Genomic DNA, 63809 nt, shown 5'->3' with positions numbered 1-63809 from the left:
TAATTTATTTAATTTAATTTTTTTAATAAAAATAGAATTTAATTATTTTATTGTATTCTCTATATTGTACTTATTTTTTTTGCATTTATAGTTTTAATTTATTTTTTAATAAAAATAAAAAAGTTACAAAAAAAATTGCAAAAAAATAATCACAATTTATTTTTTCTATTTAAATAATTTATGGATGACTACAATGTGGTTGTTTAGCATCACCCAAAAATATGCAAGCTCTACAAAATTATTTATCTTTTTTTTTTTTTCAGAAACCAAATAAATTACATTAATGAGGTAGCAATACAAATAATTGGTGCACTAAAATGATAAGGCCAAGTTCATTTCTTGGATTCCCAAAAAGAGGGGTTTGTTGAGACAAAAGGGTTTGACTATTAATATTTGTTAATTAATTAAGATAACTTGTATTTTGCGGGATTAGGACACTAATTGAGCTCAGCTACTGCGTCTATTCGTAGCGTCTTGTAGCATAATTAATTTACTAAAAGTGTGTTTATGATAGTAACATCGTGATTAATTAATCGAGTAATTTAATGCATTAGGGTCTTCTCCAATGAATTATATTTGTGACGTTTTCTTAAAGTTAAATGTTACATAATTGTGGTTTGTATGTTTTGTCAACTCTTCCTATTATGAGAGGGTATTCTCTTTTAGGACTTTTAGGGTTGTTAATATTATCACATGAAAAAGCCTAGACTATAAACCTTGATTTGGTTGAGTTTATGTCAATCATCAAACAAGAAAAAAGTATATATATAAATATTAATATTGGTTTGGGATGGATAAATATTCCTCCGCCAAGACTTTTTAGTCAAGATTATGAAAGAAAATAGAAAATTGATTTCGACTATCTTTTTCTTATTTGTATAAATAAAATAAAAATGTGTCAAACATTATATTTACATATATATGTAATGAATTGTATATAAATATAAATATAAAAATAATTGTCCATTATGCCAATTAAGGACTACCACTCACACTAGGTGTATTTGATGATGAAGAAAAGCAATATATATATTAGTACATGATAAGAGCAAAAATGTTGGCAAATTTTACAACAACGTCACTTTCCTTCCAAAAACACTCATAAATCTTAATTGACCAATGGTCTTTCCATTATAATTGTTCAATAAAATTTCAATTAATTGTTATACAATAATGTTCTTACTATTTATAATATTTAATACATATATATCAATCTTTAGATATTCCCTCTATTCACCAAATGAGTATCCATTAGGGAATTACATGCAATTTAAGAATTGATTAAAATGATGTTTGACTAAGCTTACAAGCTCTTTGAAACAGTTTATAAGTTATTTAGGAGCTTATAAGCTCTTTCAAAGTGTTTGGCAAAATAAGCTCTTGAAGAGCTTATAAGCTATAAAAATAAGCTCTAAGAGCTTATAAGTTCTCCAAAAAATAAATTTCTCTACCCCAACCTATTTTCTCATTATTTTTATAAGCAACACTCATTTTACAAAAATAATTCAATTATATACTCCCTCCGTCTCGGCCAAGGCGCTACATTTACTTTTCGGCACGGGATTTAAGGAGTTGTAGATTAATGTTTTAAGTGTGTAATAATAAAGTGATAAAGTAGGAGAGAGAAAGTAATAAAGGGATAAAGTAAGAAAAAGAAGATAATAAAGTGATAAAGTAGGAGATAGAAGGTAATAAAGAAATACTTAATTAGTGTTAATTAAGTGTTTAAAATTCCTTATTTTTGCCAAATATAGAAATGTAGCATCTTCGTTGGGACGGCCCAAAAATGAATATGTAGCATCTTGGGCGGGACGGAGGGAGTATGATTTTTTATTTTCATCATATATCACTATAATTTCATCTCTTTTCGATTTTCTCTCCCTAACTAAAATTTCTCTATCTAGCTTATAAACTCAATTATCCAAACATTTTGAAATCTTATAAGCTTTTAAAAACTGCATCTTATAAGCTCTAAAATAAGGTTAGCCAAACACCCTCTAAGTGTGTGTGAGTGGAATAAGGATCCAACTTTTATTGTGAGTGAGTTGTGTGGGGTACACTTACCAAAAAAGAAAATGAATACTCATTTAGTAGACGTACTCATTAGGTGGACGAAGAAAGTATCAAGTAAAGATGACCAAATAATTATAAATTCTAAGTTTTATTATATAAATGATTTCTATATAGTTATATGTCATAATAATTTAGTAATAGTGGAAACAAATTGCTTCTAGCTCGAACACCAATTTTTATGTATTAATTTCTCATTCATTATAATTTGAAAACGAACAATCAAAATACATTAAAATTATATGTTTTGAGACATAGATTTCAAATCTACAATTAAATCTCGATAATTTTCAATGAATCAATGATAATTAATTATGAATTCAACACCATTAATAAACATTTTTTCCAACATGTTTTGATAATGCATTTCAATGAACAAGCTAATTAAACCCTAGCTAAGCCTATCATGGATACCAATTAAGTGGCATATAATTAAAAAGGTTTTAATGGGTATAAAAAATGGGCTGTGCCACTTTATTATCAAGATATGATTACCATATTATTTAGTCTTCAAAGTACAACTTAATTAAAGTAACACAGTGAGAATCTGCAGTGATCTAGCCATGGTATAATTTACAATATGCATGGCCATTAATATATAGGTGCATGAATGATGATAAATTAAAGTTTATTCAATAAATCTTGTTAATTAAAATATACCAACTCCACCAAAAAGGACCACAAATGTTAGAAAATGAAGCAATAATACATGCATGCAGTCATGGAAGCTAGGATGTTATATAATTTACAAAAAAAAAAACTAATAAAATGTATATATAAAAATTTATCAAGAGGTGGTGAAATTATATTTTTACCAAATTCTTTGACTCTAGTCGACTTAATTTGAATTTTGAAATTGATATGTACGTCGGTTAGAATTTTAATATGGATGGACCAAATAGTTCTCTACAACGTGTCAAAAATATGGGTCAATTAATAAAATGAAGCATTTAAAATATAACAAGAAATAAAGATTAATCTCCTACATTACATAATTCCCTACAGTGGTTTAGTTCAAAACTAAAATATATCATATAATATGTTATCTCTATATTACAATATATCTAGTTATTATTATGCTGTACTCGACTGATCAAAAGTCAAAACCGTATTATATATATTATTATGAGACAATTATATATATATATATATATAGGGTGTGGTTCTAGAGAGAACTACATTATTTGTGAGAACGGGAGAACCATCAAATCTAATGCATCCACTGTAAAAATTAATGCATTCGCTGTTAAAATTAATGCACTAAAAAAATAAATAAAAAATGCTCCCTTCAGGATTCGAACCCAGGATCTACATTCATCCAACAAGATGATGCATCCACCGTAGATCTTGATGATCGAATGGCTGAAAATGGTTCTCCGGTCTTCTTTTATTTATGGTTCTTTCTTGAACCTCTCCCTATATATATATATATATATATATATATATATTTGATTTGTATGTAACTTGGAGTTAAGTTTCTCGTTATTGATCAATTTGTCTAAAGTTTTTCACGACATGCTTTTCCACTTTGGGAGCATGCGCGTTGCCCACGGGCTTTGACCCGTTTTTCCTCCTTTTCCCATTAATCGGCGACTGGTTCTTCTCCGGCGTCGCCACCTCCGTCTCCCAAACGAGTCACACGACTCTATGTTTTACCTTGGCAACTACGCAGCAGCAGTTGATCTCCGCAGCAGCAGTTTCTCGGACAGCAGGAGAAGCCGCTCCAGCCTCCGCCACGCTGAGCTCCAGCCATCGGCACCACAGCACGCCGTCGCCCGACCCCGGCAGTCCGAGTGAACAGCACGCCGGACCGATCCAGACCGTGCGATCTGATCCAGATCTTGAGATAGGCTCGATCCATATCTTGAGATCAGCCGCGGGATAGCTCGGCGTCCTCCAACTTCGACGTTGGCACCAACCGTCGACTCCGGCCATCTCCGTTCGCTGGAGCTGTGCTTTTTGTCGCTTCTGCAGTGCTCAGATCTCCCTTTTGACTTTTCTCTGCCTGGTTTTCTCCGGGGACTTTTTCATGGCTTCCTCTTCCTCTGTTCCGCCTAACCTTTCCCGTGAATTGGTTATTGTCCAGAACTCTACTGATGCTTCGGTCCCTCGATCGATCCTCCCTGGATCTGATATTGGGAAGGCTAGTTCGCCGGTGAACTCTACCCCTCATGAGCAGCCACTAATCATTAAGGGTAAGCCTGTTACTAATCCTCGACGAACTTACGCCTCCGCGGCTAGGGTTTTTTCGCAAAAACCCCCTGATGTCTTAGCACAAGATTTTTGTGCGCTCCATCCACATACTACTGGGGAAAAGATGGTGTTACATATTCCTGATTCTATTTATCAACAACAGTTGCATGAGCTTCGTTTTGCGCTTCATGCGAAGTTACTTTTACCTAAAGGTAGTCTTCCTCGGACTTCTTCGGATATTCAGAAGGAACTCTCGTCTTTGTGGCGTTTGGATAGCCGGTTTCGCGTTGTCACTCTGGGAAAAGGGTTTTTTACACTTCAATTTACTAGGGAATCGGATATGCTTACTGCTCGCTCCAAACTTTCATGGAAGCTTTCCGTTGGACTTATTCGCATCTGTGACTGGACGCCTCTTTTTGATCCGTATAAGGAGTCTTCTACTATTGCTCTTGTTTGGCTCCGAATTTATTACTTGCCGCATGATTGTTGGCATCCGGAAGTTATTACGGGCATTGCACGTTCGGTTGGCACGCCAATTAAGATTGATGGTCTTACTTATTCTGCTGCTGTAGGACACTTCGCGCGTGTCCTGGTAGAGATTGATGTTTCTAAGGTTACTCCCACTCACCTTTCGGTGGCACGTGGCAACGTGGCTTTGGAGGTGGAATTTAGTTACGAGTCTATGCCATATTTTTGTGGTATTTGTAAAACGGTCGGACATTCTTCGGATAGATGTAGTAGAAAGCCTAAGGACCCCAGCTCTGTGGAGACTGCGGTTCCCAACAAGGTCTCTACTTCGGTTCCTAATGATGCTCATGCGTCGGTTCCTCCTGCTGCGGTTTTAGAGGATGGTTTTCGTCCGGTGCAAGGTAAAAAACATTGGCGTCAAACCCAACGATGGAATAATATATCAAATCCTCCTGTCACCACTAGTCAGAATGGTTTTGAGGTTCTTGGAGAGGAATCGGATACGGAGATGATTTATGAGGAAACTGAGCATCCGCTTCAGGCCTACGTCGGGCAGAAGGCTCCTAAAACGGGTATTTCATCTCCTAAAAATACAAAGAAGCAGCCCGAGTTACACTATTCTGCTGGGAATACCCAAGTTGTTCAAAAGACTGGGGTGGATTTCTCTTCCTCGGCCAGGGAAAACAGCTTACCTCAGGATCAAACGGACGGCAGTTTAGCTATTACCATTCCACCACCGGCCAAAGATGGTTGCTCGGTTTTGGCTAAAGGGCAGGTTCAGTTGCCCTCTACAGTTGGGGAATTTCAACAAACAGATGTCGGGCGCAATTCTCCCTCTCAGGATTTTGTTCAATCACCTGGAGTGGGTTTTCCTTTGGCTACACAAGATCAATTGGGGCCTGATTTGGCTTCTGTTAGGGACGCTCAGAGTCGGCTCTCGTCAGCTTTGGCTAGGGTCAACTCTAATGCTTCTGGTTCTCGATCAGATCCTCCTACTGGCAATGTTTATGAGGGTAATACGGGCAGCGCAACAAGCTTTGATCGTGGGTTTTCCTCTGAAGATCAATGGGATTTGCGGCGCCATATTGATGCAAAACAGGTTGCGCGTGCTGAAAATGAACAGGGAGCTGAAACACCTAATGCCCGCCCCAAGGCTTTTTTAAATTTGGTCCGTGAAGCCAATGCTAATGGCATGCCGCTGCATGCTTATACTACTTCTTCCCAAAGACCATTTTTGCAAATTATGGATGCGGTGGTTGCCGAACGTTGGAGTGATATTATGGACGCGGAAGAGGCTGCGCATCGTGATGATAATCCTCGTAATGAGGACGATGGTATGTTGTTTTTACAATGAATATCTTTGCATGGAATATTAGGGGCTTTTCTACTGCCCGTAATCTTTTACACAATCATTGTGTTACTCATTCCCCTTCACTGGTTGGAATCTTTGAGCCCAAGACGTGTTTTAATCGTACACAGTCTTCTTTTTGGCATTCAATCAATGTCCGACCGGTGCATCAAAATGATAGAGGCGTGCATGCTCCCAATATTTGGATTTTTGCTTCTCCGACAGTAAACACTAAAGTTGTCTTTTCCTCGGATCAAGCAGTGGTGCTTGAGGTTGGGATTCCGGGGTTCTCTTTCTTTGCGGCGTTTGTACATGCGAGTTGTAATTATATCTCGCGTCGTTTGCTTTGGGAAGATTTATCGTGCTACTCTACCGGTAGCCTTGTTGTCATTGGTGACTTTAATGCTCTCCTGGGGGCACATGAGCGTAGGGGTCGGCGTAACCCTAGTACTATTTCTTGTCGGGAGTTTCGGGATTTTATTGATGATAATATGCTTTTTCAGCCTGTCTCTGCTGGGCCTATTTTCACTTGGACTGATAGGCGTCGCTTTCCTTACACCACGGAGTCGGTTTTAGATCGTGTTCTCGTTTCGGCTTCATTTTCTGATTATTGGGAGAATATCAGTTATCGTGTTCTTCCTAGGGTGGGTTCTGACCATTCACCTATTATTCTCAATTGTTCGTTTTCTCAGGTGCATGCTCAAAAACATTTTCGTTTCCTGAATATGTGGTGTTCTCACGCGGGCTTTTTGGATTTGGTGAAACATTCCTGGTCTATGGAGATTGATGTTCGTTGCCCTATGGTGCGGGTAATGCGCAAACTCAAGCGGCTACGCAATGACTTGAAGACTTGGAATAAAGAGACTTTTGGAAATTTCAACGTTGCTTTGTCTGGTTTATATGAGCAACTCACCTCCCTTCAGAATGTGATTGGGGTTTCTGGCTACACGGAGGAGTTGTTTGATCAAGAGATTCAGCTTGAAGCTTCGATTAACACTATGCTCTCGCGTCAAGCTTCTCTTGTCCAGCAGCAGAGTCGTATCAAATGGCTTTCAGATGGGGATCGTAACACTAAATTCTATCAAAATATGGTGAGGATGCGGAGATCTCGTCTGAACATTAAGCAGCTTCGCATTGGCGACATTTTGATTGATGATCACACGATTATGGCTGATCATGTGGTTCAGTTTTACGTCGATCTTTTTACTGATTCTACCCAGGATATGGATCGATCTTGGATTAGTGGGCACGTTCCTAATTTAGTTACTCAGAATCAAGGGGAGTCGCTCATTTGTTGCCCGTCGGAGGATGAGATACGGGCAACGGTTTTTTCCATGAATGGCAACGGTGCTCCTGGACCGGATGGTTTCAGTGGTAAATTTTTTCAGGTTGCTTGGGATATTATTTGTTCGGATGTGATCTCTGCGGTGCAACGTTTTTTCCAGAGACATTACTTGCCTAAGGGTTTGAATTCCAATTTCTTAACTCTGCTTCCTAAGAAGGATGACGCCGTGTCTATTTCTGATTATAGGCCTATTGTCTTGGGAAATTTTTTGTTTAAAATCATCACGAAAATCCTTGCTACGCGTGTTAATACCTTTGCTTCTGACATTATCTCGCCGAATCAGTTCGGGTTTGTGGCTGGACGCTCGATACATGAAGGTATTTTGCTCGCGTCAGAAGGTGTTAATTGCATGAATCGGTCTCGTAAAGGGAATAATATGGCCTTGAAGGTGGATATTAAGAAAGCGTTTGATACTCTGAATTGGGAGTTCATGGATGTGGTTCTCAAGGCGTTTGGTTTTCCTACGCTCTTCAGAAATTGGATTCAGACTATCTTCGCTTCTGCTCGTATTTCTGTCATGTTTAATGGAGTGGTGCATGGCTATTTTGCTTGTTGCAGAGGAGTGAGGCAAGGAGATCCTCTCTCTCCCATTCTTTTCGGTTTAGCTGAAGATCTTTTGAGTAGACTGCTTCTCCACGCGGTTGATAATGGTTTTATCTCACAGATGCAAATGTCTCGCCAGTTGTGTTTCCCGTCGCATTTGTTGTATGCTGATGATGTGTTGCTATTTTGTCGCGCTTCTAAACGTTCGTGTATCATGATTAATTCTATTTTGCAAATTTATGCTCAAGTCTCGGGACAACATTGCAACGCCGATAAGTCTACTATTTATTTTGGTAAGGGGGTTCCTACGCAGGTGCAGAGACGTCTTCGGCGTATTCTCCATTTTTCTATTGCCTCCCTTCCGTTCACCTATCTGGGGGTTCCTGTTTTCCCTGGCCGGGTCTCGGCTTCTCATCTGGTCAAGATTAAAGATTTTATTCTGTCGAAGTTCTCTAGGTGGAAGGGTTTGCAACTTTCTATGGCTGGACGGGTTTGTTTAGTTGCTTCGGTGATTCAGAGCTCGGCAGTTCATAGCATGCTTATTTATCAGTGGCCGGCTAAGCTGCTTCATGAGCTTGATAAAGCTTGTCGCTCTTTTATTTGGACTGGGTGTATCACGTCAAAGGCTCGTTCCTCGGTTGCGTGGAATAGGGTTTGCGCTCCTAAGCTGAGGGGTGGTTTGGGTGTGAAGAGCTTTTCCGATATCAACAACAGCTTTATGTTCAGATTGGGCTGGCAAGTCATTAAGGAACGAACCCTTGGTTTCGATCTCTTTCGCCGGCGTTATCTCTCCCCGCTGTTACGTCCTTCCTCCCGTTGGTTTTCCTCCTCTATCTGGCTTGGTGTTCGTAAGCCGATTCAGCAGATCGTGCAGGATACGTTCTGTATTATTGGACGAGGAGATTCCGTCTCTTTTTGGCATGACAATTGGCTCGGGTATAAGATCTCCTCGCGCTTACGTATTCCGAGCTACATGGCTCCTTTTCTCACGCACAAAGTGTCAGATTTTTATTATGATGATATTTGGCATCTCACTGATTCGTTTCTGGTGGCTTTTCCGGAGGTTGCTTTCGACATTATCTCGCTTCCGACTGGGGATATGGAGGATGAGCGAGCTTGGGTGCACTCTCGGTTTGGCAATATTTCGGCTTCTTTGGCCTTTGATCATTTCGCTCCACCGTTTCCTTCGGTGGATTGGGGGAAGTGGATTTGGGCACCTTTCATCCCGGTGCGTCGTTCTATCACTTGTTGGCGGATCATTTTGGGCCGTCTGCCTACTATGGATGCGATTCAACGTTGTGGTTTCATTGGGCCTAACATTTGCAGCCTCTGTCTCAATGCAGAGGAAAATATAGATCATCTTTTTTGGGGTTGTAACTTTGCTAAGCATTTATGGGGTTTTCTTTTCTCATGGTTTGAGATGGAGGTTCCGTTTTTTCATGATATTGGCAGTATCATTATCTTTGCTATGAATTATAATGCAAGTGCGCAGGTGACAAGCCTTTGGCGTGTGGGCGTCGTAACAATTCTTTGGGGTCTCTGGTACTCTCGTAACCAATTGATTTTTCAGAATGTTGTGGCCTCACCTCATGCTATGATGAAGCTTCTTAAGATTTCCTTTTTGGAGGCTGCGAGGAATTTTAAATTAGGAAGCATGGCCAACTCGGTGTTTGAGCTCGGGATCCTTCGTCGCCTTGCTGTTGTAGGCAATCCGCGCCCTGTTCCGGTCACAATTGATGTTGGCTGGACTCTTCCTTCTCCTTCTTGGCTCAAAGCCAATATCGACGGGTCCATTAGGGGTAATCCTCCGGTGATGCATGCGGGTGGTGTGGTCAGAAATGCCTTTAATTCGGTGGTGGCGTGCTTTCACTTTTCGGCAGGAGCCGGTTTTGCCTTTGAGGCAGAACTTTTTTCTTTTATTATCATTCTTGAGAGGACTGCTGCTCATCAATGGTATAACCTCTGGATTGAATCTGATTCAACATACGTTGTGAATGTCTTCAATAATCGTGAGGTTCCGGTCCCGTGGCGTTTTCGGAGCAGATGGCAGGCGGCGCTTAAAGGTGTGGAGCACTACAACCTCCGTTGCTCTCATAACTACCGGGAAGGTAACCACGTTGCCGATTACCTCGCTTCCTCTCACTCGCAGGAAGGATTTTGGCTTCATTCTATTCCTGAGATTGCTCAGCTGGTTTTCGATGATGTACATTCTTCCTTTGTTCGCATGGTGCGATAGCTTGTCCTGAGTTGTTTGTTCGGTGCTTGGTAGGAACCGGGGAGATTTGGGGGTGATGGTACGGCCGGAACTTCCGAAGTCTCCTCAACTCAGTTTCCAACGCACCTTGTTTCTTTCATGTTTTCTTTGTATCTAGACGGGTACTCTTTATCCTCGTTTTGAGGTTTTAATGAGGCCCGGCCTTGGTCTTCTCTTTGGGTTTTTTTAGGTTCCGGTTTCTTTAATAAAATTTCAATTCAGCAGCAGATCAATTTTGTCTAAAGCTAGTTGAAAATTGTAAAACTATATATCATATATTTAAACATTCTGTAGGGCTATTGGTTGCCAAAGTCTACTCATAAACAACTAAAGATTCAATCAATTTTTTTATCATTCAAAATTAGTTCTATCACTATTTTTTTTTTTTTAATTTCGACTTCAAACCCAAAAACAACACCTTTAGAATATATTGGCAACATATATAGTCAATATATTTTAATTAATTAAGATAATAATAATGACCCATAGTCATATATATATAATTAAATCAAGAAACAATTCCTTTACCAGCTCTCCTAAAAAAAGTCATGAGATAGGTCTTCATTTGTGATGTATGCAAAAATGCAGTGTCAATGGAGAGAGAGAGATTCTAACCTAGAGAGAAAGACAAACAGAAACATGTTTTCTTCTCCCTAAAGAATATCTGAGTCAATTTGATTACTAATTTATTTTTTTGAAAATCTTGATTGTTTCTTGCTTGTAATTTCTAACAAAGAGTGGTTCCTACCCATTTTCCTCTAAAATATTCTAGTAGGGAAACCAAGGTCAATCAATGGGGTTCCTCCCTTTAAAAAAGATTTGAATTTTTTATGGGTGTTGCTTAATTATTTTCACTAACTTTTTTGTAATATAGCTTGATTTAGGGCAAATTAAATTAAAAAAAAATTATATCCAAGTTGTTAACTTTTAGGGTGTCGTGGAGTAACAACATGAACTATATGCGCTATGCCGTAATCAACGACTTAGTGAGAAATATAATATCATTAATTAATTAATTAAACCATATTTCAACTCACACATACATGATAAGATTGACGAAACACTAGATTGCTCTATCTTTTCAGATCTCGTAAACAGGATATAAATTCATTTATACAGTAATACTTATTTTTTTCCTTATTAAAAAGGTATACACTTCAGGTTTTAAACTGTTAACCTTTAGGCTTTAACTATGAAAATAGTATGAATTAACTTTTTTATTTGTTTTTTATCAGAATAATTATGGATACAATCAATATTCCGTTGTTAATATTAATAATTTTTTGAATTTTTTATGATTTTTGAACACGGTCGATATTCAATTGTTAATATTTTTATATTATTATTATTAACGATAGAATTTTTGATCGATAAATTCGCATTTTCTTGTTGTATACGAAAATGCTTCGAAGCTGGCTTCGGCTATGATTTTAGAGGGCTGTGGGTAGAGAGAGATATTAATTTCATTTTTTGTACTAAAATAGCAAAATCTTAATGACTAATTATATTCACATACTAATTTTAATATATATATATATATATATATATATTAAAAAAAATTATAAGCTAACGTTTGTGAAGTACATAGAAATATGGAAATGTATTCTGTTGGTGAATGTGTGTGTATATATATTCTAGAAGATGAAAAGTCAAAGTTAAGATGTTGGATATTATGGCATTTTTTTTTTTTTTTGAATGAAAAGATTTTGTGCCTTTTCTGCCTTTGAGAAATGTCGAGCTTCTCCATCAAATTAATTATGCTTAATTAATTTTTTTTAAAGAAGACTACTCTATTATTTACTTATTTAATTCGTTATAGCAATGAACTTATTTACGCATGTTACCAAGGCAAACACGGTAAAGGATCAAGTGAAAATCACATCTTTCATTGAGAATAAAAAACTATGAACAAACATTATAAAATAATGAACAAGAGAAAGTAAGATTGTAAACAGTCAAATATAACATGCATATATACAAGATTCAACTATTTTTTTTATGTTATTTTATGTATTATTTCCCCCGTCCACGAAATGAGTATCCAATTTTTTTTTTGTCAAGTATACCCCACAATACACTAAAAAAGATGGGACCCTTATTCTATTCACACTACACTCAATACATTTCTTAAAACTCATGTCGTCCACAAATGAGTACTCATTTCGTGGACGAAGAGAGTATAATTGTTCACGATCTGACTATCTCTTGTGCATGCATTTTATGTGCATTTGTTCACGGTTCTCCGTTCTCACAAAAAGATGTGGTTCTCACTCGATCCTAACCCTATATCTTAGTATTATAAAGCTTAAATTTTTTATTATAGTTAATGAAACACTAATTAATTTGACAAAGACTTAAATACCCCAAATTAAAATCGAACATTTCAACGAAGTTGGATTTCACAAATCGATAGATGTACATGTACTTGTTCCTTGAATTTTGGTCTATCATTTCCTCCACACACTTAAACTATTGCAAACCCCAAAAAGCTAAAGATTTTTGTATTGCATTTCAGAGAAATTCTGTCAACTTCTTTGTCAGATTGCATATACACCAAAATATAATATTACACCATTGAACTAATCCAAATTAGAGAGAGAGGAAGCCCTAGAATGGGATGGGTAAGACTTTTTTGGTTTGTCCGAATGCAAGTGTATCACATCATCATCTCCCCACCTATAAATTGAGGTCTTCCACTCTGACATAAACAGATTAAAACACAAATCAAAGGTTTGAATTTGGTCGGAGAAATTGAGAAGAAATTAATAAAAATAAAATACTAAAAGATGGGGAGAGCTCCATGCTGTGACAAAGCCAATGTGAAGAAGGGGCCATGGTCTCCTGAGGAAGATTTCAAACTCAAATCATACATCGATCAATTCGGCACCGGAAACAATTGGATTGCTCTTCCTCAGAAAATCGGTATGTTAATTTTTTGAAATAAAATAATTAATGATGTTGAGATTAATTAATTAATTAATTAATGATGATGAAGTGTATGTATGTATATATGTAGGGTTGAAGAGATGTGGGAAGAGTTGCAGGCTGAGATGGCTGAATTACTTGAGGCCCAACATCAAGCATGGTGGATTCACTGAGGAAGAAGACAACATTATTTGCAGCCTCTACATCAGCATAGGCAGCAGGTTTCTCTCTCTCTCTCTCTCTCTCTCTCTCTCTCTCTCTCTTGTTTTTTAGCAATTGTATACTATCCTTGTGTTTGAACTAAATTAGGAATCTAATTCTCATCAAAAACAGCTAAAAGGGTTCTGTTTGTCTGAATCTTACCTTGAGCTGAGTGGAAACTGTATATTCTAAAATTAGGAATCTAATTCTCATCAAAAACAGCTAAAAGGGTTAAAAGGGGTTCTGTTTGTCTTAATCTTACCTTGAGCTGAGTGGAAACTATATTTTCTAGTACAAAATTTGAAGATTTTATAAAAGAATAAAGGGTTATCGGCGCATAAATAAACTAACTTTAGATCAATTTTGATTTTTAACATGAATTTTGAAAAGTGTCAAAAATACATTAATTTATTGGTTGTAGTAATTAATTTTAACACGAATTATATTTCCGGTCAGATTAAAGCTTACTTGGCATGCCGAATGCTGATGTGGATAAATCGGATTGTAGTAATTTTAACACGAATTCGAATTGTCGGATTATATTAAATTGTAAGAAATTGTATCTATGAAAGTAAATAAAAATCGTGTTAAAATTACTACAATCGATAAATTGGTGTATTTTTTGATACTTTTTAAAATTCATGTAAAAAATCAGAATTGGTCTAAAGATAATGTATTTATGCGCCAATAACCAAGAATTAAAAAAAATGGGTTAATTAATTTTATTGTAAGTGGAGAAAATGGTCACCAATGTGATAATAAGTTTCCAAAAATAGAAAATAATTCATTTTCGTGGACGTGTAAAAATGGATTACTTTTTTGTGGACGAATGGAGTATATTTTTCAGTCTTCTGATTGGATTCGCGATGAACTCGACACTAGGTGGTCTATAATCGCGGCACAGTTGCCCGGGAGGACGGACAACGACATCAAGAACTACTGGAACACGCGGCTAAAGAAGAAGCTCTTGGGGCGGCACAGAAAGCCGGCACCGATCCCCGGCCAAGAAGCGGCCGGGGAAGACGCCTTCGATCTGTACAACCTCAGCAGCTCAGCTCTCGAGAGGCTGCAGCTCCACATGCAGCTGCAGTCCCTCCAAAACCCTCTCTCTCTCTTCAACAATCACCTGCAGCAGAAGATGATCCAAACCCTAGATTCCCTCAATCCGCACCAATTAATCGCCCCTCCTGCATTCGGACAAGCTCCGATGGCGGAGCAGATTAATCCCCTTTTACTCGACGAAAAATCATGCGGTTTTGCGGCGGCGGCGGAGGAGAATCTGCAGACAGTTGGCGATGATGAGTTCGATTGTTTTAAGGAAATGGGCGGCGTGGAGAGGGAGAATCTTGCATGGTGGTGTAATGAATTCGAGGTGAAGTCGACGTCGTCGAGCTCGTGGGATTCGACGGCTGTGATTGATCATCAAATTTATGGGGATTATGATATGGGTTTTAGCATGTGAGGATCACTTCAATTTGCTTAGTTCATAAAAGGAGGGAGTTTGATGTGGTTATTCTATATATGTAAATTGTTGTGAATAAATGCTTTTTTAGGGAAAGTCGGTAGTAAAATGTTACGTTTGCATGATTTACTTTTTTCTTTTATCAATTTTGCCAATATATAAACTAATAGTAGTATATAATTTCCAAAAACATTACATATAAGAATACTATAGGATTAATTAAATGAAAACTTGATCTTTGCCGTCACAGTTCTACGGGACTGTGACGGCAAGATCGTAGCGGCGGCAGCTTATCGTGTTGGACGAACCGAAACCCTCTTGATGGGAGAACTTCATGCTCCCCTTTTGGGTATTGGTTTTTGTTTATCCAATGATCTTGGCCCTTTTGGTGGTTTATTCGGATTCTATTAATTCTAGCGGTGCACGTGGTGAGTGATGTTTCTAAAGGTTTGGATTCGCTTTGTGATGAGATGTTTGCAGCTTTTGCTCCTGCTAAAGAACATATTGTTTTTAATTTTCGGTATGTTTGCCGTAAGGCTAATAGAGGCGCCGCACATTGTTTAGCTAATTTTGTTGCTTGGTCTGTTGGTGTAACGATCTGAAAGTCAGATTTTCCATCTGGATTTCTAGATGTTGCACCGTGATTTAATATAATTATACGATTTTCTCTTCAAAAAAATAAAAAATCCATTATCTATAAGTAAATATATGGATTATTCACAATACTTGTTTTATAAGTTTATAATGCGCTCAAGTTGGTATACATTATAACAAATTTTACGAATATTAATGGTGTGTGTAAATAAATGAGTGACAGGCTTCGAGCCCATGCAAGAAAATGGGCCTACAGTTATCCATTTAAATTCTAAACAGCCCATTAACCCTCAAAACAAAACTGACCCACTAAGCATATATATATATTTGATCTCGTACGTATATCAATATGTACATTTATATTTTACTAAAAATATATATTTACCTCTCTATTTTGGCCTTGTTCCCTATATATACTTCAATTCAATCTGCTTATTTTTAAGAGGGACATCAACTTTTGAATAGGTATCATATTAATATTGCTGTATTATCAAAAATTTATCGAGAAGGAACACAAATATACCTTATTTAACACTAAAATTGTTGTATTATCAAAATCATTTATCGAGTAGGAATAAAATATAAAACGATAGTGTCACAATTCATTATCATACGCTCTTAGTCTTACACAAGTTAGTTTGGAAGGTTCCTCTGTCCCATAATTTACGGTGTCTCACTCTTAATTTCTCTATTTTATAATTATTTATTATAAAAGCTAAATATATTATTATATAATAAACTCAAATTAATATTTATTACTAAAAATTGAAAATTAACAAAATTATAAACTCTAATTTTGAATTAATTGACCAAATTAATCCATTATTAATTCAAATAAATATAAAAAAATAATTATGAATTCTAATTAAATGATCGGCGAACTCTTGTTAATCGTCTTAAAACCATATTAAAACATAGTAATAAATTAATATTGAAGAAAATGTAGTTAAACTTTACAACAAATTAAGGGTGAAACACGACAGGACACCATAAATTATAAATTATGGGACAGAGGATCTCGTTCGGATCAATAAGGCCTCTCCCCGACGTAATTCCCCGGCGGCGAGTAATTGCAAGTCATGAACACATCTCCGGCGTCGCAAACAACCCTCGCGCAGCCGACGCTCCGCGTGCTGCCCCACACGATCTGCGTGTAATGGCCGCACATCCGGCCGGCGGCGCAGCTGTTGCTGCCGTAGTCGTAGTACCTCTCCTCGTCGGCCCATGCGCCGACGGCGTCCATCGCCGTCCAGCCCTGCCCGCTGCCCCAGTATATGTTCTCGCCCAGCGTGAAGCCGCCCTCGGGGAAGGAGTGCACCGCCGCGCAGTCGCCCCGCCGCTGCCCGGCCCACCACGCCGCGTACCCGGCCAGCCCGGAATCCCACCGCAGGGGCAGCTGCATCTTCCTTGCCCGCACCAAGTTGTGCCCGTACAAGAACTCTATGGCGTCTCCCACGCAGCTCCAGCAGAGGCCTTGCGAGATTCTGTATACCGTCTCGTTGCTCGGCGGCTTCCCGCTGGCCGCCGGCGGCGGCGGCGGCAGGGTGGTTGTGGTGATGGTGATGGTGATCAAAAGGAAAAGAAGCATGTTGAGCTTCATTTTTTTGAATTATGGAAAAGTAATGGTTGGTAAACACGTATATATATATAGAAAAGTAATGTATATTTATTTATTTGGATTGTAATGTATCAAAAATTATGATTGATACCGTCAATTTTATAAATTACATAAACATTATTGTTTGAGTTTATTCTTTTTATTACTCCCTCCGTCCCACTTATAATGAAGTCCACATTAGTATCATTTTTTATTTTATACATTTATTTTGATTATAATATATCAGAAATTGTTATATTGGTACCATCAATTTTATAAATTGCATAAAAATCAAAATAAATTGAGCGTTTGATTTTTATTTAATTTGTAAAAATAATAATGTCAATAACAATATATTCTCTCTGTTCTTCAAACATCGATCTTCCTCTCTTTTCATTTTGATTTGTCCCCAAAACATCTTCGTAACCTATTTTTGAAAATAATTGCACTCACTATCACTATTATAATCTTCACTTTTTGTGGGACATATTCTTCACTCATCAAATACATAATTAACTTTTATTAAAATTCGTGCACAACTTAAGAAGATGGTTGGGGGACAGAGTGACTAATATGTTATAATCAAAATAATTATATAAACTAAAAAAAAAAGACTATTAATTAATGTGAATTAAATTAACATAAGCAAAGTGAAGATGAGCGCCGGCCACATTGCTTCTGTCGTTATATATAAATAAGTATGAAGACGAATATTGAGTCGATATGATTGGAATTCATGATGCATGTGAATGTTATCTATATCGAAATATATTTAATTTTAAATTAAGAAAAAATGGGATGATTGAGATGATTTGGGGAGAGAAGGGCCATGCATTTGCATGAGAGGTGGGGTAGAGCAGCCAATGATGATGGGTTAGCATTTAGGAATTTTGGGTGTAAGAAATGGATGGTGTTGGTGAAGAGAGGCATAGCCATTTGCAAGGGACAAAATGTATTATTAGGTCTCGTGATGAAGAGAATTGAGATCATCTATTCAATTCTTCCCGTGAATTGCTTACGTGTCCAATTTTTATTCGCGTCGTTATCTCGTCCGATGATTTATAAGTTGTTTAGTAGTTTACAGATTCTCGACAATAGTGTGTTTATTGAGCTTATATGTAAATTGTTTATGAATTTATATGCCCTTGATAAGTGTTTGACAACAACTTATTTTGTCATAATCTTATAAACAACGATTGTTTTACAAAAATAATTCTGTTGTGTTGTTATTTTATCATATATCATTATAATTTTATTTTTCTTGAATTTTTTCTCCAACTGAAATTTTACATCTTTAACTCATAATTATCTCTTTAACTTATAAGTTCAATTATCAAAATATTATGACAACTTATAAATTCGACATTATATTTTAAAAGTTAATGAAATATATTATAAATTATTGTAACTTATAAACTCATTAAAATAGCCGATTTTAAGGTTATAGCCTTGTAGGTCGCTATTTCGAAATTTTCACCAAAAGTATGTAGATCGGCCCATATGTTGTGGGTAGTCGCGTGTAATGATTGATTAGAATATTTAGTCAATGGTGAAAAAAATAGTTACTTTGATTTAGTAAAATAGGATAATAGCCACAAATTTAATACTAATATAAATACACCAATATATATACCTTCAATAATTAAAAAAAATCAAAGATAAAAAAAAACACACACGCGCGCCGCACGAATGTGCAAACAAACACATTCTCGTGCTTTTCCACGGTGTAACGAATTCTAGAAAATTCGTTGGTAGAATGGAAAGAATTGGAGGAAGAAGGGTCCACGGGGAATGAATGGGAAGATCGAAAGGTTGGAAGAAGAGAGCGAAAATATTCGCGCATTCATCGCCCTTCAAACTTCAATGCGCGTTTTTTCCTTTGAATTTTCGCAAGAAAGATTTTGATGAAGCTCGACCCCCTTTATTAGTGTCCTTATTCTTTCGAAGGTTTATTAAGATTTTTTTTTTTTGAATAAATTTTCATTTAGAAGCTTTCATGCATGTCACTGAAAGCTCCTATGTCATGCCTTTAATATATATAATTGAAGGACTCTTATGTCTAAATAACAATAATTTAATGAAAGATGCATGCAAAATTTATAATTGAAGAACTCAGTGTTATGATCTAGTGGTACATTGAATATTTTCGAGGTCAAAGATTTCAAATTCGAATTTCACTGATCGTTATAAATTTGACCGTCACACTTAATTTTTTAAGTGTGATTTATCGATTCTATATAATTTGCAAATTATTACACATAAACATAAATTTACCGAGTGTACATCAAAAATAACAATTGCATGTTTCCATATACTAAAAAAATTCATAAGATAAAATTATGAAGATGCTAAGAAACCCCAATATGGCCCAAATTTGAGGGGCCTAACTTACAATGGTTGAGATGTAGCCCATTTATTACTCAGACCAAGGTTAAGACAACTTTGTCAGAATTCAATGCGTGCCCATTATCTGAAATTAATGCTTAAAGATTTATTTTATTTTAATTTTTTTAAGGGGAATGCTTAAAGAGTAGTGCTATTTGGAGAAAATTTGTCCAGACAAAAAAAAAAGTTAAATATTTAAAAAATTTAATTCAAATTTAAAAAAGATTTAGTTAATTTTATTGTTTTTCCATATTGTAATTTTTTTAACCATTTTTTTTAAATTATCATATTTATTTTTTTTGTTTTTCCATATTGTATTTTTTTTAAACCATTTTTAAAATTATCATTATTATTTTTTTGCAATTTTTGTACTTTAAAAATACTAAAAATTTAAAAAATTTAAAAAATTTTAAAAAAAAAAACTACAATGTGGAGAACATAATAAAACTAATTAAAGTATTTTGAACCAAAAATTTTAAATATAATTATTATTTAAAATATTTAACATTTTTTTGTTCGAACAAATTTCGGACCAAATAGCATTGCTGTAAAGAAAATTAATTGACCACATTTTCTTAAAATTCGTGTCGTTCCGAAATGGGTACTCATTTCGTGGATGGAGGAGTGAATATCTAATATAGTGATCAGAAATGTCAACTGCATGTCCGTCACCCTATTAAAGTCTCCATTCATTTAAGATAGAATAATCAAGCATTTATAAGTATGGGTAGTCTTTTCATATTTATTAATACATTGTTATTGTTATACTATGATGTAAAAATATGTGGACTCTCAATTTCTAAAATAAACAGTGCTATTATTAGTACTGAATTTATCCTTTTTTTTTAAATGCATTAATACTAAATTTTATTGTTCAAACTAATTGTAGTACAATTAAGACGACTGATATCCTGCAGCCCATTATTTCTGAATTCACTTTCCCTGAGCATAACTGATCCATGTTGACATTTTTCATTTCTTTTTTATATTACCTTTTACTTTATTTATTTTTTTAAAAAAATCAAATTATATTTGTTCTTTTATTCATCTTCTGAATTTTATTGGAAAAGGGAAAAAAAATATCATAATCAAATATATAAAATTACAAAAAAAAATATTACATAAATTAATTGTTTTAATAATAGTTTATGATATAGTGGTCCTCGTACAAACAATGTATAAGATCGAAATTTGTTTATTCCCAATATATACATATATAGAAAGAGAGAGAGAAAGGTTCGTTGTGAATAGACGTTCTCGTCTGAGTTTGAATTCTAAAAGGAACGAGATTTTTACCATATTAGCTGATTATGACTATTTATGAATTATATTGATTTATTCATAAATTTTACTATTAATTTATTTATTTATTATTCTCACTTCTCACGAAAATAGAATGCTCGTGTATTATACATATATCTTGTCGTAAAATACATACAACATGCAAACTAATAAATCATAATATCAACATCGTTTCTCTTTTTGCATACAAATCACTATTTTCCTATACACACAAGTTACATACCACTCAAAAAAATCCAAAATACAAACTATATATATATGTATGTATAATTAAATTATATATCTATATCTATAATAAAATTTTGTAAGCATATATATATATAATGATATAAAGTTCATCAATAAGGCCTCTCCCCTACGTAATTCCCGGGCGGATCGTAGTTGCAAATGACGAAAACGCCCCTACCTCCGCCGCACACGACTCTGGCGCAGCCCATCCTCGCCGTCTCCCTCCACACAATCTGCGTGTAATGCCCGCACTGCCGCCCCTCCGCGCACGAGTTCGACCGGTAGCTGTACTCCCGCCGCTCCGCCACCCACTCCGCCGCCGCCTGCGCCGCCGTCCACGCGCCGCCGCTGCCCCAGAAGATGTTCTCGCCGTACGGCCCGCCGGAGTGCCGCAGCTCGCAGTCCGCGCGCCGCCGCCGCGCGTACGACGCCGCGAACCGCGCTATCCGCCGGTCCCAGGCCAGCGGCGGCAGCCGCAGCGCCGCCCTGGCGGCGTTCTGCACCGCCAGGAACTGGCTCTTCGACGACGGCGCGGCGGCGTAGGCCGGAATTAGGGCTAGGAAGAGGAGGATGGGAATGGGAATGTGAAGCTTTTCGGTGAGCTGCGGAGGCATTGAAAATGAATACTAATAAATTTAATTTAATTTAATATATGTGGTGAAATCTTATTAAGGAGTGGTATATTTATAGGGCTATATCATAGTATATGGTTTATATTTGATGAAGCCATTTATAAGAGTTTGTTGAATTTATGGGGTTTTATAAAAAGTGGAGTGTGTGTGTGTGTGGGGTGGCAGCCATGTTAGGTAATGATTGTCACATCTGGTGAGGCCATGATACTTAGCTGGGTAAATTTTTTAGTGTTATTATTATTTTTTTTTTCGAAAGGAAATTTATTAGTGTTGTTTCTCATTATTAATGATTGATAATTGGAATAATTTATATGCTTTTGAAACAATTTATATTATATGTTGTTTAGGAGCTTATATAAGCTCCTTCAAAATATTTAATAAAATAAGTTTTTAAAGAGTTTATAAACTGTAAAAATAAGTTTAAATGACTTATAAGTTATAAGCTCCAAAAAATATGTTTCTCTACTGTAACTTATTTTCTCATTATCTTATAAGCAACACTCATTTTATAAAAATAACTCAACTTTAATTTTTTTTTTCATCATATATCATTCTAATTTAATCTCTTTTCGATTTTCTCTCTTTAACAAATATTTTCTCTCTCTAATTAAAATTGTCTCTAGCTTATAAGCTGAATTGTTCAAATACTTTAACAATTTATAAGCTCTTAAAAAACTACATCTTATAATTAAGAACTTAATTATAAGCTCTTAAAAAAACTACATTTCCTCGCATTTTCAGTGTTTTGTGAATTAAGTGGATTAATGTTATGATTTTGCAAGAACACGTTAGATCAGCACAAGCCCCTACTCTAGTTTCAGTTGGAGCAATTCAAATAATTAATATACATTGTAAAAGTCAATTCAAATATCTTAGGAAGCAAATAACTAGTCCATGCATGTGACAGTAATTTATATATATGTGTGTGTATATAACGGCTTGACTAGATAATTTTTATATTTGCTAATACAATATATGTATATATATATTTGCATATCTTGTTACTAACAAGTTGCATATATTTATTGCAAAAACAATGAAATTCACATGAAATTGGTGTGTAGGAGTTTAAACGAAAGGTATAATGAAATGAGATGATAAGCGGTTGAGGTCCACTTTGCCACTGTCTCAGACCACATCACATGCCCACATGAGGAGCAAAAGCAAATTAGGTTTAGAAGTTGCATTTTCATTCGACTTTTATTTTAGGAATATTTGCCGTAAAATACACGAACTTGCAACAAATTTTAATTTTTCTTATGACTTTTAAAATTTGAAAAAAAAAATGCACAATCTTTCGATTTTTTCTGATTTTTCTCACGGGTATAACATACCCCCATATATAGTAGCTGATTTCAGGATTTTTAACTTAGATTTTTTGATACCTAAACGTGAGGGATAATAAATGTGGCATAATAAAGTTGTTGGAAATATGGTTTTGGACCATATCTGAATTTAATTATTTAATTAAATGTTAATTATTTAATTGAAATAATTATTGGATGTTAATCTACGTCTCGAGTAGATGAACGTGGTATACTTGAAGTCTCAAAACCGATTTCCGGTGAGTGAGATATTGTATATCAAAGTTTGGGTGTTGAGAAGGGAAATAACACTTGTAATGTGTTGTTGTCCCACATTGGAAAACAAAAGAAGAACACTCTTGTATAAGAATAGCAATGCACATGGAACCAATAACTTGTGGGCTTGCTATGGGCTTGGATGAAGGCCTTGGCCTCGCGCGCCGCCGCCGACGATCGATCGGACGGACGACGACGCCGCAGCCGGACGGGCGGGCCGCGGCCAAGGACTTGGATCTTGGCAATTGGTGCTTTGGGTGGTGTTTGGGTCCAAACTATATAATTTTTTGGACAAGCCCACCCGTTCAGCCCAAGCCTTGAAGAGTTGCAGCAGTTTCGAAAACTGCACAGGAGGTTGATTTCTGCCATTGATGCAGAATCAATATGTAACAACAAATTCAAATGCTTTTGAATTTGTAACACCCATAACAGTCCATGGTTTTTAATCCTCTTCATTGAGGATTTAATCTCCCTAATGAGCTTGAGCATCCTATAAATAGTGGACTAGAAGCATGGCTTTTGACACCTACGAAAATCTGCATTCCTCACTCTCTCTCACCGCATACTGCTCAGTTCTCGATCCAACTCAGTTCGCCGGAGCTCGCTGGATTGTGGTGCTACATCCGACGAGACGTTCGTCGTTTTACCTTTGGGGAAGATACGCCTACACCGTGAGCACTACCGGGGCGATAATCTTCTTGCGGGAAGAGTTCCACCTCGACTCGACGCATTCATCTAGTTTGTTTTATTTGTTTTGTAATTCTGTTTCTAGTCACGTTGTTATCTTTTAATTCATCTTTTTCCTTAGTCCAGTTTTGAATTGTAAAAGTTGCTTTCAGTTGTAATTCACTCGATCGTGTACCCGGTTCTAACAAAAGTCGATGTATCTGTGAATTGAAAATTCGTCACTCTTAAGTATCAAAATGTCTAAGCCAAAAGCCCTAAAATCAACTTCTATTTGGGAATATTTAATATTCGTGGAAAAAATCAGAAAAATCGAAAGGTAGTGTATTTTTTTTCAACTTTTAAAAATCATGAGAAAGATCAGAATTTGTTGAAAATCCGTGTATTTTACGGCAAATATCCCGTTTACTTTAATAGGTTGCGAATAGTTCAACTTTTATTTTAAAAGGTCGCGATACGCGATGTTATAAGGGGCTAATTGTTTACCGTGATTTTAAATGTCATGTTTAATTTAATATGTGACATTATCGTTTTGAGTTAATGGTAGTTTTTAACTACTTAAAAGTACGTGTCCTTAGTTAATTGATTTGAAGCTTTATCTCAATATTTTATATTATTCGAATCATGAATTTTATTTGACATGCTCGTCTAATGTGAGTAAAGAATTAATAATAAATGTATGAATGCTTTAATACTACTCAACATATTAGACGAAATGATAAAGTTGATTTATTGGATTTAACTAAAAGAATAACGTAGAACGTAAACTAGAAAAAAGATTTTTTTAAAATGAATTAGAAAATGTAGTAGCACATGCGGATGGTTCCAATATTGAGAATGAGGTGAGAAACAAGAATGAATCTGAAATGTTAGACATTTCAAATTCTATGATTGATATTTTTAAATTTGGAATGAAAATTTTATCAATTACCTAAAAATATTACTATAAAAAAAATATTATTACTATAATCTAACCATCTATATATATATATATATATATTCGGTATAGTCAACAAGTTTATAAAAAGCTCAATTTCGATTATGATATTAAACTGTATACTACAGTGTCAATTGCATAAAGCAAGTTGGGCACGTGACTATCAATCATTAAAATGAAAATAAAGTTTCAATTTTGCATAAACATATTGAGATTTTGCAGGGATTTCTTTTAATATTAATTTGACCCACGAAATTATTACTTAAAGCAATCGGTTTTTTTCTTGTAACCCAAGTGATATCTAGCTTGGTCGTACCTTGCATATCAATTTAGTGCTTCGTTTAATCATGATGTGTAGTTTCAAATAATGTCGATATATATACATATATATTATTCTAAAAAAATAAAATATTCAAAAAATTCGAACACGAAACTTAATAATTTCTAGTGCATATTCTATCATTAGCAATCATTTTGTGACAGAAGAAGGGAGGGTGCAACTCTTTGTAAGTGGCTTTGAAAATTATTGAGATATGAAATGCACATGAAAATTTTAAGTAGCAGTTTGAATAAAGGTAGCCGAAAATTTCGCTTATTACGTAAGTCTGAGTTGATGAAAATTTGAAAATATTGTGAGATTTCTCAAAAGTTTCGCCTAAATTTGCGGAACGTGATTATAAATTATTAGTCCCCTAATAATTCATCACCTGCTCGTCTTCACTACTTTATCTCCAATAATAATAATAATAATAATAATAATAATTTAATAATAACAATAATAATAATAATATAATAATAACAATAATAATAATTATTATTATTATTATGTTGTGTGTATATATAATTTTTAAATTTATTGAGTTAATTAATTATAAATCAGGTCTAAAATAAAAAAATGGATTAAAACTGGGATGAATTTGGCTATTGACTCTTTCTTTTATTTCCCTCAAAAAAAAAAAAAAGACTCTTTCTTTTACTCGATATTAATAATAGGATGTTGGCTTAAAATAAATAAAATATTAATAATAGGATGTTGGACAAAATATCAAAAGCTGGTTCAGTTAAAAACTTAAAATTGACGACAATTTCATATATAGCTGTATTGAGTTTGCTAGAATTGGGCCTATATTGGGCCACAAATTTTGGGCTTTCTCTTTGCTTTGAAATTTATGGCTTCGTGTGTTTTGGCATTATTGGGCTTTGTGCCTCATACTGTATCACAATGTGAAAAATTAAAGATCTATCAACAAAAATGTTCACATTATTATTATTATTATTATTATTATTATTATTATTATTATTATTATTATTATTATTATTATTATTATTATTATTATTAATCTCTTGTTTATTTCCGCAGAGGAACTGTGTATTCTTTTTTATTAATTAATATTTTAGCATGTTTGATCAGTAATTTTTAAGCTCTTTCATAATTAACAAACTATTTTCTGCAATTATTTCTAGTGGGTTTTTCCTTCTAAGCTAAAAAAAGGCCCATTTTGCTCTACAAAAAGTAGGCCCATTTATTGCTCGGGTTGGGTAAGCCCAACCCGAGGGAGGCCCATCGTTTTCTGCTAATTTCATTTTCTTCCTCCTCATGATCTACAGTCTCACTCTACAAATCCAGGAACTTTCCCAGATTCCTTATTCCTAACCAAATTTTCTATTATGAAAATCGAATTCAGTTGCTTCCACGCCAATCACGCTCGCGCAGCGCAAGATTGTATCTCGAAATAATTCAGCAATCTCAAATTGATCCCCAAAGCTGTCGTCTTCCTCCGTCGCGGGCCATCCTCTTTCCCGTACGTAATCGATTGCTGCAACCCCAGCTTGATCGATTTGTTTCCGCTTCGTATTCGTATTCGTATGCGGCTCAGATTCGTCGTGATTTTGGTTTTGCAGGAAGGATTTGAGGGTGCGGGGATTTTCTTCGATCTGATCTAGGTGTTTTCTGCATTCTCTCCCGATTTGAGTGGGGAATTCGCCGACCTTTTGCCCAGATTGGCGAGGAAATGGGAATAGTGTTTACGCGGCTGTTTTCGTCGCTGTTTGGAAACAAGGAAGCTCGGATCCTGGTTCTCGGCCTTGACAATGCCGGAAAAACCACTATTCTTTGTACGGATCCCCCTATTTCCCCTTTCCGGTGACCAGTTCGATCTCTGATTGTTTAATTTCTTTGTTTGTTTTGGCAGATCGACTTCAGATGGGTGAAGTAGTATCTACAATTCCGAGTAAGCAGCTCGCCATTTAAAATATTTTTTTTTATGTAATGAATCTACAATGGTGGGGGCATTGTGTAATAATTGGATAATTGATCTTATTGCTTTATTATGAACTGCTATTGGTATTAATAGATAAGTCATGCACCTTGTGGATAGTGTTCTTGCCGAAGTTATTTTCTGGTCTCATATCGACTTTGTAGCTGAGACAATGTCTGCTGTATGAATTGTGGGTTGATGGATTAGTGGAGATGATAAGCATAATTGTCTACTTTATGGGAGAGAAGAAACTAAACTTATTGTGATTTGACATTATTCATTTCTATTGATTGCAGCAATTGGGTTCAATGTGGAAACAGTGCAGTATAACAACATAAAGTTTCAAGTTTGGGATCTAGGTAAGTTTTTTGCACTAGTTGATTAGTTTAATATCCTCAGCACGATAATTTTTTTTTTGTTTATTTTACATGGATCTGTAGTGTTTCTGAACAGTTAGAGAAAGGCTGAAACTTCTCATGTTCTTGACATTTTCTGAACAGTTAGAAACATTGATACTGAAGTGTTAAGTTGACAAAATTTTGATGCATGCAAAGAGAAATTAGTTATGAATTCTGAAATATGAACGCAAATACACGTCATGTATGAATATGATTACGAGCTTCATCTTTTCGCAGCTTTAGAAATTGATAACCTGGTATTTGTTTGTTCTTATAGTTATGGCTGTTCTGCAAGCATTTGTTAGATTTTACATATGCTTATTTGCATCTCTCTGGCTGATCATTAAATTGTGTTGCTAGAAGTCTTTCCGATGATGATAGCTAACTGCTCTTTCCGTTCCTTATGTCAGGTGGTCAGACAAGTATCAGGTAACTTGTTTTGGTTGTCTCTTCCTAATATAATTATGTCTTCTCTCTCTCTCTCTCTCTAATTTTCAATTATATTTAAGAAATTTTATCTTGCAATTTGACTTTGTAGACTGAAACTGTAGATTTATGGAGGAAAAAGAAAAAAACTGATAGCATATGTAGCTTCACTTGCATATGTAGCATTTTTTATGAAAATTTGGCCATTCTGGTACTACAGATTTATTATGATTGTCATTTCATTTCCACTTTGGATGATACATTTCAGAAGATTCGTTCATTTATAAGTTTCAGTTGGTTTTGGTAATCTCTTCTGAAGCATCAATTTAGTGGGTTTCGTCCATGACTCATCAAAGATTAATGTTAAACTCATACATAGAAATTGCTGCTGAATATCTAGTGTAATACATCATTTTAGAATCAGGTTGTCGATAAATGCTCAAACTTAATATTTTGTAAAATGGGGATATATCCTTTCACTGGTGATAATCAGATAAATAGTACTACTATTTACATTGTGGTCTATCTTGCTTGTTGGATTTTTTGCTCTATCTGCTGACTTCAAATATCTATAAGGAATGATGAGAGAAGCACTAGTTAAATCCGTTCATCTTACTAAGACTCTTGTCTTAATTCCTCTCATGATCTCAAGCCTAAACAAATAAGCCTTAATGCCTTAGTGAAACATAGTCCCTCCTCTTTATGCCTTGGTCTTATCTATTGATACTAAGAATTCAAAACTGATATGGATGTTAAATTGGCATGTATCTTATTGTGTTACGATTACCTTCCTTTATAAGCACTTTATCCTTTGTATTATCAAATAGCATTTGTAGTCATGTAGAGCTATACGGTGGCCAGAAATAAACATGAATATAGTTTGATCCTTAGAGTATCTTGAAGAAAATTTAGCTTAAAATTAAAGGTCCGCAGATGTCCTGTTATATCCTTTCAGCAATAATCTTTCACTTAACCCATACTTCTTCTGGAAATATAGTCTTGCCTTTTCTGAATCTCTGTTCAGCTCTTCATTTGGGCCATGAATTGAAATACGCCTGACAATACTTCACACAGTCTATTTCTTTTGGCTGACACTGCACTTGTAATGTTTTTGTGCAATATAGGCCATACTGGAGATGCTACTTCCCCAACACTCAAGCTATAATATATGTTGTTGATTCAAGTGATACAGATAGGCTGGTGATTGCCAAAGAAGAATTTCATGCAATACTAGAGGTTCTTGTTGCTTTATTATATTGAGTTAAAATTTGTTATATTGGCCACTCTCTGGCACTTTGGAATCCATCGAGTGGAATCACTGTCCAGCTTATACTAGACATCAGTTTTTTTTATATGCTTGAGGGTCAAAGTTGTTTAGTGGCTGGCAAAAATATATAGCTAAATGGGCTTGATGGTCAAAGGTGTTTAGTGATCTGTGTTCATGTTACTCGAGTCCTATAGTGTTTCGAAGCACATGTCAGCATATAGCAGTTTTCCCTTTTCTCAAAATTTCCCCCCTTTTGGTAGGCTTGTGGTTAGAGGGCTTTTTATCATCTTCTCATGGGTCACTGTTTTACCTTTGATGCCCTTCTTTATTTTAGCATTTAATTGCAATATTATGGCCTATTGACAGGAGGAAGAGCTTAAAGGTGCTGTCGTCCTCTTATTTGCAAATAAACAGGTATTCTCAACTGACTGCTTAATCAAGTGTATGAGTGACATGTTTAAGATTTGTCGATAGTTATATGGCTTTTCTGCTTGAACAAAGCACCACTTCAAAACATATTTATGCATGTAGACTTCGTGAAACTATGATAAACCACTGAATCCATGACCATGTTCATTACCTAACATACAGGATCTTCCCGGGGCACTTGATGATGCTGCAATTACTGAAGCCTTGGAACTGCACAAGATTAAGAATCGGCAATGGTCTATTTTCAAAACTTCTGCTATAAAAGGAGAAGGCCTTTTTGAGGGCTTGGACTGGTAAGCTCTATTATCTACCACCAAGTGAGCCTATTACTTGCAATCTCGTGTAGCAACCTTCCATCATATAAAATTATGTTTCTTTAGAAAAATGCAGCGAGGTAAAGAAGGGTGGCGTGTGTTTTCTCTTTCAGAACTGAACTCTGCATCTGCCGGCATCTTTTATACCAACAGCATCATGTGATTATAAGTTATTTGCATCTCTTTCTACGTATGCAGCTCTTTTAATCAATCTCTTGCCATGTTTGTCTTGATAATCATACAGGTTGAGTAATACACTAAAATCTGGAGGTGGCTAAGTCTCTGTGCGAGAACATGATGTCGTTGTTGTCCATCCTTGATCAAGAAAAATACGATCGTCACTGGCATGATTTGTGTAGAGATTCGATTAGGACGACTATCTGCGGACAGATTGCGGATAGAGCTATATGTTGGTTTTTGATTAAATATGAATATCTAGCACTTTTTTTCTTCTTCTTCTTCTTCTTCTTCTCATTTCTATACCTTCATACATTGGTTGACTTTCACAGTAAATGACTCATGGTGACAAGTTTTAGGTATATATCCTTTTTCTTGTCTATTGGCAATTGCACATTGCTATTGGCTTGTTCTGAAAAATGGGGGGTGAGATACACTTAACCATTATCTATTATTTTTAAAGGTTACAAATAAGTAGGCAGGTTTTGGGCTCATTTTAATCATATCTTTAAATAAAACATAGTTTTTGTACCATCAACTAATGTAAACTTCCAAAAAAAAATCAACTTTGGCAAGTCTTACAATTAGGTTCAGCAATTTCGTCGACATTTTTTTATATAGTTTGGAAGTAAATTCATAGTTAGCCATTCAACCAATCAATTTAATCCATGTATTTACATCCAACTCAATTTGTGTACAAATATTTGCAAAACTTAAAATTTAGATTAGTTTGCAAAAAAGCGTGTCCAATATCAAGCGTAATATTATTTATTTATCTAATTTGAGAATAAAAAATTTAATGTAAAAAAAAAAACAAATAAAAAAACATCAACAACAAAGACGTGGACTAAATGTAATACCTAATAAGTAGGTCGGTTGTAGTCAAAGAAGAATAATCTAATACTCTGTCTGTCCCAAATATTCTACTTTCTTTTTTGCGTTGTTTCACAATAAATATCCTCTTTTTAAAATAAGAAAGTAGGTTTCAATATTTTATTTTTTTTTAGCTTTTAATTATCTTTACTTTAATTCTATTTCTCTTATAAAATAAAAATGAGCTCCACTATCTTTTATTCTTTTACTCTTTAGTTATATTTATCTATATTTTCATATCGAAACAAACTAAAACACTTGTTATACTCCCTCCGTCCACGAAATGAGTACCCATATTTCCTTTTTCGTCCGTCCACGAAATGAGTACCCATTTCCCTTTTTGGCAAGTGTACCCCACACATCTCTTTAATTAATACACTAAAAAAGTGGGACCCTTAAACTATTCACACTACACTCCATACATTTCTTAAAACCCGTGCCGTCCACAAATGGGTACTCATTTCGTGGACGGAGGGAGTACAATGAAGAAATGAAGAAAGTATACATTATTATTTTATTTTTTTGACAAAAGAAAGTAGTATACATTATTGATATAAGAAATAAAGTATTGGAGATTTGGAGTTGCAGTAAATGTGGAAAGTGTGTGCCAATCCAACCATGCTGTAACCCTATCCTGTTACCCCAAATACTACGTGGTGGAACCCACATTTACCCAAATTGCTCTGTTTGACGTAAGGATCTGTTTGGCTGTGGCCCCATCATTCACTGCAACGCGATATCAGATGCCAAACATGCCCCACCTCTTCCCAATATCACACCCCCATATTTTATATTTTGTAAAAAAAAAAATATTTTAGTTAATCCCTTTATATGTGTTCTTTTATCAAATTAAATTTTATAAAGGAAAAGAAAAAAAATACTTAAACAACCTTTGAAAGTACAAAAAAAAATCAAATTAAAGGTCGATCCTCATCAAAACCTCTTTAGAGAAAATCCAATGAAAAAATTTATAAATAGGAAAAAAATACTCGTCTATTACATAACATAATTCCTATATATGTGTAAGGGTTGGTTATTATAAGAATTACTCGTTTTTGGTGAGAACGTGATAACACTTCATCGAACGTATAAAATTATTGCATCAGAACTAAAATTTTCTGCGCTAAGAAAAACTGAAACAAAATGTAGTACAACTAAATTGATTACCACATTATACATTAGGTTAAAGAAACGTAATAATAAGTAGATATGTGTGATGATAATATCATTAAAAGGTTATATTTATTTCAGATTAGAAGACAGCCTAATATTTCAAGTTCGTGGAAAGACACTACTTATTTATCTTCCATTTCGATCTCCTTTTTTTCATGCTAGTCTTTAAAGAGATCGACTTTCTAATCTTTCATATCAATGAAAGTGTTTAGCATAAATTGGGTATGCAATGTCTGCTTTAATGTTTGTACAGTGAATTTAAAGAGCTCTAATATTTTTTTATCATCCCCTATTTTTCATGATAAATTTATCAATTAAAAAGAATATACCTTGAATAAATATATACATGGATATCATTGTGAAAATAAAGTGAAGGTGAAACTTTTTATCTCATTTGAGACAGATGCAAATTTAAGCTCTACCCTTTGTGTAGGGGAAAGGTTAAAAAGAGACAAAGGAAAGGAAAAAATGCATTTCTTGTGATGTTACTCTCACGGACTACCACTTCTCCTATCACAATCTACTTTCATCGAAGTTTCACGAAGCTCCACCAAATTAAAGTCCAATCTATTAACTAAGAAAATCAAAAAAGTTGAAAAAAATAAAATAAAACTAATTTTTGGACACGATTTGAACTCTAAACTTCGTTGCGTACATACTGAAGTCTGCACCTCTTAGATGTTTCAACGTGATATTTCATCACTAAGTTACCAAAATATGTATATCTATTAAGAGGGAAAAATGTTGATAAATACATGCAAAAAATATACACTCTAGTATCGTTTTAAAATTCAATCAATTAGTACAAATTGGAGAATAAATGTTAATCATAACGTTTTAATGAAAGAACAATTGCTCTCTTCGTCCCACTTCAAGGATTTTGTTTTTTTTATTGGCTGTCTCATTTCAAATGTTTTTATTTCCTTTTATGAAGAAAAAATTAGTCTGAAAAAAGTGAGAATCTTTAGAGTTTACATCACATTTTCAACTTCTAATTAATATTTCTAAATAATTGTACCGAAAAGAAATAGAATATTTGAAATGGGATGGAGGGAGTAATATTTGGCTTCAACGCCACTAATAAAAATAAGATGCAAGCAACAAAACTTTATTCTTGACCTTAAGCAGAAAACAAGAACACGTTTGTGAGGTGTTCAATTGATAAGCTATATACTAAAATGTACGAAAGTCTCTTATTTAGTAAATCTTACCGATTTGCATCAAAATTATGTACGATTATATAATAAACCAAATACTAAAACTAATCTATTATTAGTATCCTTTTTTGAGGTCATATATTCTCAAGAGTAAATTAAGAAGATTATATAATAAACCAAATACTAAAACTAATCTATTATTAGTATCCTTTTTTGAGGTCATATATTCTCAAGAGTAAATTAAGAAGTACTCTCTCCGTCCCATTACAAATGTTCCATTATTTTTGGACTCAAAGATTAAAAAATGTGTAGAAAGTAAATAAAGTGGATTGATAGAAATTATTTAAATATTAAATATAGAGAGATAATATATTATTAAAAATAGAATAAGATATTTGTAATGAGACATCTTAGTATAGAAAATAAGATATTTATAATGTAACAGACGAGTATATGCTATTAAAAGTAAATTGCAAAGTATATTTGATATTAAGTCGGTCATGACTCATGCATAATGATGTCTACTCCAAAAATTGAATGCAAATAACATACTGAATACTATTTCTCAAAAAGTTGTTTTCATCCAATACACATCGAAATCATTATTTCAACACCTCCTTTTTATAATTAATAATACTAATACATCTAGTTTAGTTTAAAGCCAGTTTGATTGTTCAAAGCGGTGGGGCCTACGTTGGCACAGACAATTGACAAATACTCTAGCACGAAATATCATCATCTCGGATGTCATGAAGCCTTTTCCGCGGCTCATATCGCTCCACGTGTCCCGCCAAATCCCCCATTTCTCTCTCCTCTCCACAGCTTAGATAGAGATTCAGACTCTCCCCCATTTTCGAACCCACACCACACTACTCACGCCTAGTCATCAACTACATCTTAGAGAGAGAGAGAGAGAGAGAGAGGGAGAGAGAGGGAGAGAGAACTAACCGAATGGGGGTGACGCTAGATGCTGGTGAAGGCGCCAGGGAGAGGTGTTTTCCGGCGGGGTGGAATGCGGCGGCGAAGCCGTGCGACTACTGCAAGTCCGCGGCGGCGCTGCTCTTCTGCCGCGCGCACTCCGCTTTCATGTGCATGGTGTGCGACGCCAAGCTTCACAATGCCGGCGGCGGCGCGAGGCACGGGAAGGTGTGGATATGCGAGGTCTGTGAGCAGGCACCGGCCGCCGTCACCTGCAAGGCGGACGCCGCCGCGCTCTGCGTCACCTGCGACCGCGACATCCACTCGGCGAATCCCCTCGCGCAGCGCCACGACCGCGCCGCGGTGGTTCCGTTCTACGACACGGCGGAAACCGAAGTGATGAAGTCGACCGCCGCCATCTTCGACGACGCTCCGGACGCCGATTCGATCTGCGATCGGAAATTAGGCGACTACGTCGGCGATTCGTGGATTTCAACCAATCCGATCGTTCCAGCCAAGCTCCCGGCGGCGGCGGCGGATGCGCCGGAGATGAAATCTCTGGAATTCCTATTCTCCGATTCCGATCAGTTCCTAGATTTCGACGGTTACCGGATTTGCTCGCAACCTTACGGCGACGGTCTCGTCCCCGTACAAGCAACCGCCACGCCGCCTCTTTCAGCTCAATTAACTCACCAACACTCGCCGGACAACCGGTTTGAGATCGACTTCACGAGATCAAACATCACCTCCTACACCAACAGCTACACCGCCGCATCTCTCAGCCACACCGTAATCACTCTCAACTCTTATCTCCAAAACGATCGCATCGCAATTCGAGTCAATCAATTAAACTAATTATTCATCGCAAAAAAAATCTCCAGGTTTCGTCATCTTCAATGGACGTCGGCGTCGTGCCCGACGGAAACGCCGCCGCGTCGGAAACATCGTATCCTTTCACCCTGAGCTCAATCTCCGATCCGATCGCGAACCACGGCGCGCCGGCGGCCGGATCGGACAGAGAAGCCAGGGTATTACGGTATAAGGAGAAGAGGAAGAATCGGAAATTCGAGAAGACGATCCGTTACGCTTCGCGGAAGGCCTACGCCGAAACGCGGCCGAGAGTGAAAGGCAGATTCGCGAAGAGAACCGATTCGGAGCTGGAAATCGACGGAATCCTCACTTTCGTCGCCGGCAATCTCAACGCCGGCACGCGTTACGGCGTCGTTCCGTCTCTCTGAGCGAGGAATCGCCGCGTTTTTAGTGATAGTGTGATTTCTGATTTCACCTTGACTATATCTGTCGAATAATTAAAAGGCAGATTTTGTGGGAAATTAATTTAATCGCGTTTTCAATTTCTGATAAAAATGTTTTTAGTGCTGCAGCAAAAAGCCCAGCTACTTTTTGTTAAGGGCTTTTTTTTTTTAAATAAAGAAGTTTGTTTAGTTATAGTCGACTTTTGTTTCACTAATGTAAATTAGTAGTATTAAATAGATTTGGATTTTCTATTTAATTGTTTCAGGTTGTTTATAATTTCTATATATAGTAACTGTAAGATAAGATCTCACGTGTTATTGTTGGGACTTGGCCACTTGGGAGAGGGTATGTACTGAAATGGCCAGCTGGACTATCGGATCTCTACCTAGATTTTGATTGGTTGGGGAACTTTCTCTCTCTTCAAAAATTAATGGGTAAATATCTATTTATATTTTCTTAAAAAATACTCCACTCGTCCCATTATTGTTGTTTATTTATTTTGGGCACCAGTATTTATTTAAGAGAATAAGACTGTAGTGTAAAATTGTGTGGGGCCACATTATTTGTAGTGTAAAATGATTACCAAAAAATAGTTACAAACCAACAATAATGGGACGGAAGAAGTATATATACATCACTTTATATCCCGACATATTAGTGTTTTAACGAATATGTCCTATCGTTTGGACAAGTGCATAGAAATATACTTTTACGTATCAATTTTTTCTTATTTATATCTCAAAAAAATTGATATGTTGGGTAATTCTATGCACTTATCTTTATTTACTCAAAATTAATTAAAATGTATTGGAAAAAAAATAATTAAAAACTCATGCTCTTTTTTTTATAATTTTTTTTATTTGATTTGAATAGACATAAATTGGATCATGTATGCCAGCAATTTCGGTAGGTCGGTAGTACTAAAATATTCACCAAATTAATACTATGAGATTTTGGAATTAGAATCACAGTAATGCTCAATTTTATGATTTTATAGAGAATCTTTCCGTAGGGAATTATGTTGAGAATCTAAATATGATATCTTTCTGAAAATTTGTGACTTTGAGGAAAAAATTACCACCTATGAAAATAGAAAGAATGATGAAATGTCTTATTGTGTGTGTGCCTATTTCATGTGTGAGGGTGTTCACAATTTGATTTAAATCATAAATTAAATTACAATTTGATCAAAAATCATGTGACGACATAGACTTAGAAACTTTGAATTAAAATTTTAATTTAAATCTTAAGCCTCTTCGTATATATGTTCCGATATTTTTAATAATATCAGATATTTCCTTTTTAAAAGATCTTATAAATATTTTATCTGAATTATTATTAAATATAAAAAATTAAAAATATATATAGACCTCAAATCAACTCAAATCGTTTGATCTAGTTTCAATGCTAATATAGTTTGATTTGGTTTATTAAAATCATATTTTATAATCTAATTTAATTTAATTTAATTTTAGTGTTAACCCGCATGGCCGCATCCATCCAAACCACGAACACCCTATGAATATGTCACATGTATTCAAATACGCATTCAATAAAAATACATAAAAAAAAAATGTTGAGAGAGTTTCCCAAATTAGTAAGTTTGTGTTTGAATTGTAGCAATTAGTGTTTGACTTTATGGCTGCAAGCGCCTACTTATTACTACTTCTCATAAAGAAAAAAAAAATTGCCGTTGACCAACACCTCTTATTACGTTTAGTGGTAATATATAAAATTTCACAGTTATCCAAAATTATCTATTAAAAATATCCATTTTTTAAAATACCGACATGTTATACCATTTGATTTATCAAATGATTTTTGAGAATCAAGCCCGTGGTAGATAAGTACAAAATGTATCATATACCGATTATTGAAATAATAAAATGGCATAAATACTCCATCAAAGTAAAGAAATGAGTATGAGATGTAGATAATAGGAAATTTTGGTATATATGATAGACATATTTTAAAATTAAGATGGTTAGTTTTGCAAATCTCCCTTAAGTTTATGTAGAAATTACCTAAATTCAAGCGAAGTGAGAAATATATTTCTGAAATTTGTTTTGCATGAGATTTTTGTAAAAATTCTTACATTTTTCTTGCACCAAATATACTTGTGTTAGAAAAACTAACAATGATTAGTCAGGATCTTAGACAATTGCTGAAAATGAGGGAATCACATTAGTAAACATGATTAAATTGTGGAATAAATTAAACAATAAATCTATTAATTAGGACCTTTTTATAGGTTCTTAATTAGTGATATTTACACACATTCCATCTATTGTGTGTGTGTGTGTGTTTTTTTCCCCTTTTATAGCCACTGTGCTTTAGATACTTCGATCTACAAAGTAACCATAGAATTCGAACAACCTTATAATTTTAATTATCTATTTGTTAGTAACATATATATTTATATATATATTTTTTAAAATAACACATATATATGACCATTCTTCGCCTACCTTCTGTAATACATGCCGACGTGTTGAAATTTAAAAGGGCAAATAATGTGGAATTGCAAAAAATTTGGTCAACTAAAAACAACACTCAACAAATTTTAAATGTGTTTTTCCTTTTTTCTTTCTTTTTTTTTAAATATAAATAGATGATTTGCTATTATTAGTTTTTAGCTCCACAGACGACTTTGACAGTCTTACTACAACTAATCTCGAGAGTCTGGTAAAAATCTGAAATATATTGTTAAAATCAGTCTTTGAAAAAGTATATAATAATTGTCGAAAAATCATGATTCTTTAAAAAAGGAAATAAGATGTCGGCGATTAGTTTGATACATACAAAAATACGAAAAAAGAGATAATAAAACACTTTTTCACTTGAAAAACGCTGTTTTGTATTTTTGTATTCGGCCTTTTCTGTCATTTTAATTTGTTGTTAAAAAAAAAAAAAACTAGAAGCAATGAGTAATAATTCCAAGTGGGCTACTTTCAAATGGTCCAAACCACGTGAAGTTCACGTGCCTCATGGCCCAAATGTTATTTAATGGGGACCAATATCTCTCACTATTTCCTTAGGGCCCAGCCCAGTCAACGTCTCTCTCTCTCTCTCACACACACACACACTAAATGTTAGTAGTAATTTTTTTTAACCAAAATGAAAGAAAAGAAAACATTAAACAGGTTTATTGTATTGTGTAATGACACGTACATTTCTATATACAAATTGAAATGATCATATGTTAAAGGGGATTGTTTTAATGTTAATGAGTTCATTCTTAATTTATTTTTTTAATACATCGCGCCGAGATTGATCTCAAAATCTCTCATAAAAAAAGATTTTTAGTATTTCAACATTAATTAGCACTTAAATTAGGTCTCATTGGCCATTAGTGAGTTCATTCTAAGACATCAATAAAAGCAATTAATATTAATCTTGTTTGGATGCGTTTTCTTTTATTGTAAAATTTTCTTTGGAAAATGATGCATAAGAAAATATGAGAAAATATTATTTTTTTTTCCTTATTTTTTATCATATGTTTATTAGACATGAAAAGATGAGAAAATGTTGAAAAATATTTTCACTCTACCACCCAAAGATAATACTCCAACAATGAAGAGAAAATGAGTGGAAAAAAAAAAATCCAGTCGGCATGGAGAATTTTTTTTATTAAAGTATATTCTTTTTACTTGATAAATTTATCATGAGAAAAGAAAAGATAATAAAAATTTTCTCCCGTTAAATACTTCCTTAATTTCTTTTCACTCATTTTCTACAAAAGATACATATTTCACCATTTTTCATTCTTCCTTTTCACTTTAAAGAGGGATCTTTATCAAACATGTGAAAATAATGAAAAGATGGTGAAAATATATTTGTTCTCTCATTTTCCATCAAAGTAAACGGACCATTTATATATGTCGCATTTTTTGGTTTTCTTAGTTCCTGACTTAAAAATCTAGTACTCCAATGTGCATATATCAATTTTCCGGAAAAAATATTTATGCAATGGAAGCTCAATTATTTAATTAATTTGTATTTATGTTTTTTATTGTTATCTTCAAGTATTCATTTTTTTTTCCTTTAGAAAATAAAATTACTGAAATTGTAAATCATGTGGTGGTAGTAGTAGATATTGATCAGACATGAATTTAAAAACGTGTTGTGATCCAAAATAGAGTCAAAAATTCGACGACCACACAGATCTTAATTTTGTTTTTGGAGATATATATCTATGTTTCTATCATGTCAGTAAAAATAAACTGATCGTTTCACATATAAAAGATTGTATTTGGCTGACCTATTTATTGATAGTGGTAGAGGAAATTACAATATATATTGAAATTATGATCTCCTAGATATATATAGGAATGTGATAAAATAAAAATAATATTATGAATTATTTTTAATTTAGATTCCATTGAAGCAAAATTTTACTTTCTTTTTGAAATCATCATTTTTCTCAATGAATTTATTATGTTTTACGGAATATTCATGATGTGTTCACAGTTCTTAATTTATATTTCAATATATATAAATATGTGATGATGACATTTTTAGGCGACTCCCTTTGTTGCCCTTTCTCCAAAAACGTTCGAGCTTTCGAGTAAAGGCTTAAAAATCCAATAGCTAATTTAACACTCAAAATTAACAATAAAATATCTATGAATTATCTTAAATGAAATTACAAGTCAAAAAGAAATTATCCCATGATATTAAACATATTAAACATGATATTTATATAACATATAGTAAACTACATCTCAGTCAGCGTATCACGTCTTATCCCATGCTACATATCAAACGAGCCCTTACAATGTATATATATTTACATGTGATCATGTATAGATATGAGACGAGCAAATAGAATCTTATTCATCTCAGGAAAAATATCCCCACATTACAATATCTACGCAATACAATAATTATTACAAAAAAAAGGCGACAATTACACAATTGAAAGTTAGGGGATGAATAATATAACCTCATCCTAAAAATATCATCTATCTCAGCGCAGCCTTGTCAATAAACATTTAAAGAACCACCCCAATTTTAAAAGAAAAAAAGAAAAAAAAATTAGCAAATAATAATTTCATTCTTGATTTGGAATTCAAATATCCTCCAAAGCTAAATCAGATGGAAGTTGGTATCCAAAGATCATTGAATAATCATCCATTTCATCACTAGTGAATTTTGGTATTCTCCAACTACTTCTCCCCACCTCTGAGTCTTGACCATATGTTAGCAATTGCAAAACCTAAACATAAATAAATAAATTCAAAAAATTGGAGTTATTTAGGTGATCATTTTTCTTTGACAATTTAAACTTAGAATTATATTTCGGATTAACAGCGTTTTATGTCCCAAACTTTCAGCGTTTTTCATAAAATATTCTGAACTTTCATTTTCTCCAAAAAAACTCCGAACTTTCGGTTTTTTCAAGACGGACCCCAAAATATTTCGTTCGGCGAGAGAAGGTATCTTTCCGTCACCGAACTTTATATATCGGGACATTTTACGAAAAAATTGGAAGTTCGGGATTTTTTAGGAAAAAAAGAAAGTTCAAGATATTTTATGGAAAACACTGAAAGTTAACCCTTATATTTCTTTAAAAAAATTGTAAAATAAAAAAGGTATGTGATGAGGTTTATATAGAGATTTTACCTCAGTCATAGAAGGTCTCCATATTGAAGATTGCCTCACACAATACGACGCCGTTAAAGCCACTCTATACAATTGCTCCATATCGAATCTACCTTTCATTTTGGGATCAGCCAATTCTTTCAAATTTCCCGATTCCATCAAAGGCCTAGCCTATTAATTCACACAATAATTTCGAAAATACTTTCAATTAGCTTTTATTTGAAGAAGTCTAATATTGTCAATTTTTCCATGTACACAAGTCATGAAAAAATAGCTTCGAGCTAGTGTGATAGAATAGATAAATAAATTATACAGCAGTTGTATCGTTTATATTTGATAAATTGCTTCATTTCAAATTGGATCGAAATAGTCTTTCATGTATCTTACCCAGATAAGCAAATTCTGTCTGGTGGCGTCGACGGGGCGGCGGCCGGTTAGGATCTCAAGAAGAAGGATTCCAAAGGCAAAAACATCAGTTTTCTCATCCACAATTCCATGCATGAAATATTCAGGTGCAAGGTATCCAAATGTGCCCTCAATTGGAATCACAGCATGGTGACTCCATTTGCTAGGTAGCCATTTTGCCAGCCCAAAATCAGATATCTGTCCAAATAATAATTTTTGTCTAATAATTAATAAATAAATAAATTATATTATTAGATAAAATTAATTTAATTAGTTTTTATTTATATATACCTGTGGCTCATTATCTGGGCCAAGAAGAACATTAGATGCCTTAATATCTCGATGAATTATGCGATGTTTGCAGCATTTGTGAAGGTAATGTAGTCCCTTTGCTATCCCTAGCACTATTCTGTACCTTGTAGTCCAATCTAGACCGTTGCTTACTTGCCCTACCACAAAAAAATTTATACAAAATCGTAAAACAAAATTCACGAATTTAAAATATAAATTACGAAATGTAAAACATGACGGATTTACTGTGAAAAATGATGAATTCGAAGAAAATGGAATTTTTGCTTCATAATATTTTATCCAAGGCCATGTTTAAAAAAATATATATATATATTTGGATTCAAGATCACGAATTCAATTCAACAAAATTATGAATTCATCGTAATTTTTTTCGTTATATTTATATTTTAAATTAATAAAATAAGTATGTGTCAGGGGCGAGCATTCGAATTTCGGATTGATTTTTTGCCTAATCCAATTAGACTCGAAAATTCAAAATTTCCCTAAAATTCAATCCGGTTCGAACCATATTATCTGAAAATCCGAAAAATTTCGGATAAAATTCAACCTGAACCGAAAAATCCAAAAAAAATATGAAAAAAAAAAACAAAATATCGAGAAAATCCAAAAAATCTGAAAGACATATCAACATAATCAATTAGATCATTACAATTTTAATTAACAAACCATTAATTATAATCAACCAAGATGAGAGTATAGGATTAGAATTTAAAAATATTTAACAACTATTAACTAATAATTATATATATATATATATATATATATATAATACTATTAAAATATTACTTACATTATAAATATAATTCAGATTTCGAATTTTAAAAGTGTCAATTCGATCCGAACTGAAATTCCAAAATTTGCTTAAAAATTTGATCCAATTCGAAAATTCAAAAAATTCGAACTTAATTTTAAATTTCAATTTGATTTCGGATCGAATATTCAAATTTTGAATATTTTGCTCACCCCTGCCGTGCATTAGCACTTACCATGGAGGGCGGATGATAGCGTCCCGTTTGGATACAATTGAAAAATGAGATAGAGTCCATTTTCAATGCAATAACCAACCAATTTGGCCGTGTTGGGATGGTTGACGTGCCCTATAATTCCCAACTCCATTAGAAATTCTTTTTCCTTAGTCGCATTGTTATTGTCCTTTGCCAAACGCTTCACGGCAATATGGCTCCCATCCCCGATTACCCCCTTATAAACTTCCGAATACCCTCCTTGTCCTATCATATTATCTGCATACCAAAAAAAAAAAAAAAAAAAATTGTTGCCAAATTCAATTTTCATTCGCAATAAATTAAAGGGTTTATGGCCAAAAAAAATACACGAACTTTGAAAAAAAGTTACAATTTTCACCTGAACTTTCAATTAACTAAAAAAAATACATGAATTTATATTTTTGTTGCAATTTTCACTTAAGTTTGACTTTCAACAAAATTAGAGCTTAATTGACATTCGAAATTAAGTCAAATATATTAATTTTTGTCTTCTTAAACTTCCGAGCTTCTAAATACTCATCATCATCAAAAGTTAAACCAACATCAGGTGAATTTTTCACTATCAATTAAGCTCTTTTTAAAGTCAAATTCAGGTGAAAATTGCAATTTTTTTTCAAAGTCCATCTATTTTTTTTTTGCCATAATCCTTAAATTAAAACATATAAATTGTACGTACCATTGTGGAAAGTCTTGGTAGCACTTGCAATTTCTTGATATGTGAAGCACCTCAGCATTGGTTGGTGTTTCTCTTTGTGATTCTTCTTGCTTGTTTTGGGGCGAAATAGCGACGAAATGAGTCGAAATGGGGAGGTGGGCCTCCTCGTTGACGATGATGTAATAGTGCTGCATGATTCCTCGGAGTTGGAATCCTCCTCGCATATATCGAGCACAGTTCTAGGCGATGCCCTCTTCGACTTCCCCATGATCTCATTCTCATCTGATGAGAATGAATTTTCAGTAGATAAATTCTTTTCCGACCAGCTGCTGCTCGATTCGTGTTCCAAATCTATAGTTTTAACGCGACGCAGTCAGTGACGGAGCCAGGAATTTGGGCATTTCGTGTGGTTCGCTTTTTTTTCTTATTTAAACAAGAGACATAATAATAATATAATATAATATAATATAATATAATATAATATAATATAATATAATATAATATAATAATAACAACAACGACGAGCAACAGTTGTGCATACAAAATAATTTCAATACATTACAAATAACTTAAGAATAGATATTTGACGAGACGACTGTTGCTTTACCTGAAATGTTGGCACAAGGATGTTGTGTGGGACGAAGCATGACAAATGAACAACCTTCTGGAACATTCTTGCAGCAGTAGTGGGAGATTGCAGACGACGGCGTTCTACCTCATAAAATGCTAAAATGTGAAATTTTGCTCTACAAATTTTGTACAATGTATTATATACTCTCTTCGTTCACAACAATTTTACCACATTATAAATAACACAATTTTTAATAAAATGTGTAATTATTAGTAGAAAAAAGATCCTACTTTAAATCTGCGCATGCTATGAATAAAAGTGACAAATTTTTATGAATGAACTAAAAGATAAATTGTAAAAAAAAAAAATCGTGGACGAAAGAAGAATGAATGAGTTGATGTCTGACCTGTTTGATCGGTTGGCTTGGCCGCCGATGATGAGATAATCAGCTCCCATGTTTTTGGCCTCCTCTATTAGGCCTCGGCCGGGGGTCGAGCTCGCTCCCACTCTACCTTCCATATTCACCTAATTGTCACACATTACAAAAATAAATAAATAATTCATATATAGATCCAAATATGAACGCACATTATTGGATATCATATGGATTTCTTGCCTCATTAGACTGACAAGTCTTAAAAAGTTCTCCCATAACGTTTACGACGAAGGACTTCGCCTGACGGAACTGCTTTTGATGTTTCCTTTCTGACTGTCTCTTGCTCTTGTCGGCCATGGCCCCTATCAGAGCGAAACAAAAAACATTGTAACACATTGTTTGGATTGGTAATAACATGCAATGTAATGGGAGAAATGTGAGAGATGAAAGTGATCACCTATGATGTGCAATGCAGTGAGAGAATCACCGGGGCGAGCAAGAACCCTAATAGCCCAAGCAAGGAGCTCCACACTCACATTGGCATCAAGAGGGATGCCTACAAGAATTTTACAAGGGGATGAAGAGATATTATTCATCATATTTTTTTTTAAAATTGGTATGTTATAGAATGAGACAGAAAGATATTTTAATTTGGGTTGCTTGGTTGATAGAAATTTGGATGCTATCGATGCGACACAATTTTGGAAATATATGTATAGATGACAAAAGGGAGTGAGACCACCAAGCTCTCGAATATTCTTATGTGACAAGCAATAAAAAAAAGGGGGAGCTAGTTTTAAATTTTTTAATAGTGGAAATGTGGATTTTGAGATGCAAATAATTGGTTTGGTTTGGGTGCTTTGGGGGATAAGCAAACACACATTTGATTTGTCTTGTTACATAAGCCAAGATGGGCATGGTTGAGTTTGGTAGGGAGGTGATGAGGGACTAGTGTTATTATGTGGCACATAGAAAGTGTTGTCCATCACTTTATCACTAGAGAAGACTTTGAGAAGAAACTATCCAATCATCATTTGAGTTTACTTGTTGCGTTGCTCGTGCTCGTGTTCGTGTTCAGAGGTGAAAATATATATAGGGGTAGGTTTCAGTGAGATTAATGAATAAGACAATATATAGTGTTGAATAACGATATTCAAAAAATAAGTAAATTTTCGCTTCCTCCAGAATTCGAACCCAGATAAATTTTTTAGGATACATTAAATCAATATCTACAAATCAATCTAAGATTTCACCGCATATAGAGGATCTCACTGTAACATTTAGGTGAGTTAAAATTGAAAATGTTTCACAATGAAAAATGCTAAGCAAACTAATACCCCCTAAATTCACCATTGCTCGTACTTTTTAACTAGTTGTAGTGTAATGAACTCAATAATAAGACCCTAATAATCCCCACAGTATTGGGACAAATGATTACGTGAGTCATTATGTTAATTAATATAAAAATGTTTCCTAAACCAAACTGCACTCACTTATATTTGCCAGCAGCATTTATTAATTTTAAAAAAGAGACAGGAATGTAGTTCAAGGTGGTCTCAATTATTGGCAATGTTAGTTTGTTGCACTAGAACTAGAAGCATTAATAAAGCATTAATAATTAATGCATGCATACACGTGCCAATTTATTTTTAAATACTCTATTTTAGATAAAACGCATTTATTTATTACTCCCACTCAACTTTTTTTTTTTGACGGAATACAACTGAGGGGAAAACAATAAATGATTTTTTTCATTTTTTTAATATATTTTTTTTGGGTGGATAATATATTATCATGGCTATATCCTTTTTCTCTTATTCTCTTTTTTACTTCAATTCATATTAATATATTATCATGAGCCTATTTTTCTATTTTAGATAACTTAGATAAAAATAATGGTGTGATGATTTTTTTTATCATGTTATCTTCATCTTTTTTCATGATAAATTTGCAAGTAAAGAGAAGACTTAATGAAATCTACTTGTTGAACGTGTAAGATTAATTTCCGAGAATTTAATGAAGATATATATATATGTATATACACCAGTGGAATGGGCTTCTAGTAGAAAGTAAAATGGGTCAAGCCCGAATATATCAATGTTCGAAGCCCGGCCCAAATCTTTGTTTGAACAAATACGGATTGCATGGGCTCGTGGCCCGATACGACTCAGACCAAATTGTTTATAATTAATATGCATAATATATTTGTGCTCGAAAAAAAATATGCATAATATATATATATCCTCATCCAGACGAAATGTCGTTTTAATGACATTGCATTTACTTTATGTCATTATACGCACAAACGTCTCACCTTCATCTTTTGGGGTTTGGTAGACTAGTTTTGATTGATATTCAAATCATCTTCTTACGCTATGAAAGTTGTATATTGTTACATATTATAATTATAAGGGGTTATGGTAAAAAAGTACACAAATTTTGAAAAAAAAAGTTGTAATTTTCACCTGAATTTTCAATTGAGCTAAAATATGGGTGAATTTATATTTTTGTTGCAATTTTCACCCAAGTTTGACTTTAACGAAATTAGATGTTAAATGACAGTCGAAATTAAGTCAAATATATTAATTTTTGCCTTCTTAAACTTCCGGCCTTCTAAATATACTCCACATTACCAGAAGTCAGACCAACATAGTCGAAATTAAGTCAAATATATTAATTTTTGCCTTCTTAAACTTCCGGCCTTCTAAATATACTCCACATTACCAGAAGTCAGACCAACATCAGGTTAACATCCAATTAACAATTAAACTCTAATTTTGTTGAAAGTCAAACTTGGGTGAAAATTGCTATAAAAATATAAATTCATGTATTTTTTAGTTTAATTGAAAGTTCAGGTGAAAATTCATAATCCCTAATTATAAACTAGTTGCTTATTGTTTTTTTTTTTTGATAAATTAATATTATTAAATAAATAAATTTAAAAGTCGCGCCACAGGAAACTCGAACCCAAGAGTTCAAAATCTTACGCCTTAGGCATTAATTTCTTATCGCTTGGTCAACACACGCACACTTACTGTTATATCACTGTATTTGGGTTTTATAACATAATATATACTACTCCATATATTAGATAAAAGTTTAAATTTGAATCACCGTTACATTACTTTTTAAGGTTAAGATATTTTGTTGGGACATAAAGATAGCGTCTAAGAGTGTCTCAAAAAAAAAAAAAAAGGAAAAAGGATTATCTAATTAAAACTTTATGACTCAGCTGGACTTGTTATTTTCATTCCTTTAGAGCAACAATAATAGCAACTTTCACTTTGATTTTATCAGGTATGAATTATTGGGGGAATATTTGTCCAATAACTATACACACCCATATATATTATATACAAGAATATTTATATATATAAATATATACACATAATTTAGAGGTAATGGATGCTGATGTTTGTAACATTTTAATCATGGCGCTTTGACGACGCGAATGAGATCCTACTTCCCACAATTTGATGAGTATCGTGTTTCCCTTCTAATTTGTTATAAGTAATTTTTAATTTTAATTTATTATATTTTAATATAATTTTAAAATGATTAACAAGAATTCGCTCATCCAATATTATTCTCGTTGATGACAATGTGCAGATTTCCTATAAGAAAAAGTTATGATATCTCTTTCTTTCTTCGGATTTGAATTTGACAATATCAATATCCATTATATTCTGCTTGATGACAATGTTCAAATCATACTACTCACTTTGTTTCCAGCTGATTTGACTTATTTTCTTTTAACACGATTATTTGAGTAGTATTTAATCTTCTTTTAATTATTGACCACGACAATATTATACCTCAATAAAGCTAGGATTTAATCACTTGAACTCGTTTAAAATGTATATACGAGTGATTATACGACATCATATAGAAGAAAGATGAAGAAGATACTTCCTTCGTCTCATAAGAGTGTGCACTATTTTTTATTTTGAGACGTCTCATAAAAGTGCAATTTCCTTTTTTCAACTCTTTCTTTCACTAATAAAAGAGGGTCTCTTCTTCTACTAACAACACACCCATCTAATATTTATTAAAATCCGTGTCACTAATAATTGTTTAATAGAATAATTAAATTTGCAATTCGTTGTTAAATCAAATTTCAAATTCTAAATTAAGGGGATATACATAACTTCTACATGTGGCATAACTATATAATTTATTGAACTTGTGATGCTTTTGAGATTTGATTGGGATATATATACCTCTAAAAGATATTGAATATTCCTCAGCCGTGCTTTGAATCGTAAAGGCTTTAAAGGGGAAATCAAGACAAATATTCAATATTCGTTTCGAAAGTCACTTTTTTAAGGAAAATCTATAATAATTAATATTATTTAGATTACTTATATCATATCCAATAATCTACACATGCACGATCTAAGCTAAAACTAAACACCAAATAATATGAAATATCATTTTCCCAATTCACCCAAAAACCGAATTGCCAACTCGAACCTATGCATTAACCTGTCATGAATATATATAAGATCTTTTTATTTGGTCACATTTTTGTGTTTTACTATACTCAATAATACGGGGCGTGTTTGGTATCTATGCTTAAAAATGTTGTGATTAATAAAATCAAGAAGATATATTACTTATCAAGGTGGAATAATAGAATAACGGATCGTCTTGTTAAAAAAGATGGGCTATCTAACACCCATATAAGCCAAGTTTATATAATAATTTCGGCTTATATAGTGTACCAGACACCCCTAAACATATTTAATATCATCATTATATTTGATGACATCTTAAATAGTCAAATAAATATTAATGAAGTATAACATAAATAGTTTGTAAAAGAAAAACCATTTGTGGCAACCTTGTAAATACATTTTTCGAAATAATTAACTGTTGTTTATGATGCTGAATAATGTACATTAATTTTTTAATCCATTTTTTTTAAATAAAAAAGAGAGAGAAAGAGTTGGAAAAAAAAAAAAAAACAAATGTCACTGAAACTGATGTAGCTGAGATTGATGAGGCTGAATGTTTTTTTCTAATGCCAGAGAAGTTTGACTAGTTCCACACCGGAAACTGCCAAAAGGCGAGGTGGGAGTTGCCAAGAAAGTTGGCTTCTCCTGCCCCGCCATGATCACCAGATACCTCTCTACAAACACCGGCGGCGCCGCCTTTGCGCCGCCGTGTGCTTCGACGTCCCTTCTTTGGCGGCTGATCCCGTGGAATTTCCAGTAGGAGCAGCCCAATATAAGGAGAGCAAAAGCTATGAGGCCCAGCATGGCTGCCAGCCCGCAGAATAGGTACGGCACCGGCGACTGCCATGAAGATGGCGACGGTGGCGCCGCCGGTTCCGCCGCCGAGGCCATTTCCTTTTTCTAGTTTGTATGTGTATGGAGATTTGAGCGATGACACGGCTCCGTTATGATATGAGTCTTGTGTGAAGGAGTTGGAAAGAGAAGAAGTGATCCGCCGCCGCTGCCGCCAGTGGTGGTGGTGGTGGTGGAGTGGTGAACTACGTGAGCTTGGAGTGAGCATTTATATAAGGTGAAAAAGAGAAAGGAATGGTGGATCATGCTATTTTCCTTTTTTTTTTATCCCCCTTAAATATTGGTTTTATGTTTTAAAATCTTATGTAATTAAAGTTATTTCATCCTTCTCATTTGAACCTTTGCCTATATATATATATAGGGTTATGTTCTAGTGAGATTGATATTTTTTGTAAGATATGAGACTAATGACTAAGTCAGTATATAATAATAAATAATGCATTATATATTGTTGAATAACAATATTTGCATGCGGCGGTCGCACTCCAGTGCGACGGGTCCGCCCCGACCCGACCCGTGCCCAAACCCGAAATCCTGAATTCTAAATTATTACATTTGTTTATAATAATTATTACTTTTAATAAGCATGAAATATACATTTGTTCGCACAAATGTATACTTATATAAATATAGGTATGTACCTTCATTTAATATAAAGTACTATATTTTCTAAACCCTAAATTCCATAAACTAAACCCTAAACCCTGTAAACTAAACCCTGAGCCTGAACACTAAACCCTAATAGGAGTATTTACTTTTAATAAGCATAAGATATACATTTGGTCGCAAAAATGTATAGTTATATTAATATAAATATTTATCTTCATTCAATATAAAACATTATACATATCAATAATTACTTTTTCGTACGATAATAATTATTTGATCAAATAATAATGTAATTATTTATGCTTATTAAAAATAATCATTGTTATAATAAAAAGTAATATTTGATATGGAGAAATGTAATGTTTCAAAATTATTATATTAATTGTAATTATTGTTGTAATAAAAATTATTTATTATTATAATAAAAAGTTATTATTATTATTATAAAGAAAGATAATATTTTTAAAATATTACAATTTTCACAATATTGAAGTTAATTACTTATATTAACATAAATATACATTTATATGAACAAATGTATATATTGTGTTTATTAAAAGTAACAATTATTATAAGCAAATGTAATAATTAGGAGCATGGGTCAAATCCACGCGGGTCAGGGTTCCGGGTCAGGAGGGCGGGTTTGGATCCGGGTCGACCCGTTGCACGCCTGTGCGACGGTCGCACCCAATAATCTGCGTAAAAATAATTAGTAAAATTTTCGCTCCCTCCAGAATTCGAACTCAGATAAAAATTTATGTCCTCCAGATAAATATCAGTCATATGATACATTAAATCAACGCCTACAAATTAATCTAAGATTTCACCATATATATATATATATATACACACATATATAATGGGGTTAAAATAAATTTTGTTTATTTTGATCCTGAGAACGTAAGAACTAGAACATATAATATTATCATAGATGAATTACTTTATATGTTACATACATCTATTTTGTGCAAATACTTTATACATTTTATGCAAAGGTTCTCATATTCGTACTTACGATAAGAAGGTTTTTATTTAAATTTTCAGACTATATAGTTAGCTCTATATTATGACACCGATACATCGGATTTATAAATATCTATTGCAATATTTATGATAATAAAGAATTTATGAAACGACAAATTTCAAAAGCACGTTAATTTTGGAATAAAGTTGTCACAATTTCTTCTATGCACGTAAACTATGTTTGGTTTTCCCTAGTTATTATTGATTGGTTACAACAAATAACAAACATGAGAGAAAACTTTAGTTGTCCTCTCAACTTAACACGTAAGGTTTTTGGTTTGGATAATTATGTATGATTAATAATATAATTTAACTAAATTAAATATTTGGTTCACTTAGATAAATTAACTTGCTCCATAGTAATCTGAGTGATTATTTATCACTTTAAAATTAATTGAATTATTTAATCAGACCTGTAATCCTATCAATTTTATCTATCTCATCCACTAAATTAAATACACCGGATGTATTTGTGTCTTTTGTCCTTTTTTCTTTCGAATGAGGTCTTTTTTTATATATAGAGGGAAATACGCAGCTGCTGTTAATATACACATTTTTTAATACATTTTTTAGAAACTTCAAACATCATTTGGTTTAAGAAATCGTCATCTTTTCGTTATACTATAGATATTTGTTTGTTTAAATTTACACGTCTATTTGGAACTTTACAAAATACAGTTTGGGTTTCTATGTTCTTTTAAGAGGTATTTCATTTTAGTAAAACACGGCAGTATGAATTAAAGAAGCCTAGAAAGGAAAATTCAAAACAATAAATAACATCAAGGCATATTATTACGAGTTAAGGATGGAGGCATGCACAGTTCAATTTTTTCTGAAAAGAAGATCAAAACAAGTCGTAATTACATAATGATATAATATAGAGCTAGGTGGTCTTGGGTACAACCGAGTGTACTGTACAATCGGATTGACCCGCACCCAGATTTTGATTCATATCCTGATCCAAACCCGCATTTTTGACCTAAATCGTGTAAATGACATTATTCGGTTATACAAATGACACTGCCTATAATTGACATTATTTTGTTATATAAATGACACTGCGTATAATTGACACTATTCAGAAATATAAATGACACTATAAAATTATAAACGACACTATAATATTTTAAATGACACTAAAAGATTGAAAATGACATCATAACATTTTAAAATGTTACAGTGTCATTTATATAACCAAATACTGTCGAATAGTGTCATTTACATGATTTTGGTCAGAGTGCAGTTTAGATCAGGATACAGGTCAAGGTTTGAGTGCGGGTCAACCCGATTGTACGGTACACCCGATTGTACCCAAGTTTTTGTATATACTAGTATGGAATGTATTATATGATGCGGGACCTCTTTCAAGAACTCATTTGATAAGATAGAGAAGTAGCAAACATACACGATTCATCACACCACAAAAAGGCATTTTGTATGTTTCTGTCTTGGCCTCATCTTCCCTTACCTTATTCCATTTCCTATCTTTATCTTCACTAATTTTTTTATTTTTTTAATATTTAAAGAAAATAAGATAGAATATTGGCATGAGAGAGAGAGATGTATATGCACAGAAAACCAACTCTTTGTTTCATTAAATCATGATTCCACTTGGCTGGAGAGAATACATTTGGACATGAAATGGAAATCTTGAAAAAGCCAGTTCTAAACACCTTCCCTCCAAACAATGGATTAGATACAACGTTAAAAGAGGGAAGGATCTGTACAACAATGAATTCATCGATGCCTCTCAGCATTTGCTGCATCGAAACCCCCCAGCAAAACGAGCAAGACTTAGTCGAAGCTAGTCTCCCTTGACCATAAGAGATTGATATTGTACGCGTTTAATTTCCACAAACGTCGAGTAATCCTTGTTCATGGGTTGCTTCCATGGCTCTCCATCCATCTGCATGTATGCCTCCGTCCATTCTCCACCTCTAAGCTCGAATCGAATAGCTGAGGCCTGACTCATATGATACACAGAGTTACTACCCAGTAAAAGATGATGATCTCTTCATATATTCTTGCTATGTGCAGAGAATGAAAAAACTATTATTCTAGCTATGCAATAATTTGAATGTAGTTGCTGTGCTACCTGTGTTATGTGCTTTGCAGAAATCAATTCTACCATAACCATTGAAGCATGCCATCCTTGTTTGAAACCGAAAACTTCTAGTAGCCCATCATCGGCACTGGCCTCAACAAATCCTCTCTGTACAATATTAGTCAAGAGAAGCGTTAATTTGTGATGAATCATCTCAGATGCAATCAACTTGATTGAGTCTCTAATTTTGAAGTGTTTCGCTAGTAGAGACAAATAGGTCGAAATTCAAACAGAAATACGTAAAGACTGCTTGCTTCAAGGATAAAAATAGTAAACCAAGTTATGACATGAGAAGTAATCCATACCTTCTCTAGATAGTCTGGCTTCAGATTGCCCCATGGATTTCTACCACTCCCGTAGCTAGGAAGATTTAGAGCGACAATAGACCTCACACTGAAATCCATGAAAATCACGTAAATGAAAATGAAAGATGTTAAGAGCAGTCGCTGAAAATAAATCTGCCTCTAAAGCCTTTAGTTGTGATCCAGGAAGCATTCAGACCATGATTGTTCAACTACTTTAGTGGTGACTGACGAGAAGAAATTACGATTTTATGAATATTCCAGCAAATAAACTGAACCTTGACGGGACATGGACTTGCTCCCAGTCGGAAGAATTGACCTTCTTAGCATATATCCTCAAGATGTTCTTCAAACTCCTGCAAATTAAGATTCATATCCAGTCCTTTTTAGCCGATGCATAATATGATTTGTAAGAACTATGTAGTCTTTATTGATTTGGTTCATTTTAATAACTCCAACAATGAGAATATGTAACAGAATCATTATAGTACAAAAGCATATCCAAATAATTGGCACTCAGCCGTGAAAGAAACTTCAAGATTACATAATGTCAAGCCAATTAATGATAGTATAGAAAAATTTACATCTTATAATGCTACATAATAGGTATGTTATAAAGTAGTAGTGGAGTATTATTTTTTTAACAAAATTCTAACCTTAAACCAGGATCGCTGCTGCATGGTGTGAAGAACCATCCTTGCTTGCAACTGTAACCAGAGTATATTAACTGCAGCGGACAACACAATATAGAGCCATGAACATAACTTCAGAAAATGTCGACAACTTTAAGCAGAAACTGGATTCAAGAGATGTGATGTTCACAAATATGTGTTCAGCAAAACATAGTAATATGAAATTCTACTAGGGATGGCAATGAGGCTGTTAGCATTACTCAAGAAATATAAACTTAAGAAAATGTTTAATACAGCAGGTCCAAGTAGGTGTGGTTTGATACAGAATATATGGCCTTGAAAATTATATGGGGCTGGCTGTATCTGAAGAACCCTCAACTGTTCTGTCATTATAATTATACTGTACAGAATCCTATTTTAGCTTAAAAGATCATTTTAGGTTCTTCGCATGGCATCAAAATGTAATCTTCCTAATTGCTAAAATTTAGGACGCCAAAATTACACGAAGACATAAACTTTTAATGAGGGTCAACAGAAGAATGCCTCCTCCTGTCACAAGAATTCAGTTAAATCCGAGCCCAAAATGTTTGAAAGCATTTTTGTTAAACCTATAACTAATGCTAAGCATAAGTCTGTAAAAACGATATTTTACATGGGAAACACGTGTTGCACCTTGTTTGAGATAGGACCTTGAGCGAGGTATGGTCTCTCGTTGCGTAAATGGTGGAAACCATAAGCGACCTGGGCATCCATTCCTACATCAAGATAACATAACAACACTTTACAAGTGAACGGCATGAACTTAGCCCAAGAGAGAAACTAAATACAAATGCAGACCTATACTGAAATAATTATAGAAGACTCCTTGATAGCAGTTAACCTGCTCCGGCAACTCTCCTTCAACTTCCAGTTCCTGCACTATGATTAAGTAAACAAATAAGGAAAAGGAACTATATTTGATTTAGAAATAAGACATGCGATTTGTAAGGTTCTTAACAATGGTTAGTATATTAAAGCAATATGCCTGGAGGCCGATTCAGTGGTATTTAAGAAAAAGAAGAGTCAATAACATATAACCCAGAATACTAATCAAAATTTTCAGAAAGTAAAGTCTGACCAACTTGAGCAATGCAATGCTTGAATGAGCACATTTGAATACCAGACCAACATTACAAGTGTGAAATATATATATATATATATATATATATAATACGTAACCCAAGATTTAAATATATTATATTTGCATGGAATGATAGACTAATATTTTTTTTATTAAAACTTATTATATTTGAATACCAGACCAACATCACAATTTTTTTTTAATATACATTTAGCAAGCATTCAGTAGGATATTCATTTTTCCTTCCAATTAGATATTGCAAACTTGCTTTCAGTACAAGAAAGAAAAATATCACTGTGATCTAATCAATAATCCAACGAAACAAATTCAAAACTAAGAAAAAGAACTTTACTCAAAAGAGTGTCCATGGACAATCCATTATTTTTTATGGAATTTGGGAAATATGTAAAATACCAAGTAGAATAAAGCTATGGAGATACATAAAAAAGAGGGAACGATCAATAATCATTAAGAAAATTAAACCATGAGGCAATAGTTTCATAGATAGAGAAGCAGAACATTTGGTCGCATCAACAACTTTACTCGAAGAGTGTCTGTGGAGAACGCAGACTTTGTGTAATGGCAGCATTCACAGCTAGTAAGTGTAAGCTTTATGGTGAGAACTTCTAACTAACAGAGTGTCTTTGTCCTAACAGGTTCATGTCAAGTTCTTGGTAAAATTTAGGATGAAAACTTATAAACTCGCAATAAAGGTGATACTGAGAAATATATAAGCTCTTTTCAGGAATAATTTTTTGATATTTTATAAGATTGTTGTTGATGTTGCTCTACATTGTGCAAAGGGGTGAACAATAAACTAAAATAATGAAAATCAAAAGAAAATCTGTGAAACAACAACTGACATAAAGTTTACTGGCTAGAAAGCAAACTCAGTTCAAAATGAAAAACCAACTTCAACAACAAACCTCATCAAGTGGAGTTTCTTCTGTTGGCTTGAGAGAGTAAGGTATTTCCAACTCTTCTCCAGCTGGTTTAGATATCAAAATATGCCAACTACACATAAAGGGTTGATATATTAAGGGCCAAGGCAATGTCGCTAAAACAAAACAAAAGAAGCAGAATAAGATGACTAACTAGACAAGACAGCCCACTTAAAATAAATGTTATATATATGCATAAAAACACTCTTAATCATGAAAAAAGAAACAACCAATCTCTAAAACATGATGCACACACACACACACACACACATATATATATAAATTCAGGTTGTATAAATCAAAGCTTACATCAAAAGAAATACAAATCAACAACTTCAAATATACTAAAAAAATTCAGAAAACAAGATAATAAGTACTTGGAATTGGAAAATAGAAGGATATTTCTATAAATTCAGTGCATGAAAGAAATCTCTGCCAGTCCACTGTGACGTCTCACTGTTTTAGTTTCTACATCCCAACAAGGTGGATCATGCAATTTTAATTGCGGCCTTAAAGTTCTACCATAATTTGAACTACAATCCTTAATTTTACCTTGCAATTATATTGAGATAAAAAAATTATATTTCGAGCAGGCTAATGCCACTGAAGGCGCAATGCATTTATCGTCTGCTACAACCCCCAACCCCGATGAAATCACTGGTTCGCTTTCATAGTTGCATAATAAGCTACCAAGTCATGCCCAAAGTCATTACTAGGATTTCTCCAATCCCGCCCTTTCAATGGGATATGAATCAAGCAAAATAGCTCAAATGATTGGAGTTATCAAGGGACTTGGGATATCGTAAAGTTCTAATCCATCTTAGTAAACAAGGGATTACCATATATACTATTTATATTATCTAGGCTAATCCTCAAAAGTAAACTCCCCTAAGAGTATCATCATGATATGAAAGATATTCAAGGTTGCCAGCTAAAGAACTCACCTATCAAGACGAGCAATGGGACCATGGGTAATCTTGTCAAGAGTTCTTTTAACGGCTGCTTTCCAATTAAAAGGAAATGAGCCACCCTGAAAAGAAGATATAGGAGATAAACTCAGAGCACTTTAGATAGAAGGAGTGCCAAGTTGATGCAGATGAAAGATTACCCAACCGAAACTCCTTGACAAGTCATTTCCAGTGCCGAGTGGAATAATTCCAGTTGGTGGAAGTGGCAATCTGAGTTGACTGTTAAGTTCTCCGATGCAGCCAAGGACCCAGCCAACAGTTCCATCACCTCCTGCTACCTATCAAAAACCATATTCAGTAAGGTCCTCGGTGTAAATTCAGTATAAGCACAACAATCAAATTTTCTATTCTGAGGTTATCAGGAATATAATAATCTAGAGATTAAAAGAAAATACAGCATAGGAAATATACCACGAGTCTGAGGTTATCACGGATGTGTTTTGCACAGTGGTCACCGAGTGCAGAAAACTTTTCCAAGCAAGACAATCCATACTGAACAAATTCATGAGGCTTCACAGATGAAAGATCAAAAACCTGAGCGATTGACAAGAAAAAGAGAAACATTACACCTCCAGTTTTCATTATAATTGACTTGAATCATGATATAAAAACATACCTACATATTAGACAAATAAAATATTTTAACTCGTCTATCTACAGGATATTAGTCAAAAGTCATACTATCTGATTTCTTCAAATCTAAGTTCTATGACCTGCACTCCAGCTCCAGCATATCACATAGCTGTTCTTTCTTTATGCTTACTCTTAACCTTTATTCCAAAGAAAAACCCTATAAAGTTGCACATACCTAGTTTTAACATTTGATTGCTTCAACTATGGCTTGAGAAGTGTCATCAAAGGAACATTGCTAAGATGGGCAACATCAAACGGAGATAACCAAATTTACAATGAAATACACATACAATGAGCATTAAGAAAGGCCAAGGTGTATTACAGTCATATGCTACAAATACATTCATCAGTCTTTTACAATGTTGCAACATCAAATCTACTGTTTTCGTATAAAGCACAAATGAGTATATCCAATGCTACTCTCAAGCAAAATTCTTACAGTATCAGATATGCAAAAGGTAAAAGTTTGCCCCATAATATGGAAACTGAAATATACTTGTATAGTTAGTTCCAATATTACTCAAGACAGAAACACTGATTCTGCTTATGTTTCTCCACTCACTGTAGCTCACAATCTAAAATTTTGAACTTCAAATTACTGATGAGATTTAAGGTTTTTTTACAGCTACCCACCCCCACCCCCCGGCAGTGAAGAAAGAAGTTCACAATCAAGCAGAACAAAGTATCAATATCACGTATAAACGGAAATACATCATCACATTTCTGCAACATATCCTCAACATGAATAATAAATCCATCACCCCCATAATAAAGATAAGTAGAAGAAAGCAGAAAACTTTAGCCCCATCACAAATTTGAAATTCAGAAGATAAAACAAAATACTAATACCTAAATCGGCAAGTCTCTCCTAGATAAGATAATACACGTGGTGAACTATCTATCAGTTTTATATTTGCATATACATAATACATAACTTTGCTTGGTCATGAGCATTTAGCCATTTACATAGTAGCTGTGGGTGTAAGAAACGTACAAGCACAATAACATCTTAAATAAACACAACCACAAATAAAATCTCATAATGTCCAGAATCTCACATTCAAATAAGAAACGCACAAACACAGTTAATGCGCATTAATGCAAATAGTTTTGTCCACTTAAAAGTAGAAAGAAAAAAAATGCCTAAATGCCACGTCAGGGCTACCTGTTCATCGCTCATGAGATCCTGAAGTCGGGCCTTGAGCTCGGGCCCGTGGCGGCCCCCGCTCTTGGGGTTGATGAACACAACCAGCGGGCACTCGGGCGGCTCGGCGGCTTCGGCGTCCTTCGCCTTAGCCGACTCGTACAGCTGGAGCACGACGGCGGCCTCGGCGTCCTTGGCTCGGATCGCCTCCATCACGGCCACCCTCACGTACTCCGGCATCGTAATCTTCCGCTTCAGCTCCTCCCTAGGGATTCGAACGCCGGAAATCGTGCAGCCGCGTATCGATTCGATCATGGACGGCGACCGGGCCGGCGCGGAGCTCCGGCTCGGCGTTCCTGGAGCCTCCATCCGCGAAATGTCGTTCGTCAGTGCGGGACTGAATTTCCGGCAGCGGCGGCGGCGGCGACGGCGACCGGCGATTGAGCAAACGGCGTCGCTTTCGTTGGCGTTGTTTGGGGGTTATGAGATTGGGTTTGGGAATTGGGTAAACTGTTTAACGGCCACAAAAAGGACTACAAACATAAACCCATTTTCTCTCTCATGTTTTCACGAAATTTTAAATAGTAATATTTTATCTTCGATCAAACTGTAGTATTTTAACACTAATTGCACGTTATTATTCCAGATGTGTAAAGCAATTTATAGAATATAATTGATATAAAATAAAATAATAGGAAAAAAAAGATTCCAAGAGTAAAATAATAGGAAAAAAAAGATTCCAAGAGTGAAAAATGAGTATGATTTGCTGTAGTTGTATCTGGCAAAGTTTTGTTTATTTGTGGAAAGTGTAGATATGTTGTATGAATATCTGCTTTACATTACAAGGAAAGAATTTTGGGAATTTTATTTTCCCGCTTATTTATCCAATCATCCAATACTTTTAGTTTTAATTACTAGTTTTTTTCTATTTCACATCATAAAATTTTCCCCAACTAGCTATATTTTTTAGGTAAATATCATAGTATTAAACTTCAAAAATCAAACTATATTCACTTTTTCAAAATTATCCCGAACTGTATTTTTTAACATATCAAATTATTAAGTTTGTATCGAAAATATTATACGTCCATTTTTCAGTTCTCTACAAAAAAAAAGGATAACAATTTTGATAAAATACCAAATGGGTCACAAAAAACAATTTTTGATAAAATACCAAAAATAAATCATGCATGTTTAGTAATATTTCTGAGCTCCCATTTTTTGATAACTCATTTTTTGATAAAAAAAAGCATTAATATATAAAGAATCATTATTCATGACACTAGAACAAAAATAACTATGACTCCATCTCATTACAACAACAACAAAATTATGTTCCTAACTGCTATATTTGTCTAAGTGAAAATAGCTAGAATTCTGCAACAGCGCTTGCACTTGGCAAGCGAGATGGAAAGGTAACCTTCTCGACGACCACGTTAGCATCGGAATCGATTGCGTATGAAACGTCGAGGCCCTCCAATATAAGGTGATAAACCGCATTGCTCGAATTTTGCTCACCTCCACTCTCACAAGCTTCCTCGTCTTGCCAACTCTCACCACCGATGGTATCTTCAGCATCATCGTCACCTCTTCCGCCCTTTGTCTTAACCGGATGGCTTCGTTGGGACACTGATCTTATGTCCCACGAGAGCACCTGCCTTATCAACGACTGGAATTCGTCTGGAGAAGAATATAGCGACTTCTTTTCCTGCAAAATCTTGAAAAGATTAGCCATATTTCCACCAGCTGCCAAGACTTAGTTTCCTGATTTATTTCACATATTCAGCAATAAAGTTTCCAGTCAATTTAATTTTCAGGTCTTACCACCAGTAACCAACAATCTGCAAGACTAGATGAAAAGCCTTTGGAGAAGTTTACAGAAGCTATTGCTAGCACATTGTCCACCTGTGCACATCATGATTCTCGTTAAACTCGGATCAAAGAATTGCAGCGCTAATAAGTGGAAGACTAACATATCTGTACATGAAGCTGAGGAGTTCTTTCTTATCTTGAAAATAAATTCTCAAAGTAACATTATCAGTGAAGGTCATCTTGACTCTTGAACAAACATACACTTTTACGATCAAACATAAGAACATACTCATAATGATAATTCAAGAGATATAGAGTGTCCGCTTCTCACAAGTGACAAGACAAGAGTAATGAAAGAGATTACCTTCACCCAGTCAGGAACTATTGCTCCATGAATACTGTCACAGTATGGCAAATAAGGTTTGATGTCCAGGACAGGCTGCAAGAGTCAATATATTACTAGGTTGTTTCGATGTGCAGAGTAATGTACAAACTTCTTTGGTGAGGCAAATCCCAAACAAGAAACGAAAAAATATGAATGGTCTAATGGATTACTCACGGTACCATCAACCAGATCCACTCCAGAGAGTAACACCGTGTGCTGATGTACGGCCTCAAGCTAGAAACCAAAAACGTGAAAATGTGTGAGTTCTAAGTCTAGTAAGGTGGGAAAGGATACTCATGTTTATCGTGTCTCAGAGTCAAGTTTTCTAAAATCCAAGGCAATAGAGCTTTTTCCAACAAAAGACATGTTCCCAAACACAAGATATTGCCAATATCAACATAGCTCACAACCTATAAATAAGCTGTCATTGCCTTAGAAAATCATTATGAAAGATGTGGTTTTGCCTTTGAGCAAATCAACAATACCTTTGCCACAGTTAATCCAATCGGGCATGGGCGATGAGGAGAACGCGTAGCAAAGACTCCAATTCTTTCACCTTTCAGCCTAGGCACTCTTACCTATATTCATGGATTCAACTTTCAGAAGTCGCTTATTAATGTCTAAGAAGCTTAAAAAACAAAGACCAAAAGATAACAAACCTTTGTAAGAAGCTTAAAAACAAAAACTAAAGATAACAAACCTTTGCTTTAAATTTTGACTGAGATGGATGCTTCCATAGCTTTTCAATATCTGTATTTAGATGAAACACGTAGATAATCCAGCAGTGAGAATACCCTTCAAGGCCTTCGAGAGATGCTTGAGGAACCCGAGCAGGATCAAACATCAAGGAAGCTTTTGCTAGAGGTACAAGCAAAGGCTGTCTTGGAGTTCCATTCCTGCACAAATTCCAATATACACATCTTTAAATATGTACATGAATCACATCATATTGTTGGTGACATAGTTAACAGGGGGAGACGTTAGATCTTTTATACCCGAGAAAAAGTGCTACTCCTACTGATTTACCAGATTACCGTGTAGAGAAACACGAGCGGACTACTCCAATAGGTGCCATGGGATATGAAGTAGATTCAACCTTGTCATAACTGGACTTGCTCAATGCCTCCCTCAAAGCCTACAGAAGCTAAAATTCGTTAAAAATCAGCAGATAGCGCCACAAGAAATTCAGGAATATCTCACAGTTCAGCTCACGAAGCAACATAGTTATGCATAGTTTACAGCATTAAGCAGCACATATTTCATATTGAAACATTTTCATAGATAATTACATGCATGTTTCGGTGGATCCAACATTCTAAGCATGCATATTGCTATCTAGAGCTCCTGCAATTCACCTAGTAATTAATGGAGATTTCAGCAACACTAGATGCAATATGCAGCAACACTAGATGCAATATGCTAGTAAACTTTATCGAGCCTAGTGATCTACTATTCTGCCGTTAATAGTTCACAAAATCTTACCCTAATGTCAGTCTCAACTACAGAAGTGATTTATAAGTAATTGAGCAGCTTAGCTAGAGTTCGATAAAGCTAAGTTCAATCAACTTCGAGTTCGATAAAGATCTGTAAACTGCACAATACAAAGTAAGAGAAACAGCCAATCAACAGTTGCTAGGGAAATCCAGCCATAATTTCTCATTTCAAAACTCAATCAATAGAGGGGAGAGAGACCGAACCTTCTGAGCCCTAGTGCGGCCTCGTCTTTCAGCTGCGCACTTGTCCAGAGCGCACTTTAAGGAGGCTTCAAGCTCATGGATTTTCTCGTCGTTTGGACAATCCGGCTTCGATTTCTTCCTCCATAAATAAACTGCACCGCTCAAAAATATCAACACACAGACAGTTGTTCGTGAAATGTACACAGGAATTCAGATTTCACAATGCGAGTGATAGGGCTCACGGGAGATGGCGGTGGAAGCAGACAGAGTAGCCAATGCGAAAGTGATTGAGAGCGCGAGCCATTGCGATTTCACGCCGCCGCCCATCGATGATCGGCAACACTACTTTGCTCGAGTTCGCAACCAACTCCTGCGCCTCCTTCGTCTTCTCCTTTTCCTTTTTTCCTCTTTCTCTTTTCTAAATTAAGCTTGTTTACTTAATTTAGAAATCAATGATTAGTTTTAAATTTTTAATAAATAAATATAGTAAGGTTATCTCTTAGTCAATCGCTTTTTTTTTTTCTTCTTTTTTCCTGATATCAACATTATATATTTATACAATAAATTCATAACAATTACTAATAAATATTAAAAATATAAAATTATGTTCCTAAAAGCTTAATTTGTAAAAAGAAGTAACCAATATAATTAAATTCCAATAATTTGTTCACCCTAATGCAGATTATTTTGGGCCCATATTTAATACGGGCCGCACAGGCCCAATCTCTTTAGTTTGGGCCGCAAATTACAGTAATATGCGTTAAGGGTCCAACTCATATTTAGTTAGACAATTTCCCAATTTAAATGGGTTCCTTCCTTCTAAATCACACGA

The 63809-nt window shown here is 34.4% G+C and overlaps 9 protein-coding genes across 11 annotated transcripts; 3 read left to right on the top strand and 6 right to left on the bottom strand.

The window, feature by feature from the left end:
• The first annotated feature begins 12835 nt into the window (after nucleotides 1-12835).
• LOC130987674 (transcription factor MYB36-like) lies at nucleotides 12836-14938 on the top strand. The gene is made up of 3 exons (XM_057911281.1): nucleotides 12836-13143; nucleotides 13238-13367; nucleotides 14230-14938. The coding sequence occupies exons 1-3, from the start codon at nucleotides 13008-13010 to the stop codon at nucleotides 14807-14809; spliced, it is 846 nt and encodes a 281-aa protein (XP_057767264.1). The 5' UTR covers nucleotides 12836-13007; the 3' UTR covers nucleotides 14810-14938.
• Nucleotides 14939-16308: 1370 nt separating this feature from the next.
• LOC130987673 (pathogenesis-related protein PR-1) lies at nucleotides 16309-17035 on the bottom strand. The gene has a single exon (XM_057911280.1). It carries the CDS (start codon nucleotides 17001-17003, stop codon nucleotides 16431-16433), a length of 573 nt encoding a protein of 190 aa, XP_057767263.1. The 5' UTR covers nucleotides 17004-17035; the 3' UTR covers nucleotides 16309-16430.
• Nucleotides 17036-20765: 3730 nt separating this feature from the next.
• LOC130987671 (pathogenesis-related protein PR-1-like) lies at nucleotides 20766-21713 on the bottom strand. The gene has a single exon (XM_057911279.1). The coding sequence runs from the start codon at nucleotides 21527-21529 to the stop codon at nucleotides 21026-21028; it is 504 nt and encodes a 167-aa protein (XP_057767262.1). The 5' UTR covers nucleotides 21530-21713; the 3' UTR covers nucleotides 20766-21025.
• Nucleotides 21714-26233: 4520 nt separating this feature from the next.
• LOC130987670 (ADP-ribosylation factor 1) lies at nucleotides 26234-30381 on the top strand. Of its 2 annotated transcripts, none has more exons than XM_057911278.1 (9): nucleotides 26234-26554; nucleotides 26651-26863; nucleotides 26941-26979; nucleotides 27303-27365; nucleotides 27815-27833; nucleotides 28955-29066; nucleotides 29464-29511; nucleotides 29689-29819; nucleotides 30085-30381. In XM_057911278.1, the coding sequence occupies exons 2-9, from the start codon at nucleotides 26761-26763 to the stop codon at nucleotides 30116-30118; spliced, it is 549 nt and encodes a 182-aa protein (XP_057767261.1). In that variant the 5' UTR covers nucleotides 26234-26554; nucleotides 26651-26760; the 3' UTR covers nucleotides 30119-30381. The 2 variants fall into 2 exon arrangements, with proteins under 2 accessions (XP_057767261.1, XP_057767260.1); XM_057911277.1 differs by having other exon boundaries at nucleotides 26354-26550.
• A 3553-nt stretch (nucleotides 30382-33934) lies between these two features.
• Nucleotides 33935-35648, top strand: LOC130987669 (zinc finger protein CONSTANS-LIKE 5-like). Its single transcript, XM_057911276.1, has 2 exons — nucleotides 33935-34927; nucleotides 35020-35648. Exons 1-2 carry the CDS (start codon nucleotides 34172-34174, stop codon nucleotides 35374-35376), a joined length of 1113 nt encoding a protein of 370 aa, XP_057767259.1. The 5' UTR covers nucleotides 33935-34171; the 3' UTR covers nucleotides 35377-35648.
• A 4556-nt stretch (nucleotides 35649-40204) lies between these two features.
• Nucleotides 40205-45180, bottom strand: LOC130987668 (probable receptor-like serine/threonine-protein kinase At5g57670). The gene is made up of 10 exons (XM_057911275.1): nucleotides 44777-45180; nucleotides 44560-44681; nucleotides 44350-44468; nucleotides 43980-44083; nucleotides 43394-43723; nucleotides 42700-42954; nucleotides 41693-41850; nucleotides 41384-41599; nucleotides 41018-41167; nucleotides 40205-40610 (listed from the first exon to the last, which is right to left on the bottom strand). Exons 1-10 carry the CDS (start codon nucleotides 44916-44918, stop codon nucleotides 40464-40466), a joined length of 1743 nt encoding a protein of 580 aa, XP_057767258.1. The 5' UTR covers nucleotides 44919-45180; the 3' UTR covers nucleotides 40205-40463.
• A 3994-nt stretch (nucleotides 45181-49174) lies between these two features.
• On the bottom strand, nucleotides 49175-49919 carry LOC130987667 (protein GLUTAMINE DUMPER 5-like). Its single transcript, XM_057911274.1, has one exon. It carries the CDS (start codon nucleotides 49665-49667, stop codon nucleotides 49293-49295), a length of 375 nt encoding a protein of 124 aa, XP_057767257.1. The 5' UTR covers nucleotides 49668-49919; the 3' UTR covers nucleotides 49175-49292.
• Nucleotides 49920-52827: 2908 nt separating this feature from the next.
• On the bottom strand, nucleotides 52828-59730 carry LOC130987666 (diacylglycerol kinase 4-like). The gene is made up of 12 exons (XM_057911273.1): nucleotides 59126-59730; nucleotides 57739-57861; nucleotides 57468-57605; nucleotides 57304-57389; nucleotides 56345-56432; nucleotides 55136-55211; nucleotides 54971-55053; nucleotides 54323-54393; nucleotides 53945-54022; nucleotides 53670-53757; nucleotides 53356-53472; nucleotides 52828-53223 (listed from the first exon to the last, which is right to left on the bottom strand). The coding sequence occupies exons 1-12, from the start codon at nucleotides 59471-59473 to the stop codon at nucleotides 53065-53067; spliced, it is 1455 nt and encodes a 484-aa protein (XP_057767256.1). The 5' UTR covers nucleotides 59474-59730; the 3' UTR covers nucleotides 52828-53064.
• A 520-nt stretch (nucleotides 59731-60250) lies between these two features.
• LOC130987665 (uncharacterized) lies at nucleotides 60251-63588 on the bottom strand. 2 transcript variants are annotated; one of them, XM_057911271.1, is made up of 9 exons: nucleotides 63220-63588; nucleotides 62999-63129; nucleotides 62336-62436; nucleotides 62002-62197; nucleotides 61787-61879; nucleotides 61476-61535; nucleotides 61281-61355; nucleotides 60929-61009; nucleotides 60251-60812 (listed from the first exon to the last, which is right to left on the bottom strand). In XM_057911271.1, exons 1-9 carry the CDS (start codon nucleotides 63302-63304, stop codon nucleotides 60474-60476), a joined length of 1161 nt encoding a protein of 386 aa, XP_057767254.1. In that variant the 5' UTR covers nucleotides 63305-63588; the 3' UTR covers nucleotides 60251-60473. The 2 variants fall into 2 exon arrangements, with proteins under 2 accessions (XP_057767254.1, XP_057767253.1); XM_057911270.1 differs by having other exon boundaries at nucleotides 60251-60821; nucleotides 63220-63417.
• Between the last annotated feature and the right edge of the window lie 221 nt (nucleotides 63589-63809).

This window comes from Salvia miltiorrhiza, chromosome 6 (assembly GCF_028751815.1).
Source record: "Salvia miltiorrhiza cultivar Shanhuang (shh) chromosome 6, IMPLAD_Smil_shh, whole genome shotgun sequence".
NCBI lineage: Eukaryota > Viridiplantae > Streptophyta > Magnoliopsida > Lamiales > Lamiaceae > Salvia > Salvia miltiorrhiza.
The sequence above is the reverse complement of the archived record's forward strand: the minus strand, read 5'-3'. Positions and strand labels throughout refer to the sequence as shown.

Excerpts from the sequence above, each read along its gene's own strand:
- LOC130987674 (XM_057911281.1), top strand. The coding sequence starts at position 13,008 with ATGGGGAGAGCTCCATGCTGTGACAAAGCCAATGTGAAGAAGGGGCCA. Across the intron at positions 13,144-13,237 it reads TGCTCTTCCTCAGAAAATCG|GGTTGAAGAGATGTGGGAAG; the intron begins GTATGTTAATTT and ends GTATATATGTAG. Across the intron at positions 13,368-14,229 it reads TACATCAGCATAGGCAGCAG|GTGGTCTATAATCGCGGCAC; the intron begins GTTTCTCTCTCT and ends ACTCGACACTAG.
- LOC130987673 (XM_057911280.1), bottom strand. The coding sequence starts at position 17,003 with ATGAAGCTCAACATGCTTCTTTTCCTTTTGATCACCATCACCATCACC.
- LOC130987671 (XM_057911279.1), bottom strand. The coding sequence starts at position 21,529 with ATGCCTCCGCAGCTCACCGAAAAGCTTCACATTCCCATTCCCATCCTC.
- LOC130987670 (XM_057911278.1), top strand. The coding sequence starts at position 26,761 with ATGGGAATAGTGTTTACGCGGCTGTTTTCGTCGCTGTTTGGAAACAAG. Across the intron at positions 26,864-26,940 it reads CGGAAAAACCACTATTCTTT|ATCGACTTCAGATGGGTGAA; the intron begins GTACGGATCCCC and ends TTGTTTTGGCAG. Across the intron at positions 29,512-29,688 it reads TCTTATTTGCAAATAAACAG|GATCTTCCCGGGGCACTTGA; the intron begins GTATTCTCAACT and ends CCTAACATACAG.
- LOC130987669 (XM_057911276.1), top strand. The coding sequence starts at position 34,172 with ATGGGGGTGACGCTAGATGCTGGTGAAGGCGCCAGGGAGAGGTGTTTT. Across the intron at positions 34,928-35,019 it reads CCGCATCTCTCAGCCACACC|GTTTCGTCATCTTCAATGGA; the intron begins GTAATCACTCTC and ends AAAAATCTCCAG.
- LOC130987668 (XM_057911275.1), bottom strand. The coding sequence starts at position 44,918 with ATGATGAATAATATCTCTTCATCCCCTTGTAAAATTCTTGTAGGCATC. Across the intron at positions 43,724-43,979 it reads TCCTTGTGCCAACATTTCAG|ATTTGGAACACGAATCGAGC; the intron begins GTAAAGCAACAG and ends TTAAAACTATAG. Across the intron at positions 42,955-43,393 it reads TACCAAGACTTTCCACAATG|ATAATATGATAGGACAAGGA; the intron begins GTACGTACAATT and ends TTTGGTATGCAG.
- LOC130987667 (XM_057911274.1), bottom strand. The coding sequence starts at position 49,667 with ATGGCCTCGGCGGCGGAACCGGCGGCGCCACCGTCGCCATCTTCATGG.
- LOC130987666 (XM_057911273.1), bottom strand. The coding sequence starts at position 59,473 with ATGGAGGCTCCAGGAACGCCGAGCCGGAGCTCCGCGCCGGCCCGGTCG. Across the intron at positions 56,433-57,303 it reads CCCATTGCTCGTCTTGATAG|TTGGCATATTTTGATATCTA; the intron begins GTGAGTTCTTTA and ends CTTTATGTGTAG. Across the intron at positions 54,394-54,970 it reads AAGGTCCTATCTCAAACAAG|TTAATATACTCTGGTTACAG; the intron begins GTGCAACACGTG and ends TGTCCGCTGCAG.
- LOC130987665 (XM_057911270.1), bottom strand. The coding sequence starts at position 63,304 with ATGGGCGGCGGCGTGAAATCGCAATGGCTCGCGCTCTCAATCACTTTC. Across the intron at positions 63,130-63,219 it reads TGCTTCCACCGCCATCTCCC|TTTATTTATGGAGGAAGAAA; the intron begins GTGAGCCCTATC and ends TGAGCGGTGCAG. Across the intron at positions 62,198-62,335 it reads CGCTCGTGTTTCTCTACACG|GAATGGAACTCCAAGACAGC; the intron begins GTAATCTGGTAA and ends GAATTTGTGCAG.